This window comes from Mustela putorius, unplaced genomic scaffold, assembly GCF_011764305.1.
Source record: "Mustela putorius furo isolate JIRA1106 unplaced genomic scaffold, ASM1176430v1.1 tig00004121_pilon_pilon_pilon, whole genome shotgun sequence".
NCBI classification, from domain to species: domain Eukaryota; kingdom Metazoa; phylum Chordata; class Mammalia; order Carnivora; family Mustelidae; genus Mustela; species Mustela putorius.
This window is the reverse complement of record NW_025422246.1, coordinates 601403-673491: the sequence shown is the minus strand read 5'-3', so window position 1 is coordinate 673491 and position 72089 is coordinate 601403.

The window sequence follows — 72089 nt, the reverse complement described above, 5'->3', positions numbered from 1 at the left end:
AGAAATTATTACCAGAAACTATATGCCAACAAATTAAGCAACCTGTAAGAAAAGGGCGCCTTCCTGGAAACATATAAACTACCAAAGCTGAAACAGGAAGAAATGGAAAACTTAAACAGACCTATAACTAGCAAGGAAATGGAAGCAATAATCAAAAATCTCCCAACAAACAAGAGTACAGAGCCTGATGGCTTCCCAGAAGAATTCTATCAAACATTTGAAGAAGAATTAATACCTATTCTCAGGAAGCTGTTTCAAAAAAATAGAAAGGGAAGGCAAACTTCCAAACTCGTTCTATGAGGTCAGCATTACCTAGAACCCCAAACCAGACAATGATCCCACAAAAAAGGAAAATTACCTACCGATATCCCTGATGAACAAGGATCCAAAATTTCTCACCAGGATACTAGACAATAGTATCCAACAGTAAATTGAAAGGATTATTTGCCATGGCCATGTGGGATTTATTCCTGGGCTGCAAATGTGGTTCAAAGTCCTCAAGTCAATCAATGTGATACACTACATTAATAAAAGAAAGGACAAGAACCACATGATTCTCTCAATAGATGAAGAAAATCATTTGACAATGTATAGCATTCTTTCTTGAGAAAACTCTGCACAGTGTAGGGATAGCAGAAAAATGCCTCAATATCATAAAAATCATATATGAGAAGCTGAGAGATAATATCATTCCCAAAGGGGAAAAACTGAGAGCTTTGCCCCTAAGGTGAGGAGCATGGCAAGGATGCCCACTTTCATTACTGTTGTTCCACATAGTATTAGAAGTTCTAGCCTCAACAATCAGACAACAAAAAGAAATAAAAGGCATCTGAATCAGCCAAGATAAAGTAACTGTCACTCTTTGCAGATGACATGATATACTATGTGGCAATCCTAAGAGACTCCACCCCTAAATTGTTAGAACTCATACAGAAAGTCAACAAAGTGGCAGGATACATAATTAGTTGAATTTCTATGTAGTAACAATGAGACAGAAAAAATAGAAATTAAGAAATTGATTCCATTTACAATAACACCAAAACCTGTAAGATACCTAGGAATAAACCTAACCAAAGAGGTAAAGGACCTATATGCTAGAAACTGCAGAACACTTATGAAAGAAATTGAGGAAGAGACAAAAAGATGGAAAAACATTCCAATCTCATGGATTGGATGAATAAATATTGTTAAAATGTCTATGCTTCCCAGAGCAATCTATACCTTCAATGCCATCCCTATCAAAATACCATTGGCATTTTTCAAGTAGTTGGAGCAAACCATCCTAAAATTTGTATGGAGACAGGAAAGACCCCAGGTTGCCAGAGGATTTTTGAAAAAGAAAGACAAAGCTGGGGGCATCACACTGCCTGATTTCAAGCTATACTGAAAAGCTGTGATCACCAAGACGGCATGGTATTGGCACAAAAATAGACACATAGACCAGTGGTACAGAATAGAGACTCCAGAAATGGACCCACAGGTCTACATCAACTAATCTTTGACAAATTGAAAAAAAAATCAATGGAAACAAGGCCATCTTTTCAATAACTGGTGCTGGGGAAATTGCACAGCCATACAAAAGAAAGAAACTGGACCATTCTCTTACACCATGCACAAAGATATATTCAAAATGGATGAAAGACCTCAGTGTGACACAGTTATCCATCAAAATCCTGAAAGAGAACACAGGCAGTAACCTCTTTGACATTGGCCATAGCAACTTCTTTCAAGATACGTCTCCAAAGGCAAGGGAAACAAAAATGAACTTTTGGGATTTAATCAAGTTAAAAATCTTCTTCACAGCAAAAGAAACAGTCAACAAGGGGCGCCTGGGTGGCTCAGTGGGTTAAGCCTCTGCCTTCAGCTCAGGTCATGATCAGAGTCCTGGGATCAAGCCCTGCATTGGGCTCTCTGCTTAGCGGGGAGCCTCCTTCCCCTTCTCTCTCTGCGTGCCTCTCTTCCTACTTGTGATCTCTCTCTGTCAAATAAATAAATAAAATCTTAAAAAAAAAAAAGAAACAGTCAACAAAACTAAGAGGCAACCCATGGAATGGGAGAAGATATTTGCAAATGACATTAGAGATAAAGGGCTAGGATTCAAGATCTTTAAAGAACTTCTCAAACTCAACACTCAAGAAACAAATAACCAAGTCAATAAATGGGCAGAAGACATGAACAGACAGTTCTCCAAAGAAGACCTACAAATGGCTAACAGACACGTGAAAAAAATGCTCCACATCACTAGCCATCAGGGAAATACAAATCAAAACCACAATGAGATACCACCTTACACCAGTTAGGATGGCAAAAATTAACAGGAAACAACAAATGTTGTCAAGAATTTGGAGAAAGGGGAACACTCTTACACTTTTGGTGGGAATGTAAGCGGATACAGCCACTCTGGAAAACAGTATGGATGTTAAAAATAGAGCTATCCTATGACCCAGAATTGCACTACTAGGTATTTACCCCAAAGATATAGATGTAGTGAAAAGAAGGGGCACATGCACCCCAATATTCATAACAGCAATGTCCACAGTAACCAAATTCTGGAAGGAGCCAAGATGCCCTTTAACAGATGAATGGATAAAGAAGTTTGGTCCATATATACAATGGAATATTACTTAGGCATCAGAAAGGATAAGTACCCGCCAGTCACATTGACATGGATGGACTAAGTGAAGTAAGTCAAGCAGAGAAATACAATTATCATATGGTCTCACTCATATGTGGAACATAAGCAATAGCATGGAGGACCATAGGGGAAGGGAGAGAAATCTAAAGGGGGAGAAATCAGAGAGGTAGATGAAAAATGAGAGAATATGGACCCCAGAAACAACATGAGAGTTTGGGGGGGGTCATGGGGTAAGAGGGTGGTGAGTATTCAGAAGGCCACATGTTGTGATGAGCACTGGGTGTTATATGCAACCAATGAATCACTGAACACTACATTAAAACTAATGATGTATTATACAGTGGCTAACTGAACAAAATAAAAACAAGGAAATCAAGATCTTAAAAAGAAATAATTACTCTGAATGAAAATGGACTAAGGGCTTCAATCAAAAGACATAGGATATTAGAATGGATAACAAAAAGACCCATCAATATGTTAATTAAAAGAGGCTCATTTTAGACCCAAAGACACCTCCAGAGTGAAAGTGAAGGGGTGGAAAACCATGTATCATGCCAATGGACATCAAAAGAAAGCTGGAATAGCCAAACTAAATTTTAAACAAGAGATCATAATAAGAGATGATAATGTCACAATATCATAATAAAAGTGTCTATCTAACAAGTTCTACCAGTGGTAGATATTTATGCCCCTAACTTTGGAGCAGCCGGTTATATAAGCCAATTAGTAACAAACTTAAAGAAACTCTTTGGTAATAATACAATAATAGTAGGGTACTTTAGCACCCCATTCACAGCAATGCACCGATAATCTAAGCAGAAGATCAACAAGGAAACAAGGGCTTTGAATGACACACTGGACCAGATAACTTCACAGATATATTCAAAGCATTTCTTCCTAAGGCAGTACTCTTTTTGAGTGCATGTGTAACATTCTCAAGAACTGATCACATACTGAGTCGCAAATCAGTTCTCAACCAGTAGAAAAAGATTAAGATCCTACCATGCATATTTTCAGACCACAGTGGTATCAAACTTGAAGTCAACCACAAGGAGAAATTTGGAAAAGATCACAAAATACATAGAGGTTAAGAGCATCCCACTAAAGAAGAATGGGCCAAGAAGGTAATTAAAGAATTAAAAAATATGTGGAAGGAATTGAAAATGAAAACACAACAATTCATAACCTTTGGCATACAGCAAAGGTGGTCTTAAAAGGGAAGCATATAGCAATATAGGCCTTCTTCAAGAAGCAAGGAAAGTCTCCAGTACACAACCTAAACATACACCTAGAGGAGCTAGGAAAAGAACATCAGATAAAGCCTAAATCCTTTAGGAGAAGAGAAATAATGAAGATTAGAGCAGAAATCAATCATGTGGAAATTATAAAAACCACAGTTGATCAATGAAAGTAAGAGCAGGTTCTATGAAAGAATTAATAATATTGATAAACCCCTAGCCAGATTTACTAAAAAGAGAAAGGATCCAAACAAATAAGATTATAAATGAAATAGATATCACAACCAACATCACAGAAATACAATGATAAGAGAATATTATGAGCAATTATATGCCAAAAAATTAGGCAACCTGGAAAGAAATAAATTCTTAGAAACATTCATTTTGTGGCTGAGTTATATATATATATATATATATATATATAGACATTTGGGCTCTTTCCATAATTTGGCCATGGTTGATAATGCTGTTATGAGTTTCAGGGCACATGTATCCATTCAAATAAATTTGTGTATCTTTCTGGTAAATACCTAGTAATGCAATTGCTGGCTAGTAGGATAGTTCTATTTTTAACTTTTTGAGGAACTTTCATACTAGTTTCTAGAACAGCTGCACCAGTTTGCATTCCCACCAAAAGTGTAAGAGTGTTACCTTTTCTCCACATCCTAGTTGACACCTTTATTTCTTGTGTTGTAAATTTTAGCCATTCAGACTGGTGTGAGGTGATATCTCCCTGTAGTTTTGGTTTGTATTTCCATGACGATTAGTGATGCTGAATATCTCATGTGTCTTTTAGCTGTTTGTTTGTCTTTGGGGAAAAGAAAATCTATTCATCAGGTCTTCTCCCTGTTTCTTAACTGGATTATTTGTTTTTTGTATATAGAGTTTGATAAGTTCTTTATACATTTTTGATACTAACCCTTTATCAGATATGTCATTTACAAGTATCTTCTCCAATTCTGTATGTTGCTTTTTAGTTTCGTTGATTGTTTCCTTCACTTTGCAGACATTTTATCTTAATGAAGTCCTAGTATTTTTCATTTTTGCTTCTGTTTCCCTTGCCTCCAGAGATGTATCTACTAAAAGTTGGTAGGGCTATTGTCATACAGGTTGCTGCCTGTGTTCTTCTCTAGGATTTGGATGGTTTCCAGTCTCATATTTAGATCTTTCATCCATTTTGAATTCATTTCTGTGTATGGTATAAGAAAATGGTCCAGAGGGGGTGCCTCGGTGGCTCAGTGGGTTAAGCCTCTGCCTTCAGCTCAGGTCATGATCTCAGGGTCCTGGAATCGAGCCCTGCATCAGGCTGTCTGCTCAGCAGGGAGCCTGCTTCCTCCTCTCACTGCCTGCCTCTCTGCCTACCTGTGATCTCTCTCTGTCAAATAAATAAATAAATTCTTTAAAAAAGAGAAAGAAAGAAAGAAAGAAAGAAAGAGGTCCAGATTCATTCTTTTGCATGTTGTTATCCAGGTTTCCCAACACCATTTGTTGAACAGTCTCTTTTTCATTGGATATTCTTTCCTGCAATTCTGGAAGATTAGTTGACCATATAGTAGTGGGTTCATATCCAGGATTTCTATCCTATTCCACTGATATATAAGCCTGTTTTGGGTAGTTTTTTTTTTTAAGATTGTATTTATTTGAGATAGAGCAAGAGAGAGTGAGCACAAGCTTGAGGGGGTGGGCAGAAGGAGAGGGAGAAGCAAAGTCCCTACTGAGTAGACAGCCCAGTGTGAGGCTCGATACCAGGACCCCAGGATCATGACCTGAGTAAAAGGCAGATGCTTAACCAACTGAGTCATCCAGGGACTTAAAACAGTACCCTACTCTCTTGATAATAGCAACTTTTTAATACAGCTTGAGGTCTGAAATTTTGATATCTCCAGGTTTGTTTTTCTTTTTGAAGATTGCTTTGTCTAATTAGGCTCTATTGTGGTTCTGGACAAATGTTTGCTTTGTTTAGTCTAGCGCTGTGAGAAATGATGGTGGTAGTTTCATAAGGATTGCATTAAATGTGTATATTGCTGTGGATGCTATAGACATTTTAACAATATTTCTTCATCCAATCCATGAAAATGGAATGCTTTTCCATTTCTTAGTATCATCTTCAATTTCTTTCATAAGTATTTTATAGTTCTCAAGTATTGATCTTTTAGCTCTTCAGTTTTTTTTTCTACAGATCTTACAGTTTTGGTGCAATTCTGAATGATATTGATTCTTTCATTTATCTTCCTGCTGCTCCTTACTGTTGTCTAGAAATGCAACAGATTTCTGTACATTGGTTTTCTATCCTTCAACTTACTGAATTCACATATCAGTTCTAGCAGTTTTTGGCTGGAGTTTTTTGGGTTTTCTATATAGAGTATCAAATCATCTGCAAATAGAAAAATTTTGACTTCATCCCTGCCAATTTGGATGTTTTCAGTACTTTTTTTTTGTCTCATGGATGAGACTAGGACTTTAAGTACTGTGTTAAATAACACTGCTGAGAATGGACATCCCTATCTTATTCCTGCCTTTAGAGGAAAAGGTCAGTTTTTGCTCCTTGAGGATAATATTAGCTGTGGGTTTTTCATATATGGCCATTATGATGTTGAGATATGTTCCCTCTATCCCTACTTTGTTGAGGGTATTTTTCATGAATAGATATTGTACTTTGTCAATTCTTTTTCTGCATCTGTGATAAGGCTCAAAAGGTTGTTAACCTTTCTTTTATTAATGTGCTGTATTGTGTTGATTGATTAGTGAATATTGAGCCACACTTACATCCCAGGAATAAATTCCACCTGATTGTGATGAATGATTCTTTTAGTGTACTGTTGTTTTTTACTATTTTGCTGAGAATTCTTGCATCTATGTTCATCAGGGATATTGGCTTGTAGTTCTCCATTTTAGGAGTCTTTGTCTAGTTTTGGAATCAGAGTAAAACTGACCTGTGAGAATGAATTTGGAAGTTTTCCTTCTGTTTTCATTATTTTGAATATTATGAGAATGGTAGGTATTATTATTTTTTAATTTAAATTCAATTAGCCCCCATATAGTACATCATTAGATTTAGATGTAGTGTTCAATTATTCATCAGTTGCATATAATACCCAGTGCTCATCACCTAATGTGTCCCCCTTAATGCCTACTACCCAGCTACCCCATCCCTTTATACTCCTCCCCTTCCAAAACCCTCAGTTTGTTTCCCAGAGTCAGGAGTTTCTTGTGGTTTGTGTCCTTCTCTGATTTATTCCCATTCAGTTTCCCCACACTTCCCCTATGATCCTTTGCACTATTTCTTATTTTCCACATATAAGTGAAACTATATGATAATTATCTTTCTCTGATTGACTTATTTCACTTAACCTAATACCCTCTTGTTCCATCCACGTTGATGTAAAAGGTAGGTATTCATCCTTTCTTATGGCTGAGTAGTATTCCATTGTATATATGGATCACATCTTCTTTATCCTTTCATCTGTTGAAGAACATCTCAACTCCTTCTACAGTTTGGCTATTGTGGACATTGTTGCTATGAACATTGCAGTGCAGGTGCCACTTCATTTCACTACATCTTTATCTTTGGGGTAAGTACCTAATACTGCAATTGTTGGGTCATACTTTAGTTCTATTTTTAACATCTTGAGAAACCTCTATACTGTTTTCCAGAGTGGCTGCACCAGCTTGCATTCCAACAGTGTAAGAGGTTTCCCCTTTCTACACCTCTTCACCAACATTTGTTGTTTCTTGTCTTGTTAATTTTTACCATTCTAACTGATGTAAGTTGGTATCTAATTATGCTTTTGATTTGTATTTCCCTGATGACAAATGAAGTGCAGCATTTTCTAGTGTGTCTGTTAGCCATTTGAATGTTTTACTAGAAGTGTCTGTTCCTTTTTTCTGCCCATTTCAAACATTTGTTTTTTGGCTATTGAGGTTCATAAGTTCTTTATACATTTTGAATATCATCCCTTTATCCAAAATGCCATTTGAAAATATCTTCTCCCATTCTCTAGATTGCCTTAGTTTTGTCGACTGTTTCCTTTGCTGTGCTGCTTTTTATCTTGATGAAGCCCAAAAGTTCATTTTTGCTTTTATTTCCCTTGCCTTTGGAGACTTGTCTTGAAGGAAGTTGCTGTGGCCAATGTCAAAGAAGTTATTGCCCATATTCTTCTCTAGGATTTTGATTAATTTCTGTTTCACATTGAGGTCTTTCATCCATTTTGAGTTTATCTTTGTGTATTGTGTAAGAGAATGGTCCAGTTTCATCATTCTGCATGTAGCTATACAGTTTACCAAGCACTATTTATTAAAGAGACTGTCTTTTTCCATTGGCTATTCTTTTCTGATTTTTTGAAGATTAGTTGACCATAGATTTGAAGGTCCATTTCCTGGGTCTCTATTCTTTTCCATGAATCTATGGGTCTGTTTTTGTGCTAATACCATGTTGTCTTGGTAATCACAGCTTTGTAATATAGCTTTAATTCAGGCACTGTGATGTCCCCAGCTTTCGTCTTCTTTTTCAACTTCCCCCTGTCAATTGGGGTCTTTTTCTGTTTCCATACAAATTGTAGGATTTTTTGTTTCAGCTCTATTAGAAATGTTGATAGTATTTTGATAAGGATTACATTTAAGTATAAGTTGCTCTGGGCAGCATAGACATTTTCACAATGTTTTTTTTCTTCCAGTCCATGAAAATGGAATGTTTTTCCATTTCCTTGTGTCTTCCTCAATCTCTTTCATAAGTGTTCTGTGTTTCTAGAGTATAGATCGTTTACCTCTTTGGTTACATTTATTTCTAGGTATCTTATGGTTTTTGGAGCTGTTGTAAATGGAGTTGATTGCTTAATTTCTCTTTCAACAGTTACATTGTTAGTGTATAGAAAAACAATTGATTTCTGTGCATAGATTTTGTATCTTGCAACATGGCTGAAACGCTGTATGAGTTTTAATAATTTAGGGGTGGAGTCTTTTGGGTTTTCCACATAAAGTATCATATCATCTGTGAAGAGAGACAGTTTGATTTCTTCTTTGCTGATTTGGATACCTTTTATTTCTTTGTTGTCTGATTGATGAGGCTATGATTTCTTGTTCTATGTAGAATAATAATGGTTAAAGTGGGCATTCTTGTCATATTCCTGACATTAAGGGAAAAGCTCTGTTTTTCCCCATTGAGACTGTTATTCACTATGGGCTTTTTAGAGATGGCTTTTATAATACTGAGGTATATTTCCTCTCTCCCTGTACTTTGAGGAATTTTAATCAGGAAAAGATGCTGTATTTTGTCAAATGATTTTTCTGCATCAATTGAGAGGATCATATGCATCTTGTCTTTCCTTTCTTTGATATCCTCCATCATGTTGATTGATTTGCAACTGTTGAACAACTTTGCATTCCAGGAATAAATCCCACTTAGTCATGGTAAATAATCCTTTTACTGTATTGTTGGATCCTTTTGGCGAGAATCTTGTTTAGTATTTTGACATCCATGTTCATCAGGGATATTGGTCTGTAATTCTCCATTTTGATAGGGTCTTTGTCTGGTTTTGGGATCTGGGTAATGCTGGCCTCATAGAAAGAGTTTGGAGGTTTTCCTTCCATTTCTATTTTTTGAAACAGCTTCAGAAGAATAGGTATTAATTCTTTAAATGTTTGGTAGAATTCCCCTGGAAAGCCATCTGGTCCTGAACTCTTGTTTTTGGGGAGGTTTTTGATTATTGCTTCAGTTTCCTTGCTGGTTATTGGTCTGTTCAGATTGCCTATTTCTTCCTGTTTCAGTCTTGGGTAGTTTATGTTTCCAGAAAGGCATCCTTTTCTTCTAGATTGCTTAATTTGTTGGCATATAGTGGCTTGTAATAATTTCTAATAATTGTTTCTATATCTTTGGTGTTAGTCATGATCGCTACCCTTTCCTTCATGATTTTATTAATTTGAGTCACTTCCCTTTTCTTTTGAATAAGTCTGGATAGTGGTTTATTAATTTATTAACTCTTTCAAAGAATCAGCTTTTAGTTTTATTGATCTGTTGTACTGTTTTTCTGACTTCTATTTCATTCATCTCTGCTCTAATCTTTTTCATTTCTCTTCTCCTGCTTGGTTTCAGTCTCACCTGCTTTTCTTTCTCCAGCTCCTTTAGGTGTAAAGTTAGCTTGTGCATTTGGGATTTTTCTAATTTTTTGAGAGGGGCTTGGATGGCTATGTGTTTCCTTCTTAGGGATGCCTTTGCAGTGTCTCTTAGGTTTTGGATTGATGTTTTCATTGTAATTCGTTTCCATGAATTGTTTAAGTTCTTTCATTTCCTGGTTGACGCAATCATTCTTTTTTTTAAATTAATTTATTTATTTTCAGCATAACAGTATTCATTATTTTTTTTACCACACCCAGTGCTCCATGCAATCCGTGCCCTCTATAATACCCACCACCTGGTGACTCAATCATTTTTTAGCATGATGCTCTTTAACTTCCAAGTGTTTGAATTCCTTCCAAATTTTTTTGTGTGTGTGTGGTTGAGTTCCAGTTTCACAGCACTGTGGTCTGAAAATATGCAGGGGATAATCTCAATCATTTGGTATCGATTGAGACCAGATTTGTGACCCAGTGTTTGGTCTATTTTGGATAAAGTACTATGAGGACTCAAAAGAATGAGTATTCTGGTTTTTTATGATGGAATTTTCTGTATGTATCTACGAAGTCCATCTGGACCAACTAGTCATTCAAAGCTTTTGTTTCTTGATCTTCCACTTAGATGGACTGTCCATTGTTGTGAGTGGGGTGTTTAGGTCTCCTACTATTAATGTATTACATCTATATGTTTATTTTGTTTATTAATTGGTTATAAAATTGACTAGCACCATGCTGGGTCACAGATATTTACAATTCTTAGCTCTTTTTTTTTAAATTTTTTAATTTTTTATTTTTTTATAAACATGAATTTTAATCAACAGGGGTACAGGTCTGTGAATCAGCACTCACCAAAGCACGTACCCTCCCCAATGTCCATAAACCCACCCCCCCTTCTCCCAACCCCACTCCCCCCAGCAACCCTCAGTTTGTTTTGTAAGATTAAGGGTCACTTATGGTTTGTCTCCCTCCCAATCCCATCCTGTCTCACTGATTCTTCTCGTACCCACTTAAGCCCCCCAGTTGCATCACCACCTCCTCATATCAGGGAGATCATATGATAGTTGTCTTTCTCTGCTTGACTTATTTCGCTAAGCATGATACGCTCTAGTTCCATCCATGTTGTTGCAAATGGCAATATTTCATTTCTTTTGATGGCTGCATAGTATTCCATTGTGTATATATACCACATCTTCTTGATCCATTCATCTGTTGATGGACATCTAGGTTCTTTCCATAGTTTGGCTATTGTGGACATTGCTGCTATAAACATTCGAGTACATGTGCCCCTTTGGATCACTACGTTTGTATCTTTAGGGTAAATGCCCAATAGTGCAATTGCTGGGTCATAGGGCAGTTCTATTTTCAACATTTTGAGGAACCTCCATGCTGTTTTCCAGAGAGGTTGCACCAGCTTGCATTCCCACCAACAGTGTAGGAGGGTTCCCCTTTCTCCGCATCCTTGCCAGCATCCGTCATTTCCTGACTTGTTTATTTTAGCCACTCTGACTGGTGTGAGGTGATATCTCATTGTGGTTTTGATTTGTATTTCCCTGATGCCCAGTGATATGGAGCACTTTTTCATGTGTCTGTTGGCCATCTGGATGTCTTCTTTGCAGAAATGTCTGTTCATGTCCTCTGCCCATTTCTTCATTGGATTATTTGTTCTTTGGGTGATGAGTTTGCTAAGTTCTTTATAGATTCTGGACACTAGTCCTTTATCTGATATGTCGTTTGCAAATATCTTCTCCCATTCTGTCAGTTGTCTTTTGATTTTGTTAACTGTTTCCTTTGCTGTGCAAAAGCTTTTGATCTTGATGAAATCCCAATACTTCATTTTTGCCTTTGCTACCCTTGCCTTTGGCGTTGTTCCTAGGAAGATGTTGCTGTGGTAGAGGTCGAAGATGTTGCTGCCTGTGTTCTCCTCAAGGATTTTGATGGATTCCATTTGCACATTGAGGTGCTTCATCCATTTTGAGTCTATTTTTGTGTGTGGTATAAAGAAATGGTCCAATTTCATTTTTCTGCATGTGGCTGTCCACTTTTCCCAGCACCATTTATTGAAGAGGCTGTCTTTTTTCCATTGGACATTCTTTCCTGCTTTGTCGAAGATGAGTTGACTGTAGAGTTGAGGGTCAATTTCTGGGCTCTCTATTCTGTTCCATTGATCTATGTGTCTGTTTTTGTGCCAGTACCATACTGTCTTGATGATGACAGCTTTGTAATAGAGCTTGAAGTCCGGAATTGTGATGCCACCAACGTTGGCTTTCTTTTTCAATATCCCTTTGGTTATTCGAGGTCTTTTATGGTTCCATATAAACTTTAGAATTATTTGTTCCATTTCTTTGAAAAAGATGGATGGTACTTTGATAGGAATTGCATTAAATGTGTAGATTGCTTTAGGTAGCATAGACATTTTCACAATATTTATTCTTCCAATCCATGAGCAGGGAACATTTTTCCATTTCTTTGTGTCTTCCTCAATTTCTTTCATGAGTACGTTATAGTTTTCTGAGTATAGATTCTGTGCCTCTTGGTTAGGTTTATTCCTAGGTATCTTATGGTTTGGGGTGCAATTGTAAATGGGATGGACTCCTTAATTTCTCTTTCTCTTGTCTTGTTGTTGGTGTAGAGAAATGCAACTGATTTCTGTGCATTGATTTTATATCCTGACACTTTACTGAATTCCTGTACAAGTTCTAGCACTTTTGGAGTGGAGTCTTTTGGGTTTTCCACACATAGTATCATATCATCTGCGAAGAGTGATAATTTGACTTCTTCTTTGCTGATTTGGATGCCTTTAATTTCCTTTTGTTGTCTGATTGCTGAGGCTAGGACCTCTAGTACTATGTTAAATAGCAGTGGTGATAATGGACATCCCTGCCGTGTTCCTGACCTTAGCGGAAAAGCTTTCAGTTTTTCTACATTGAGAATGATATTTGCGGTGGGTTTTTCATAGATGGCTGTGATGATATGGAGGTATGTGCCCTCTATCCCTACACTTTGAAGAGTTTTGATCAGGAAGGGATGCTGTACTTTGTCAAATGCTTTTTCAACAACTATTGAGAGTATCACATGGTTCTTGTTCTTTCTTTTATTGATGTGTTGTATCACATTGATTTGCAGATGTTGAACCACCCTTGCAGCCCTGGAATAAATCCCACTTGGTCGTGGTGAATAATCCTTTTAATGTACTGTTGAATCCTATTGGCTAGTATTTTGTTGAGTATTTTCGCATCTGTGTTCATCAAGGATATTGGTCTATAGCTCTCTTTTTTGATAGGATCCTTGTCTGGTTTTGGGATCAAGGTGATGCTGGCCTCATAAAATGAGTTTGGAAGTTTTCTTCCATTGCTATTTTTTGGAACAGTTTCAGGAGAATAGGAATTAGTTCTTCTTTAAATGTTTGGTAGAATTCCCCTGGGAAGCCGTCTGGCCCTGGGATTTTGTTTAGAGATTTTCAATGACTGTTTCAATCTCTTTACTGGTTATGGGTCTGCTCAGGCTTTCTATTTCTTCCTGGTTCAGTTGTGGTAGTTTATATGTTTCTAGGAATGCATCCATTTCTTCCAGATTGTCAAATTTATTGGCGTAGAGTTTTTCATAGTATGTTCTTATAATAGTTTGTATTTTTTTGTTGTTAGTTTTGATCTCTCCTGTTTCATTCATGATTTTATTTATTTGGGTCCTTTCTCTTTTCTTTTTTATAGGTTGGGCCAGGGGTTTATCAATTTTATTAATTCTTTCAAAGAACCAATTGATTTGTTCTATTGTTTTTTTGGTTTCTATTTCATTGATTTCTGCTCTGATCTTTATGATTTTTCTTCTCCTGCTGGGCTTCGGGTTACTTTCTTGTTTTTTCTCCAGCTCCTTTAGGTGTAGGGTTAGGTTGTGTACCTGAGACCTTTTTTGTTTCTTGAGGAAGGCTTGTACCGCTATATATTTTCCTCTCAGGACTGCCTTTGTTGTGTCCCACAGATTTTGAACCGTTGTATTTTCATTATCATTTGTTTCCATGATTTTTTTCAATTCTTCTTTAATTTCCCGGTTGACCCATTCAACTGTTTAGTCTCCATGTATTTGGGTTCTTTCCAAACTTCCTCTTATGGTTGAGTTCTAGCTTTAGAGCATTGTGGTCTGAAAATATGCAGGGAATGATCCCAATCTTTTGATACTGGTTGTGTCCTGATTTAGGACCAAGGATGTGATCTATTCTGGAGAATGTTCCATGTGCACTAGAGAAGAATGTGTATTCTGTTGCTTTGGGATGAAATGTTCTGAATATATCTGTGATGTCCATCTGGTCCAGTGTGTCGGTTAAGGCCTTTATTTCCTTGCTGATCTTTTCCTTGGATCATCTGTCCATTTCAGTGAGGGGAGTGTTAAAGTCCCCTACTATTCTTGTATTATTGTTTATGTGTTTCTTTGATTTTGTTATTAATTGGTTTATATAGTTGGCTGCTCCCACGTTGGGGGCATAGATGTTTAAAATTGTTAAATCTTCTTGTTGGACAGACCCTTTGAGTATGATATAGTGTCCTTCCTCATCTCTTATTATAGTCTTTGGCTTAAAATCTAATTGATCTGATATAAGGATTGCCACTCCTGCTTTCTTCTGATGTCCATTAGCATGGTAAATTCTTTTCCACCCCCTCACTTTAAATCTGGAGGTGTCTTCTGGCTTAAAATGAGTTTCTTGGAGGCAACATATAGATGGGTTTTGTTTTTTTATCCATTCTGATACCCTGTTTTTTGATTGGGGCATTTAGCCCATTAACATTCAGGGTAACTATTGAAAGATATGAATTTAGCACCATTGTATTGCCTGTAAGGTGACTGTTACTGTATATGGTCTCTGTTCCTTTCTGATCTACTACTTGTAGGCTCTCTCTTTGCTTAGAGGACCTCTTTCAATATTTCCTGTAGAGCTGGTTTGGTGTTTGCAAATTCTTTCAGTTTTTGTTTGTCCTGGAAGCTTTTAATCTCTCCTTCTATTTTTGATGATAGCCTAGCAGGATATAGTATTCTTGGCTGCATGTTTTTCTCGCTTAGTGCTCTGAAAATATCATGTCAGCTCTTTCTCGCCTGCCAGGTCTCTGTGGATAAGTCAGCTGCCAATATAATATTTTTACCATTGTATGTTACAGACTTCTTTTCTCGGGCTGCTTTCAGGATTTTCTCTTTGTCACTGAGACTTGTAAATTTTACTCTTAGGTTACGGGGTGTGAGCCTATTCTTATTGATTTTGTGGGGCGTTCTCTGAACCTCCTGAATTTTGATGCTCGTTCCCTTTGCCATATTGGGGAAATTCTCCCCAATAATTCTCTGCAGTATACCTTCTGCTCCCCTCTCTCTTTCTTCTTCTTCTGGAATCCCAATTATTCTAATGTTGTTTTGTCTTATGGTGTCACTTATCTCTCGAATTCTCCCCTCGTGGTCCAGTAGCTGTTTGTCCCTCTTTTGCTCAGCTTCTTTATTCTCTGAAATTTGGTCTTCTATATCACTAATTCTTTCTTCTGCCTCATTTATCCTAGCAGTGAGAGCCTCCATTTTTGATTGCACCTCATTAATAGCTTTTTTGATTTCAACTTGGTTAGATTTTAGTTCTTTTATTTCTCCAGAAAGGGCTTTTATATCTCCGGAGAGGTTTCTCTAGTATCTTCCATGCCTTTTTCGAGCCTGGCTAGAACCTTGAGAATTGTCATTCTGAACTCTAGATCTGACATATTACCCATGTCTGTATTGATTAGGTCCATAGCTTTCGGTACTGCCTCTTTTTCTTCTTTTGGTGGTGAATATTTCTGCCTTGTCATTTTGTCCAGATAGGATTATATGAAGGAGCAAGTAAAATACTAAAAAGGTGGCAACAACCCCTGGACAATATGCTTTAACCAAATCAGAAGAGATCCCAAATCGTGAGGGGGGAGAAAGGGGATAAAAAGAGGTTCAAAAAGAAAGAAAGAAAATAAAAAGTAAAAAAAAATTAAAAAAAAATAAAAGAAAATAATTTAAATAGGAAAATGAATAATGAAAAATATAAAAAGGAAAAATATATATATCAGATAAACTAGTTAAAAATGGTAAAAAAGAAAAGGGTAAAAGTTAAAAAAAATTTAGGAGAAGAAGAGAAAAATATGAAAAAGAAAAAAAATTATATTAACTGCAAGACTAAAAAAATAACGGAAAAAAAAAATCACAGGGAGACAGCTCTGAATTCCGTGCTTTGCTTTCTCCTCCTCTGGAATTCTGCTGCTCTCCTTGGTATTGAAACTGCACTCCTTGGTAGGTGAACTTGGTCTCGGCTGGATTTCTTGTTGATCTTCTGGGGGTGGGTCTTGGTGTAGTGATTCTCAAGTGTCTTTGCCCCAGGCGGAATTGCACCACCCTTACCAGGGGCCGGGCTGAGTAATCCGCTTGGGTTTGCTTTCAGGAGCTTTTGTTCCCTGAGCGCTTTTCGTAGAGTTCTGGAGGACGGGAATACAAATGGCGGTCTCCTGGTCTCCGGCCCGGAGGAGCCAAGAGCCCAGGGCCGCACTACTCAGTGTGCCCTCAGAGAACAGCGCCCAGTTAGTCCCGTCTGCCTTACCTCGGGCCGCGCTCCAAGCTCACCGAGCCTGCGACCTGTTCAAGGTAACACCAACCTGTGATCTTACTCTCGGCTCTGTCTCTGTAGCCGGCTTTCCCGTTCCAATACCTGCAAGCTCTGTGACACTCAGATAGCCCCGATCCTCTGTGATCCTGCGGGACCTGAGGCTGACCCCGCGTGGGCTTGCCTCTGGACCGATGTCCCTCAGTGGAACAGACTTTTAAAAGTCCTGATTTTATGCTCTGCTGCTCCGCCGCTTGCCTGGAGCCGGCCCCTCCCCCCCGGGTCTATCTTCCCATCGCTTTGGATTCACTTCTCCGCCGGTCCTACCTTTCAGAAAGTGGTTGTTTTTCTGTTTCCAGAATTGCTGCTGTTCTTCTCTTCAATCTGTGGATGGATTTGCAGGTGTTTGCAATCTTTAGATAAGCTATCTAGCTGATCTCCAGCTAGCTGATGTAGTTTCAGCTTGCTACTTCTCCACCATCTTGATTCCTCCCCCCCCAATTGTTAGCTCTTCTTGTTGGCTAGATCCTTTAGGTGTGATATAATGTTCCTCTACATCTCTTACTACAGTCTTTGGTTTAAAAATAATTTGTCTGGTATGATAATTGGTACTGTAAATTTTTTTTTTCTTTGAAATCTGTTGGCATGGCCATCCTCTCACTTTCAATCTGGAAGTGTCTTTAGGTTAAAAATGAAACTCTTGTAGACAGCATATTGATGGGTCCTGCTTTATTTATCCAATCTGATACCGTGTGTCTTTTAATGGGAGCAATCAGCCCACTCACACTAAGAATAACTATTGAAAGATATGAATTTAGTGTTCTTATATGGCCTGTAAGGTCATTTTTTCTGTAGTATTTCTGTTTCTTTGTGGTCCATGTGACTCTTGGCTTTTCTCTTCATTTACAGAGTCCTCTTTAATATTTCTCCCTTGGCTGGCTTGGTTGTCATATGTTCTTTCAGCTTCTGCCTGTCCTGAAAGCTCTTTATCTCTCCATCCATTCTGAATGACCGTCTTGCTGTGTAAAATATTATTAGTTGCATGCTCTTTTCATTTAGTATCCTGAATATGGCCTGCCAGCCCTTTATGGCTTGCCATGTCTCTGTGGACAGGTCTGATATTATTCTGATGTTCCTAACTCTGTACATAAGAAATATCTTCTCCCTAGCTCCTCTAAGGATAGTTTCCTTGGATCTAAGATTTTCTAGCTTCACTGTAACGTATCGGGGTGTTGATTTATTTTTATTGCTTTTCGGAGCTGTCCTCTGTGCTTCTTGGGCTCAAATGCTAGTTTCCTTCACCAGATTGGGGAAGTTCTCAGCTAGGATTTGCTTAAATATACCTTCTTGTCCTCTCTCTTTCCAGCTCCTCCAAGATCCCAATAATTCTGACTTTGGAGGGTTTTATGGCATAATTGATCTCTCTAAGTCTAATCTCATGTGCTACTAGCTGCCTATACCTTTCTTCTTCAATTTCCTTACTTTCTATCAGCTTATCTTCTAGATCACTAATTCGTTGTGCCTCATTTACCCTGGCTATTAGAATATCCTGTTTAGATGGCAGCTCATTCAGAACACTACATCCAAAAATCATTAGGGAAGTAAAACTTGTATATATAAAATGGTAAAACCTGGTAGAGTAAAAAATGGGCTAAATTTTAGAGCATATATCTATAAAAAATATAGGCGTGTAAAAATTAAAATGTGCCTATGAAAAAATGATTTGGTATAATTGATATGTAGTTGGAATGAAAAGAAGGTATAAGAAAGAATATAGCAGGGGAAATGGCATGAGAAAGGGAATAAAAAGAAAGAAAAGGAAAGGAAAACTATATCTGAAAAGTAAACAAGTCCTGAGTGCTCAATATACAATTTTCCCCTTAGGTTGAGATTTTACAGTGTTATAGGGGCCATAGGATTGTAATCCTCCTGTTCTTCCAGCCTGTCTTCTGTGGGAGGGGACTGCTGCTCTGTTTCTCAGGTTATCCTGCCTGTGGGACGTCCCCCACCCTCTGTCTGGGGGATGAGCTCAGTGGAAACCAGACTTCTGGGTGTCTTTTGTACCTTGGGTCCTTTCTTAGCCTCTTCAAGGAGTCAAAGCAAAAATGGCCACAGACAAACCTCTGGCCCAGAGCAGAAAATTCACAGTCTTCCCTCTTAAATAAACTCTGCAAGACAAACAGCCTCTACTCTTACTTGCACTGCTGAATACTGTAGCCTCCCACAGTGTAGCAGGATGGGCTTCATGGAAACCAGAACTCTTTTTGGCTTTTGTTGCCCATGGCATTTGTGGACCTCCTCAGGAGATCAGAGCAAAGATGGTCACACCCAAACCTCTGGCCCAGAGCAGAAAATTTGCAGTCTTCCCTGTTTAATAATCTCTGCAGAACAAACAGTCACCACTTCAGCTTGCACTGCTGAAAACCTCATTTCCCCACAGTGTGCCCCTGCAGCTATTCTCAGAAGTGTTTTCAGGGGCCTGGGATTGTTTCTGCCCTTTGTGGCTTTAAAACTGTGAGGATCTGTGGGCTTGCTTGTGCACCTGCAGCTCCAGAATCTCGTCTGATTCTGCACTAAAGCCCCTTCCTGGCCACTACTGTTCTTTGAGTTTTTCCCCTTTTGTGGATGCTGTTTCCAGATTTTTTTTTCAGGCTGTTCAAGGAAAGAGTGGCTATTGACCTACCTGGTTCATTTTCTGTCAATCCTAGTTGAGAGTCCTCTCCTGCTTTCACTGGCCACACCCTGCTTCTTGGTTTCAACACTTGGGCCCTCCACCATTTCAAGAATCTCCTTTTGCTCTGTGCTCCCCTGTATCCTGTGACCACAATGTCCTACCTAGAATTCTGCATTTTCATTTCCACCCCCCGCCTCCAGGGAGGGATATCTCTTACTAGAGCATATTTCTAAGGAGTCATGTTTTGCACTCCAGTGTTATATCAATTTCCAGGTGCCAAGCTGTGGCGGTTCCCTCCCTCTTCTGTTTATCCTCCAATATCACCCACAGATTCATAATTCCGCCCTTCCTACCTACACAAACACTTTTCTGTTTATAGAGATCCTATATATATTCTTACATTTCAGCTAAATTCAGGAAACCAGTTTAAATGGGGTCCCCTACTCCTCTGTCATCTTTCCTTCTTCCAGTCTCCATTTTTAACTTCTTGAGGAATGTCCATACTGCTTTCCAGAGTGACTGCACCAGCTTGCATTCCCATCAACAGTGTAAGAGGGTTCCACATTCTCTCCAAAATTTGTTACTTCCTGTCTTGTTAGTTTTAGTCATTCTAACTGGTGTAAAGTGATATCTCATTGCTTTTTGATTTTTATTTCCCTACAACCTATGACTAAATCCCATTTGTTCATGGTGAATAATCTTTTTAACATTGGGTCCTATTGGCTAGTATATTGTGAATATTTTGGCATCAATATTCATCAAGGATATTGGTCTGTAATTTTCCTTTTTGGTAAGGTCTTCTTCTAGTTTTGGGAACAAGTTAACACAGGCCTCATAGAATGAGTTTGGAAGTTTTCCTTCTATTTTTATTTTTTGAAACAGCTTCAGTAGAATGGGTATTATTTCTTCTTTAAATATTTGGTAGAATTCTCCTGGGAAGCCATCTGGCTCTGGACATTTGTTTTTTGGGAGATTTTTTATTACTGCTTCAATTTCCTCACTGGTCATTGCAGATTTTCTATTCCTGTTTCAGTTTTGGTAGTTTGCAGGTGTCCAGGAATGAATCCATTTCTTCTAGATGGTCTAATTTTTTGGCATATAGATTCTCATAATATGTTCGTAAACTTCTTTGTGTTTCCTTGGTATAAGCAGGTACCCCTTTTTCACATCCTCAACAACATGTGCTGTTTACTGAGTTGTTAATTTTAGACATTCTAAAGGTATGAGGTAGTATCTCATTGTGGTTTTGATCTGTATTTCCCTGATGATGAGTGATATTGAGCATCTTTTCATGTATCTGTTAGTCATCTGGATGTCTTTGGAAAAGTATCTATTAATGTCTTTGCCCATTTCTTTTTTTTTTTTACTTTCTTTTTTTTTCTTTTTTTAAATTTATTTTCAGCATAACAGTATTCATTCTTTTTGCACCACACCCAGTGCTCCATGCAATCCATGCCCTCTCTACCACCACCTGGCTCCCCCAAGCTTCCATCCCCCGCCACTTCAAACCCCTCAGATTGTTTTTCAGAGTCCATAGTCTCTCATGGTTCACCTCCCCTTTCTTAATTGGATTATCTGGGTTTTTTTGGTGTTGATTTTGATGTTTATAAATTTTGGAAACTAACCTTTTAGCCAATATGTCATTTGCAAATATCTTCTCCCATTCCATTGCTTGCCTTTTAGGATTTTTTTTTAAAATTATTTCCTTCATTGTGCAGAAATTTTTTTGTCTTGATGAGGTCCCAAGCGTTTATTTTTCCCTTTGTTTCCTTTTCATTGTAAATGAGATCAATTCCTTGATTTCTCTTTCCACTACTTCATTATGGGTATATATAAATGCAACAGTTTTCTCTAGGCTAATTTTATATTCTGTGCCTGCTAAATTTATCACTTTTTAAATTAAAAAAATATTTTATTTATTTATTTGACAGACAGAGATCTCAAGTAGACAGAGAGGTGGGCAGAGAGAGAGGAGGAAGCAGGCTCCCTGCTGAGCAGAGAGCCCGATGTGGGGCTCGATCTCATGACCCTGGGATCATGACCTGAGCCGAAGGCAGAGGCTTTAACCCACTGAGCCACCGAGGCACCCCACTTCTAGCAATTTTTTATGGAATCTTTGGGTTTTATACACAGAATATCATACCACCTGCAAAAAGTGAAAGTTTTACTTATTCCTTGCTAATTCTGATGAATTTTATTTCTTTTTGTTTTCTCACTGTTGAGGCCAGGACTTCCAAAACTAGTTGAACACAGTGGTTAGAGAGGACATCCCTGTATTGTTCCTGACCTTAGGGGAAAGTTCTCAGTTTTCTCCCATGATGGATGAATTTAGCTCTAGGTCTCACATATATGGCCTTTTTGATGTTGAGGTATGTTTCATCCATCCTTACTTTTTGAGGTTTTTTTTCAAGAATGGATGCTGTGTTTTGTCAAATTTTTTTCCGGCATCTGTTGAAAGGATGATGTCATTCTCATCCTTTAATTAATGTAGTTTATCACGTTGCTTGATTTGCAGTTATTGAACCATGCCTGCAGACCAGCAGGAAATCCTACTTGATATTGGTGAATAATCCTTTTGGTGTATCACCTTTTGGTGTATCACCACTGCTATTCAACACAATGCTCCCCTCTCTCTTTCTTCTTCTTCTGGAATCCCAATTATTCTAATGTTGTTTCGTCTTATGGTGTCACTTATCTCTCGAATTCTCCCCTCGTGGTCCAGTAGCTGTTTGTCCCTCTTTTGCTCAGCTTCTTTATTCTCTGAAATTTGGTCTTCTATATCACTAATTCTTTCTTCTTCCTCATTTATCCTAGCAGTGATAGCCTCCATTTTTGATTGCACCTCATTAATAGCTTTTTTGATTTCAACTTGGTTAGATTTTAGTTCTTTTATTTCTCCAGAAAGGGCTTTTATATCTCTTGAGAGGGTTTCTCTAATATCTTCCATGCCTTTTTCGAGCCTGGCTAGAACCTTGAGAATTGTTATTCTCAACTCTAGATCTGACATATTACCAATGTCTGTGTGTTGAATTTTTCCATCTTGTCATTTTGTCCACATAAGAATATATGAAGGAGCAAGTAAAATACTAAAAGGGTGGCAACAACCCCAGGAAAATATGCTTTAACCAAATTAGAAGAGATCCCAAATTGTGAGGGGGGAGAAAGGGGATAAAAAGAGGTTCAAAAACGAAGAAAGAAAAAAAAAAAGAAAAAAGAAAAAAAAAGAAAGGAAAAGAATTAAAAAAACAATTAAGAAAAATATAAAAAAGAAAAAATATATTTATTAGATAAACTAGTTAAAAAACGTTAAAAAAGAAAAAGGTAAAAGTTAAAAAAAAATTTTCCAGAAGGCGAGGAAAAAAAAACAAAAAATGAAAAAAAAAATTCAATTAACTGCAAGACTAAAAAAAATCACAGTGAAAAAGCCATGAGTTCCGTGCTTTGCTTTCTCCTCCTCTGGAATTCTGCTGCTCTCCTTGGTATTGAAACCACTCTCCTTGTTCGGTGAACTTGGTCTGGGCTGGATTTCTTGTTGATCTTCTGGGGGAGGGGCCTGGTGTAGTGATTCTCAAATGTCTTTGCCCCAGGCGGAATTGCACCGCCCTTAGCAGGGGCCAGGGTGATTAATCGGCTCGGGTTTGCTTTCAGGAGCTTTTGTTCCCTGAGCGCTTTCCGTAGAGTTCCGGAGGACGGGAATACAAATGGCGGCCTCCTGGGCTCCGGCCCGGAGGAGCTGAGAGCCCAGGGCCCCACTCCTCAGTGCGCCCTCAGAGAACAGCGCCCAGTTAGTCCCGTCTGCCTTACCTCGGGCCGCGCTCCGAGCTCACCGAGCCTGCGACCGGTTCAAGGTAACACCAAGCTGTGAGCTTACCTTCGGCTCTGTCTCTGTAGCCAGCTTTCCCGTTCCAATACCCGCAAGCTCTGCGAGACTCAGAACACCCCCGATCCTTCTGTGACCCTTCGGGACCCGAGGCCACGCTGACCCTGTGTGGGCTTCACCCTGGTTTAGCCTCTGGAGCGATATCCCTCAAGCGGAACAGACTTTTAAAAGTCCTGATTTTATGCTCTGCTGCTCCGCCGCTTGCCTGGAGCCGCCCCCCCCCCCCGGGGGTCTATCTTCCTGTCGCTTTGGATTCACTTCTCCACCGGTCCTACCTTTCAGAAAGTGGTTGTTTTTCTGTTTCCAGAATTGCTTTTCTTCTTATCTTCGATCTGCCAATGGATTTTCAGGTGTTTACAATCTTTAGATAAGCTATCTAGCTGATCTCTGGCTAGCTGAAGTAGTCTCATCCTGCTACTTCTCCGCCATCTTGACTCCTCTAGTAGGATGTTCTTGAACCTACATGTATTTGTGGTCTTCTCAAATTTAAAGTAAAGTATTCTTGGCTGCATATTTTTCACATTTATGACATGAATATGTCTCATCACTGCCTTCTGTCCTGTCAAGTTTCTGTGGGCAGGTCTCCTGCTAATCTTACGTGTCTAACCTTCTACATTAAGGACATTTTGTCCCCTGCTTCTTTCAGAATTCTCTCTCTCTCTCTCTTTTTTTTTTTTTTTTTTTGTATTTTCCATGTTTCAGTATGATATGTCTTGATGTGGTCCTGTTTTTGTTGATTTTCAGGGGAGTTCTTTGTGCCTCTTGGACTTGAATGCCAAGTTTCTTCTCCAGATTAGGAATATTCTCAGCTATAATTTATTCAAATAAACCATATCCCCCCCCCCCTTTTTTCCTGCTTTTCTTCTTGGATGATAGATATTATTGTGCTTTGTGAAATTTCTGAGTTCTCTTAGTCTATATTCATGATCTAATAGTTTTCTTTCCCACTTCTTTTCAGCTTCATTATTTTCCATAATTTAATCTTTTATGTCACATATTCATTCTTCTGATTCTTCCATTCTAATTGTTATTGCATCCAATAGATTTTGCATCTCTGTTATAATATTTCTTATTTTGGCCTGACTAGTTTTTAGGACTTTTATCTCTATAGCCAGGGTTTCTCTGGTGTGTTCTATGCTTCTTTCAAGCCCAGGAAATTTTCTTATTACTGTTCTAAATTCTTATTCAGATATATTGCTTATATTTGTTTTGAGCAAATCCCTAGCTGAGTTTCCTCTTGAGTTTTTTTTTTTTTTGAGAATTTCTCCATCTTATCATTATATCTAGGTTTCTGCCTCTTTCATGTTGTGAAAACTTGTTATGTTTCTTGCTCCTGAAAGTAATGCTATATTAAGAGGGGGTCATACAGTGTCCAGGACTTGGCAGTTCAGGAAGTGTTTATGGTGTATGCTATGTGTATTCTGTTGCTGTCTTTTGACTGTTCTTTCCCATAAGTCTGTCTTCTACAGATTTCTTCCTTGCTCGTAGTGGCTAGTGTTTGGACCTTTTATGAGGTGTGCTTTGATTTTTTGATATAATCCTGGGGAAAAAGAGACCTGATTGAAGAAGAGAGACAAAGAAAATGAACCAAAAATCAAACAAACAGAGAATCAAAAAGCCATAAGCCTGACTCCAAAGAAACGGAAAGAAGGAAGGAAAACAGAAAAAAAAAAAAGAAAAAAAGAAAAGAAGCTGATCTAAAAAATGAGACAAGGATATAATGAACAAACAAACAAAGAGCTATAAGCCTGGTACCAAAGGGGGGATAAAACAGAATAACACAAAACAAAAAAGCAAGTAAAATAAAATATAAAGAAATAAAAATTTGAAAAATGAATTTTATTTTTTTTTTTATTTTATTTTCTTTCAGTGTTCCCAGAATTCATTATTTATGCACCATACCCAGTGCTCCATGCAATGTGTGCCCTCCTTAATACCCACCACCAGGCTCAACCAACCCCCCACCCCCTCCACTTCAAAACTCTCAGATTGTTTCTCAGAGTACACATTCTCTCATGGTTCATCTCCCCCTCTGCTTTCTCCCAGCTCCCTTCTCTTCTCTAACTCCCAATGTCTTCCGTGTTATTCCTTATGCTCCAAAAGTAAGTGGGACCATATGACAATTGACTCTCTCTGCTTGACTTATTTCACTCAGCATAATCTCTTTCAGTCCTGTCTATGTTAATACAAAAGTTGGGTATTCATCCTTTCTGATGGAAGCATAACATTCCATTGTATATATAGACCATATCTTCTTTATTCATTCATCTGTTGAAGGGCATGTTGGCTCTTTCCACAGTTTGGTGACAGTTCACTGCTGCTATGAACATTGGGGTACAGATGACCCATCTTTTCACTACATCTGTATCTAGGGGTAAATACCCAGTAGTACAATTGCAGAGTCACAGGGTAGCTCTATTTTTAATTTAAAAAAAAAAAGGATTTTTAAAAAAGAAAGGAAAAAATTAAAAAAAGGAAAGTGTGGTCTTATTTCCACCAGGACTGATTCTGATGCTTCAGAGCATTTTATAATCCATAGACGTTTTGTATGCAGGGGCTTATGTTGGTCTTCTGATAGAGAGGCCAGGTGCACTGGCTCACAGTCAGACCTGCCCTTGTAAAAATGTCCCTGCTGGGCACGGGGGGTTAGGGTTTGGTGTAGGAGACTCCAGCCTCTACTGGAGACCCTGTTTTACTCTCTGAATTCAGACCCTTCTGGTGTGTATGTGTGAGGGGGTGAAAGATGGCTTCACCCCACCCTCTCTTCCTCAGGGAGGGGAAAAATCTCAGCAGCTCACATTCAAGAAGTCCTCATGGAAAACTGAACAGTCTCCTCTCCTGTGCCTTCCTTAATAATCACCACCAGTCTCACCCATTCACCCACCCCTTCCCTTCCAAAACCCTCAGTTTGTTCTCAGAGACCACAGTCCCTCATGCTTTGTCTCCCCCTCTGATTTCCCCTAATTCACTTTTCCTTTCCTTCTCCTAATGTCCTCCATGTTTTTCCTTATGCTCCACAAGTAAGTGAGACCATATGACAATTGACTTTCTCTGCTTGAGTTATTTCACTCAACATAATCTCCTCCAGTCCCATGTTGATACAAAAGTTGGGTATTCATCCTTTCTGATGAAGGCATAATATTCCATTCTATATATGGACCATATCTTCTTTATCCACTTGTCTGTTGAATTATTTGATTGATTTTTACAGAAATACTTATTTTTACTGCTGTTGTGTTTCCTACTTTTCTTTTTTAAAAGGTTTTATTTATTTATTTATTTATTTGACAGAGAGATACATGACAAGAGAGGGAACTGAAGCAGGGCAGTGGGAGCCCAATGTGGGGCTTGATCCCAGGAACCTGGGACAATGACCTGGGCCAAAGGCAAATGCTTAACAACTGAGCCACCTAGGTACCCCCTTACTAGCTTTTTAAAAAAATTTAATTTTAGTTTTTCAGTGTTCCAAGATTCATTGTTTATGCACCATACCCAGTGCTCCATGCAATATGTGCCCTCCTTAATACCTACCACCAGGCTCACCTATCCTACATTTTACACTCTCACTTAAGGTCTTTCTTTTCCTCTCAGAGTCCCCTTTAATATTTCATTGAGGTCTGGTTTAGTTGTTATGAACTCCTTTAGTTTTCATTTTTCTGGGAAACTTTATCTCTCCTTCTATACTGAGTGATAGCCTTGTTGGATAGAATATTTTTGCCTCCAGATTTTTCCATTTCAGCACTTTGAATTTATCATGGCACTCCCTTCTGATCTGCACAGATTCTGCAGAAAAACCCAATGTTACCCTAATTGGTTTTCCCTTGTATGTACCTATCTTCTTTTCTTTTGCTATTTTTAATCTCTTCTTTATCAATCGATTTGCAATTTTAATTACTACATGCAGGGTGTGGACCACCTTGGGTTGATTTTGTTGAAGGATCTCTGTGCCTCCTGTATATGGATATCTGTTTCCTTCCCTAGATTAGGGAAGTTTCCAGCTATTATTTCTTCAAATAAAATTTCTGCCCCCTTTTCTCTTTTTCTCTTCTGGGATCCCTATTATGTGAATATTATTACACTTGATGGAGTAAGTGGGTTCCTTAATTCTAGCCTCAATTTGGATAATTTTATTTTCCTCTCATTTGGTCAGGTTGATTAATTTCCATTACTGTGTTTTCTAGGTCATTAGTGTGTTCCTCTATCCGCTCTAATCTGCTGTTTTTTTCCATCACGTGTACTTTTAATTTCTTTTATTATGTTTATCTCTGGTCTGTTTTTATCTCTTTCTTACAGGTCTTGCTGATGTCCTCCATTCTTTTTCCAAGTCCTGTGAGTATCTTTATGATCATTAGTTTCTCTATCAGACATGTTACTTATATCCATTTTGCTCAGGCCTTTTACTGTGATTTGGTCCTGTTCTTAATTTGAGACAAAATTCTTTCTTCTCATATTTTTGTAACTCTCTGAATCTGCTTCTATGTTTTACCAAAGTCAACTATGTCTCTTGCTCTTATAGATAATGGCCTTAAGGAAAGGTACTGTAATGCCCTGCAGTGCAGTGTTCCCTGTTCCCCAGGATGTGGTACTTCAGGGGGTGTCTCTTATGTGTGTGGTCTATGCTCTGCTGTTGAATCCTGGACTTATTTTTCATTCTGTCCAGTTGTTTGCAGAGGTTCTCTTTAATCATTTTGGGCAGTGTTTCATCCTTGGCCAGATGCGGAACATTTTAAAAAGGTATTCAATAGTCTGCTTGTGAAATGAGATCTGCCACATTGCCACCACCAGAACTGGAGATCCTGCAAAATGTGTGGATCAAGAGACAATGTATTCTTGGGGTATGCATCAGTCTTCTGAGGACAGGAGTGCACAGTATGGGGACTAATACAAGTGTGACTCGGAAAGGCAGATCTGCCCAAGCATGGGGTGGTGAGGCTTGGTGTAAGGAAATTAGTGAGTATAAATGACATGCTAGTCCCCACAGGTGCTTTGTATTTATGCTGCTGGGTGGGAAAGGGAAATTGGAAGTTGGCCTGCCAACTCCTTTATTTTTGAAGGGCTCTCCCCATATACCTGCCGCTTTGGGTTATGCTCTGAGATGAGAAAATTACTCTCTCTCCCAACTGCCCTTAGGATTTTTCAAACTGCTATTTCCCTGCTGTATCTCTGTGGACTGTTTGTCTTGCTGTCTCTTTAAGGGCAGAGACTCCATTTCCTAATGCCCCCTGGGGACTTCCAGACCTGAGCCTGTTGATTCTTAAAATCTCAGGCTTTAAGTCCAGCTGGTTGTAATAACTCATGAGATTCTTTCCCTCTCACTGTCAAAGACAGCTGTAATGGAGATTAATTTTCCCTATTTAGGATCCCCCAGTGTGATAGTATGTTTTACCCCTTCTTTGCACCACCAGTTCTCTCCCCACCTCAGATAGCCAAAGTGTCTCTCGCTCCCAAACCACAACTTCACCCTTCCTATCTTCTTCAGTGTGGCCTATTCTCTACCTTTAGTTGTGGAGTTTGTTCTGCTAATCTTCAGGTCATTTTCTGGGTTATTTAAATTGGTGTGTGTGTTACCTAGTATCCATAGGATGAAGCAAACTTATGGTCCTCCTGTTCCATCCTCCCAGCCTCCTATTCTCCATTTTTAAGATGTAGGGTGCATGTAAACTTGTTGCTCTTGAGTCCCTATGACCCAGTGAGCAATCCCACAATTCCTTGGCCATTTGGTAGAGTAATGTTATCTTTTTTATACCCTGGTTGCTCTTCTAAACCCCCAATTTTTTTCTGTGGCTGAGGACAGAGAAATGTGTTCCTAGTCCCTCAGTACCATCCCTCCAAACTGCAGTTTGCAGCCTCAGGAGTGGAGGTCCCCTTTGTTAACTTGTTCCCAAGGCTCTTGTTATTCTTTATTTCCCATACTTGATGTTTTTTGTTGTGCATGATCTGTTCAGTTAACCCTCAGATCATCAATAGGAATTGTTCTGTAAATAGGTGTAATTTGGTGTGCTACATGGAAGGAGGGGGTTCAGGGTTTTTTACATTGCCATATTGGATTGGAACCTATTGATTAGTATGTTTAACCAAATTAATTGACTACTTTCTTTAGACACATAAGTATAGAATCAAAAATCAAGAATTGTGTAGCTGTTTGTTTGTTGTTTTTAGTGCAGGCTTAGTTTATTTACTTTAACATTTTTGAGAAAGTTCAAATAAACACATGCACATACCAACAGACATACATGTTAGCATCTGAGGGCATTTTAAATAATCTTTTGTCATTTTAAGAAATATAAACCAAAATTACATTTTGAGATTTTTGATTAATGTTTTTTTAAATTTAGAAATTAAACAGGCATTCAAAGATTATTCATTAATTAACTTAGGCACAGGTTACTAAAGTTAGTTAAGGATCTGAATATTACAATTTAGCTAACACATTAAAATATTATAATTGATATCTTTAATTTTTTTATGAAATAAAAAATTTTCAAAGGTCAACCCTTATTTCAATCAGATAAAATTTTGTACATACATATTTAAATTTTAAATAAGTTATGGAAATACAGAACTCTAAATTCATTCAACTCATAACAATTAACATTTAGCTCATAACATTCATATTTAACTCATAAAACCAACATAGGAAATTTAGAAGATTTAAACCATAAATTAAACCTAATCTTTAAAAAATGAAATATTGTGTTAACATCATTTTTATGTGGCAAACTAATTTTTGCGACCCTAGAACATGCTAAAATCATTTTATCTTGAAACTATAGCCTTTCTTATTTTCTCATAGCTATATTAACTAAGGCTATTATGTAAACATATTTTTCAGTGTTCACTAAAAGAAACACTTTTATCATTTCATTACATTACTTGGAGGTAAGATGGAAGAGGAGTAGGATGATGCAAAACTTGCCTCCTTCCTCAAAGGCAGCTTGATACATATTAGTCATTCTGAACACCCAAGAAATTGATTGGAAGTCTTGGCGACCAAAGCTACATGTCTACAAAATAGAAAAAATTATCCATGGAAGATTGGAACTGTGGAGAGTTGATTCATGGGAGAAAAGAGCTTGGGGCACTGTCCAGGGTGGGGAGCCCTGATCACAGACGGAGTAGTGAGAGAAAAGGAAGAGAGAAAAAGAGGAGGGGGGAGTGAAAATGTGTGCAGGGGACTGTACAAGAAAACTGTTCCCAGAATGACTGATGGAGATAAAGGAGACAGTTACAATATTGCCATTTTTAATTTTTAATGAATAGTGGAGAAGAGTCAGAAGTGTCAGAAGTCTGTAACATTCCCAGAATCGTACCTGGGGAGCTGAGCAGTGCTCAAGTGGGGAAACAGGGCAGAGTCCCAGGGGCAGCAGGCTGAGGATCTGCTGGTTCACTTGGGGAGAAGCAGTTCCTCTGCTTGGAGTGCGTTTGGTAGAGGTGATATAGCCTTTCCATGGGCAAAGGACACTACAGGCAACATTGAGCTGTCCCACTCACCAGAATAGGAGCAAAGACCCAAGCTGAGGGCAGCAATCCATAGCACCAGGCTGTGTGTTGTGATTTAACATAAACTCCAGATCTGTGCAGTTGCACACACAGGCACTGGCCATGAGCCACAGTGCAGCAAGACCCTCCCCCAAAGGACCAGCATGGGTCAGCACTGCCAGGGTCTTTGAATTGTGGGGTTTTGAAACACAGCCACACCTGAGGGAAAACAACAACAACAACAACAAAACAAATAAAAACAAACAACAACAAAAAAAAACACAGGAGCACTGTACCAGCTGGTAGGTGGAAAACTCAAGACACAGACAGGGAGAAGGCAGGGATCTGACAAAAGCTAGGGACACAGGAAGGGTTAATGTTTGCAAGTATGTGAAGCCTTCCTGAAGAAGGGTTGCATGTATTACCCCTTCTGCAGAGGAGAGAATAAAGTGAAGCCATTTAACAACCCCGGCAACAGCTTGATAACCCTTAGTGAGCTAAAGAGCAGAACCAAGTAGAGAATGGAGCTGCTATATCAAGCTATGCCCTGCTGCTCCCTACAGGTGTAACTCTGTAACAGCAAAACAGCAATTCCACCTGAGAAGAAGAGCAAACTCCTCCCTTAGAACACCAGCACAAACCCTTCTTCAAACCAAGTCCACTGATCATAGAGTACTGCAAAGTTTAGCTTCAGAGGAAACAGGTTCTAGATTTCTTTGGTAATTTTTCATTGTTTCGTTTTGTTTTTGTGTTTTTCTCTCTTTTTTTCTTTTTGGATACAGAAAGAACAATTTGTTTTATTTTTATTTACTTTTATTTTTTATATATTTCCCATGAATTTTATTTTTTAAATTATTTTTCCTTCTAATTTTTTATTTATTTTATTTTTTATTTTGAAATATAAATTTAATTAATTAACAGAGTGTATTGTTAGTTTCAGAGGTAGAATTCAGTGATCCATCAGTCTTATATAATACCAGTGCACATTACATCATGGGCCCTCCTTAATGCCCAACACCCAGTTACCCCATTCCTCCACCCCCTTCACTCCAACAACCCAGTTTGATTCCTATGATTAAGAGTTTCTTATGGTTTGTCTCCCTCTCTGATTTTGATATTGTTTTATTTTTTTCCTCCCTTCCCCTATGAAACTCTGCTTTCTCTCTTGAATTCCACATATGTGAGATCAAATAATTGTCTTTCTCTGACTGACTTATTTCACTTAGCATAATGCACTCTACTTCCAGCCACATAGTTGCAAATGGCAAAATTTCATGTTTTTTGATGGATGAATAGTATTCCATTGTCTCTCTCTATATATATAACCAGACATCTGCAACATTTCCAGGGTCATACCCATACCTGAAGTGCTGATCAGTACTCAGGTGGGAGACTATATATATATATATATAGTCTCACATCATCTTTATCCATTCATCTCTTGATGGACATCTGGGCTGCTCTTTCCATACTGCTCTAAACGTTGGGGTGGAGGTACCCCTTCAGATCACTACTTTGTACCTTTTGGGTAAATACCTCTTGGTGCAATTGCTAGGTCAAATGTAACTATTTTCAAATTTTGGAGGAACATCCATACTTTTTCAAGAGTGGCTGTGCCAGCTTACATTCCTACCAACAGCATAAGAGGGTTCCCTTTTCCCTTTCTCCACATTCTCACCAACATCGGTCATTTCTTGAGTGTTAGTTTTAGCCATTCTGACTGGTATGAGGTGTTACGTGATTGTCGTTTTGATTTGTATTTCCCTCATCCCTAGTGATGTTGAGCATTTTTTTTTCCAAGTACATATTGGTCATTTGTATGTCTTCTTTGGAGAAATGTCTGTTCATGTTATTTCTTGACTGTATTATTTGTTTCTTGGATGTTGATTTTGTTAAGTTTTTTATTGATCTTGGATATATCATTTGCAAATATGTTCCCCCATTCTGTAGCTTGCATTTTAGATATGTTGACTGTTTCCTTGGCTGTGCAAAAGCTTTTATCTTCATGAGATCCTAATAGTTCATTTTTGCCTTTATTTCCCTTGACTTTGGAAACATGCCTAGCAAGAAGTTGCTGAGGATGAGGTCACAGGGGTTGCTGTCTGTGTTCTTCTCTAGGATTTTGATGGATTCCTGTCTCACATTGATGTCTTTCATTCATTTTGATTCTATTTTTGTGTGGGGTATAAGAAAATGGTCCAGTTTCATTCTTCTGCATGTGGCTATCCAATTTTCCCAACACCACTTGTTAAAGGAACTGTATTTTTTTTCATTTGATATTTTTTTCCTGCATTCCCAAAGATTACTTGACCATACAGTTGTGGGTATACTTCTGGATTCTCTATTCTGTCCCATTGATCTATGTGTCTGTTATTATGCCAATACCATAATGTCTTGAAGATTCCAGGTTTGTAACATGGCTTGAAGTCTGGAATTCCAATGCTTCAGTTGTGATTTTCTATTTCAATGTTCTTTTGTTATTTGGGGTCTTTTGTGGTTCCATACAGATTTGAGGATTATTTGTTCCAGCTCTGTGAAAAAACTTGATGGCATTTTGATAGGGATGACATTGAGTATGTAGATTGCTCTAGAAACATAGACATTTTAACAATATTTTATCTTCCAATTCATGAGTATCAAATATTTTTCTGTTTCTTTTTGTCTTCCTCAATTTCTTTCATGAGTGTTCTATAGTTTTCTGAGTACAAATCCTTTCTTCTTTGGTTAGCTTTATTTCTAGGTATCTTATGGTTTTAGGTGCAATTGTAAATGGGATCAACTCCTTAATTTCCCTTTTTCTGTCTCATTGTTCATGTATAGAAATGCAGCTGATTTCTCAATAGGGGACAAGATAGTGGAGAAATGGGAGACTCTGTTTAAACCAGTCCCTGAATTTAGCTGGATATCTATCAGGCCAGTCTGAACACTCATGAAATCAGTCTGAGATGTATGATTATATGACGGGGCAAAGGATTTTCAGCCCAGAGGTACAAAGGATGGAGCTGTGATTGTGTGAACAGATATCAGAGGACAAACAGAAGGGAGGGGCTGCCACCAGAAGCTACCCACCACAAAGTAAAATAATACCCCAGTGCAAAAGCATCCAACACCTGGGGACCAGCAAGAGCTTGCAAAGCAATGGTAGTGGGGTGGGAAGTGCCCCAAAACAGTGCTCAAACAGAATCCAGGAGCTTAAGGGACAAACACTGGGACAGGAGTGGTCACTTGTGTGAACCTATGACTGTGGACCTGGTGGGCTGGCCATCACTGCAGCCAGCTGCCACTTCTACCACCTGTACTTACCCAGACTGGGATCGCCTGCAGTTTTGGAGGGACAGGGGGCAGGGAAACACCGGGGCCAGGGTCATACATGGAGAGGATCGCTGGGGTGTGCACTGCCTGTGGGAGGCTGAAGTTTTCAGGATCTCTTATAGAGGCAGAGACTGTATGTTCTGGAAAGTTCAGAAAGGAGCAGACTGTGGCTTCTCTCCTCTGGGGCAGAACTCTGGGAGCATACATTTTCCTCTGCCCAGACCCTCCAAAAACGTGCAACAAACTTCCAGGAAAGAAAACCACCAAGGAACAAAAGCCCCTCAAAATTGGTTTCCACAAAGCCCAACCCCTTGATAGGGGGGCAGGGTAACTCTGCCCAAGCAAGTTTTCCTGAAAAACAAGGTGGCAGTCACCTCCACCAGAAGACAAGCTGGAAGAACAAGAGGAAGACAATCCAAAGGTCCCATAAAACTATAAAACCCCAGCACCAGGGGAACATAGTATACTAAACTCCTGGTGTTGACTCATGGACTGTGTATTTCTTAGATACAACTTCTTTATTCTCTCTCATGTTTCTTCTCTGTTTTTTTTTTTTCTTTTTACCTACATAGCATTTCAACTAGATGCTTAATACAGCATATTCTATAGTAAGTTTTTAACTTCTACTGTTTCACACATATACTTTTTTTCTTTTCCTTTTATAGATAGATAGATAGATAGATATAAGCTTCAATGTAGGTTTTCTTTCCCTAGTCAATACTACCTTTATATATATACCAGTTTTAATTTCCCTGTAATTCTGGGAAGTAGTGTTCTCTAAAAAAAGAACAAAATACACCAAGAAGAACTGAAACACCCTACTCACCCACACTAAGAGATTATAGGATCCCCTCCCCTTATTCCCTAACTTTATAAATCTTATCCTTAGGTTTCATTTAGGCTGAGTTTTCTTGGCAGTGGCTTCCTATTGCTCTGAACATTTCCTGGGTACACCTTACCTGGATTGTGGTTGATATTTTTGACTCTGTAAGTTCTCTCAATCATCCCTCAACAGAATGACTAGGAGATGGAACTCCCAACAAATAAATTAAACAAATACAATGACCTCTCCCAAGTAAAAATGCATATGGATATAAGCAAGATGTGAAAAACAGACTTCAGTATATCAGTTATGAAGACAACAGCTATGTTGGAGAAAGCAATTAACAACATAAATTGTCTAAGGGTAGAAATCAGAGCTAATCAGGCCAAAATTTTAAATGCTATAAATGAGATGCACTCAAAACTAGATACTCTAACAGCTAGGGTAAATGAGGCAGTAGAACAAATTAGTGATCTAGAAGAAAAACTGATAGAAATGAAGGAACAGGAGGAGGCCTGGAACAAATAGCTTAGAATCCATGAAAACAGAATTAGAGAAATAAATGACAGCATGAAACATTCTAATGTCAGATTTATTAGGATCCCTGAGGGGATGGAGAGAGAGGGAGGACTAGAAGTTATATTTGAGTAAACCATAGCTGAGAACATCCCTAATCTGGGGAATGGAACAAGCATTTGGGTCCTAGAGGGAGAGGACCCCTCCCAAGATCAAGGAGAACAGACCAGTGATACAGTATGTAATATTAAAACTCACAAATCTGAGGGGGGACAAGATGGCGGGGAAGTAGGAGAAGGCGCCTTTTCAACCTGTACCCTAAAGTGAGCTGATTACCTACCAAAGAACTCCGATCACCCATGAAATCAGCCTGAGATCAGAATTATACACGTCTGGATCTCTACAAGGGCAGAAGATGCTCGTGGGCAGGTAAAGTGGAGTGGGAACGGTGGACTGATATCGGAAGGTAAACAAAAGGGGGAGGGAGCCACCTGAGGCGACCAGTTGGAAAGTAATATCCCCAATATGAGTGAGAGTACCCTGCATCTGGGGACCAGCATTAACTTGGAGACTGGTTGAAAACACTCCAAAAGAGCAAAGGATTGTGAGGGCGGGGGAATTGTGGGAATAGGGGTGGCTAGGGACAGGGGCTTAAGTCCCTGGTCCCAGGACAGCCTCCCCTGGAGCTGAGCCAGAGAGAGTGTGGCTGAGAAACCAGGTCTTGGTCCCTAAGCTGCCAGCCGCCTGAGAACACGTGGGGTCTGGTTCCTGTGAGGGAATGGAAGTCATTCCGGACAGCAGAATGCCTGAGCCCTGCTATAGAGCCTGAGATGCGCGCGCCCCTCATCCTCCCCTGAGAGAGGTACAAAGGCCCAACTGGCACCCTTTGATACACGCCATTGTTTCAGAGCCTAAGATGCGTGCACCAAACTCTCCCCCCAGAGAGGTCCGTGAAGGCCCAGCCTGGTGCTTTCAGACCTGCGTCCCGTTCTCAGAGCCTGAGACCCGCGTGCGACCCACAGCCTCCCCTGAAAGAGGTGTGCGCAGCTGGGTGCTCTTAGACCCAGAAAGACCAGGCACTCCTAGCCCGGGCCAGCGGGAAAATCTCAGTGTGCGATTGCTGCTTGGAACCTCTCTGGCGGTCTGGAGCTGCCCAGACAGCCGCCGCTGCCATGGCTTTGGGTACAAGCAAAGATCCTGCGTCTCCAGGGACCGTGACTTGGAACCTACTCTTCCAGTGGCCAACGGGGAAATTATTTGGTCTCTGCAGCCAGACTGAGGCTTCGCTCTGAGAGGGAGGTCAGGGTGCAGTTTGTTTTCCTCTAAAACTACAAAAACCATCAAAAGTGGTCAAGGTGAGAGAAATAAAAAGTGAACAAACATAAAAACCACCAGAGAACAAAAGCCTGAAAAAAAAAAAAAACCAGTTTCCTCAGAGCCTACCCCCTTGAGGGGGGCGGGAGGAATTAACTCAGGGAATATTACTGACTGAAAACCCACATGGCAGGCCCCTCCCCCAGAAAACAAACCAAGAAAGGAAAAAAAAAAAAAGACGACAAGAGAACAACCACCACTACTTCATAGGAAAACTTTTATTTTGTACTCGTTCCCACTATTCTGGTTCATTTTTTTAATATAGATAATGTTTTTAACCTATTTACCATCACAGTGAGCTGTCCAGTACATCAAATTCCATAATAACCTTCTAACCTGAACTTTTTGATACATACACCTATGTTTTTCTTTTGCAATTCTATTTTTTGAATTTCTTTTTTTTAAAATTTTAGTTTAGTTTATTCCTTTTTATTTTCTAATATTCATATAGAGTTAAACTTCAAAGTAATCCCCTTTCCCCAATCAATACTACCCCTATAGGTAAACCAACTTTTAATCCCCCTTTATCTTAAGAAAGTTGATTCCTTTAACAAAGATATCAAAATACATCCAGGAAGAATCAAAACAACCTTCCTCGCCCACACAGAATTTATAACCACTCTGCCATTTTTTTCTTCCACCACTGTTTCTGTGTTTTTGTGTTTGTCCTGATAGTATATAAATCTTACACTTGGGGTTCTTTTTGATGAGGTTCTTCCTTTATTTGCATATATATTTTTTTTTCTCTTGTCATATACTTTTATCAGTCTTTTTGTTTGTCTGTTTTTGTTTGTCTACTTCATAAATCTTACCTTGGGGCCCATTTGGGCTGAACCTTCTCTTTATCTTCTCTTTCTTTCCTGTCTCTCTCTCTCTATTTTTTCTTTTTCTTTTCTTTTGTCTCTCGTTTGGGTGGGGAATCCTGATTTCTCAGAAGTGTTCCAGGGTGCACCTTGACTGCACCACAGTTGATACATCCAGCTACATCTGTTCAGTCATCTCCCACCAAAATGACTAGGAGGAGGAATGCCCAACAGAAGAAGAATACAGAGGATGGACCTTCTGCAACAGAGCTAATGGCTATCAACATAGACAATATGTTGGAAAGAGAATTCAGACTAACAATTATCCAGGCAATAGCTAGGTTGGAGAAAGCCATGGATGACCCACCGAGCCACCCAGGTGCCCCAAAAGCCATGGATGACCAAATGGAATTGATTAGGGCCGAACTGAAAATGACTAGAGATCATGTTTTCAATGTTAGGGAAGAGCTGAAAGCTACCAGGGATGAGGTTCACAATGCTCTTAATGAGTTCCAATCTAATATAAATTCTCTCAAAGCTAGGGTAACAGAGACAGAAGGTAGAATTAGTGATCTGGAGGACAAACAGATAGAGAGAAAGGATCAGGAGGAAGCCTGGAACAAACAGCTTAGAAATCACAAAAACAGAATCAGGGAAATAAATGATGCCATGAAATGTTCCAATGTCAGAATTATTGGAATCCCTGAAGGGGAGGAGAAAGAAAGAAGTCTAGAAGATATAGTGGACCAAGTTCTTCATGAAAATTTTCCCAATCTCACGACTGAAACCGTACTAGAGGCTGAACGGTCTCCACCCAAGATTATAGATTCCAAAAAAAACATCATGACACCAAATTGAGGAATCATAATTGTAGGTATAATCTCTTAAAAGCCGCTAGGAAAAAGAGGCCCCTTACTCAAAGAGATAAGCCCATCAGAATAATGTCAGACCTGTCCACAGAGACCTCGCAAGCCAGAAAGGGCTGGCAAGATATATTCAGGACACTAAATGAGAAGAAAATACAGCCAAGAATACTTTATCCAGCAAGACTGACATTCAAAATGGATGGAGAGATAAAGAGTTTCCAAAACCAGTAAGGCTTAAAAGACTATGCAACCACCAAACCGACACTGTAGGAAATATTAAGGGCGGTTCTATAAAAGAGGAAAAATCCTAAGAATAGCATTGAACAGAAATATAGAGACAATCTGCAGAAAGAAAGACTTCAAAGGTAACACGATGTCAATAAAAACGCATCTATCAATAATCACTCTCAATGTGAATGGCCTAAAAGTGCCCATAAAACAGCACAGGGTTGCAGATTAGATAAAATGACAGGACCCATCCATATGTTGTCTACAAGAGACCCATTATGATCCTAAAGATACACCCAGACCAAAAGTGAAGGGATGGAGATGCATTTTTCATGCCAATGGGCCTCAAAAGAAGGCTGGGGTAGTGATTCTCGTATCAGATAAATTAGATTTTAAACTAAAGACTGTAGTCAGAGATACAGAAGGACACTACATAATCCTTAAAGGGACTATTCACCAAGATGATCTAACAATTGTAAATATCTATGCCCCCAATATGGGAGTAGCCAATTACATAAGAAAACTGTTAATCAAGATAAAGAATCAAATTGATATGAATACACTCATAGTAGGAGATCTTAACATGCCCCTCTCAGAAATAGACAGATCATCGAAGCAGAAAATCAATAAAGAAACAAGAGCATGGAATGACACATTGGGCCAGATGGACCTCATAGATATATACAGAACATTCCACCCTAAAACAACAGAATACTCATTCTTCTCAAGTGCACATGGAACCTTCTCCAGAATAGACCACATACTGGGTCACAAATCATGACTCAGCCGATACCAAAAGACTGAGATTTTTCCCTGCATATTCTCAGATCACAGTGCTTTGAAACTGGAGCTCAATCACAAGGAAAAGTTCAGAAGGAACTCAAACACCTAGAAGCTAAAGATCACCTTGCTTACAAATGCTTGGCTTAATCAGGAGATCAAAGAAGAACTGAAACAATTCCTGGAAACCAATGAGAATGAAGACACTTTGGTCCAAAACCTATGGGATACAGCAAAGGCGGTCCTAAGGGGAGATACATAGCCATCCAAGCCTCCAACAAAAACACTGAAAAATCCAGAATACACCAGATGTCTCTACACCTTAAAAGAACTGGAGAATCAACAACAAATCAAACCAACTCCACACGTAAGAAGGGAAATAATCGAGATTAGAGCTGAGATCAGTGAGGTAGAAACCAGAGATACATTAGAACGGATCCATGAAACTAAAAGCTGTTTTTTTGAAAGAATCAATAAGATCAATAAACAATTGACCACACCAATCCAAAAGAAAAGAGAGAAAGCCCAAATTCATAAAAATTATGAATGAAAAGGGAGAGATCACAACTAACACCAAGGAAGTAGAAACAATCATCAGAAGTCATTATCAACAATTATATGCCAATAAGCTTAGCAACCTAGATGAAATGGATGCATTCCTGGAAAACTATAAACTACCAAAATTGAACCAGGAAGAAATTGACAACCTGAGTAGACCAATATCTAGTAACGAGATTGAAGCAGTGATCAAAAACCTCCCCAAAAACAAGAGCCCAGGACCTGACGGATTCCCTGGGGAATTCTATCAAACTTTTAAAGAAGAAATAACACCTATTCTCCTGAAGCTGTTTTAAAAATTGAAGCAGAAGGAAAACTTCCTGACTCTTTCTATGAAGCCGGCATTACCCTGATCCCCAAACCAGGCAAAGACCCTACCAAAAAGGAGAATTTCAAACCAATATTCCTGATGAATATGTATGCTAAGATTCTCAACAAGATCCTAGCAAACAGGATCCAACAGCACATTAAAAAGATTATCCACCATGACCAGGTGGGACTCATCCCTGGGCTACAAGGATGGTTCAACATTCGCAAATCAATCAATGTGATACAACAAATTAATATGAGAAGAGAGAAGAACCACATGGTCCTCTCAATTGATGCAGAAAAAGCATTCGACAAATCCAGCATCCATTCCTGATTAAAATGCTTCAAAGGATAGGGATAGAGGGAACATTCCTGAACTTTATCAAATCTATCTATGAAAGACCCACAGCAAATATCACCCTCAATGGGGAAAAGCTTGCGTCCTTCCCGTTGAGATCAGGAACAAGACAAGGATGCCCACTTTCACCACTCTTGTTCAACATAGTATTAGAAGTTCCAGCAACAGCAATCAGACAACAAAGAGAAATAAAAGGTATCCAAATTGGCAATGAAGAAGTCAAACTCTCTCTCTTCACAGATGACATGATTCTTTATATGGAAAACCCAAAAGACTCCCCCCCAAACTACTAGAACTCATACAGCAATTCAGCAACGTGGCAGGATACAAAGTCAATGTACAGAAATCAGTGGCTTTCTTATACACTAACAATAAAAATGCAGAAAAGGAAATTAGAGAATCGATTCCATTTACTATAGCACCAAGAACCATAAGATACCTGGGAATAAACCTAACCAAAGAGGTAAAGGATCTGTACTCGAGGAACTACAGAGCACTCATGAAAGAAATTGAAGAAGACACAAAAAGATGGCAGACCATTCAATGCTCTTGGATCAGAAGAATAAACATTGTTAAAATGTCTATACTGCCTAGAAAAATCTATACTTTTAATGCCATTCCAATCAAAATTCCACTGGTATTCTTCAAAGAGATGGAGCAAATAATCCAAAAATTTGTATGGAATCAGAAGAGACCCCGAATTTCTAAGGAAATGTTCAAAACCAAAAATAAAACTGGGGTATCACGTTACCTGATTTCAAGCTTTATTACAAAGCTGTGATCACCAAGACAGCATGGTACTGGCATAAAAACAGACACATAGACCAGTGGAACAGAGTAGAGAGCCCAGATATGGACCCTCAACTCTAAGGTCAATTAATCTTCAACAAAACAGGAAAAAAATACAGTGGAAAAAAAGACAGTCTCTTCAATAAACGGTGCTGGGAAAACTAGATAGCTCTATGTAGAAGAATGAAATTCGACCATTCTCTTACACTATACACAAGGATAAACTCAAAATGGATAAAAGACCTAACGTGAGACAGGAATCCATCAGAATCCTAGAGGAGAACCTAGGCAGTAATCTCTTTGATATCAGCCACAGCAACTTCTTTCAAGATATGTCTCCAAAGTCAAAGGAAACAAAAGTGAAAATAAACTTTTGGGACTTCATCAAAATCAAAAGCTTCTGCACAGCAAAGGAAACAGTCAAGAAAACAAAGAGGCAACCCACGGAATGGGAGAAGATATTTGCAAATGACAGTACAGACAAAAGGTTGATATCCAGGATCTATACTGAACTCCTCAAACTCAACACACACAAAACAGACAATCATATCAAAAAATGGGCAGAAGATATGAACAAACACTTCTCCAATCAAGACATACAAATGGCTATCAGACACATGAAAAAATGTTCATCATCACTAGCCCTCAGGGAGATTCAAATTAAAACCACATTGAGATATCACCTTACACCAGTTAGAATGGCCAAAATTAACAAGACAGGAAACAACATGTGTTGGAGAGGATGTGGAGAAAGGGGAGCCCTCTTCCACTGTTGGTGGGAATGCAAGTTGGTGCATCCTCTTTGGGGAACAGTGTGGAGATTCCTCAAGAAATTAAAAATAGAGCTTCCCTATGACCCTGTAATTGCACTACTGGGTATTTACCGAAAAGATACAGATGTAGTGAAAAGAAGGGCCATCTGTGCCCAATGTTTATAGCAGCAATGGCCACCAATGCCAAACTGTCGAAAGAACAAAGATGCCCTTCAATGGACGAATGGATAAGGAAGATGTGGTCCATATACACTATGGAGTATTATGCCTCCATCAGAAATGATGAATACCCAACTTTTGTAGCAACATGGATGGGACTGGAAGAGATTATGCTGAGTGAAATAAGTCAAGCAGAGAGCGTGAATTATCATATGGTTTCACTTATTTGTGGAGCATAACAAATATCATGGAGGACAAGGGGAGTTAGAGAGGAGAATGGATTAGGGGGAAATTGGAAGGGGAGGTGAATCAGGAGAGACTATGGACTCTGAAAACAATCTGAGGGTTTTGAAGTGGCGGGGGTGTGGGAGGTTGGGGGAACCAGGTGGTGGGTATTATAGAGGGCACGGGTTGCATGGAGCACTGGGTGTGGTGAAAAAATAATCATTACTGTTATGCTGAAAATTAAAAAATAATAATAAAAAAATAAAATGAACTTAATATTAAAAAACTCACAAATCTTATAATAAAAGAAACCATATTAAGGGCAGTGAGGTGGATTAGATTCCTTACATACAATGGGAAGAACATCAGAATGATGTCAGCCTTCTCCACAGAGACCTCACAAGCCAGAAAGGGTTGGGAAGACATATTAAGGGTACTAAATGAGAAGAGCATGCATCCAAAAATTCATTATCTGGCAAGGCTGTCATTCAGAACCGTTGGAGAAATAAGGAGCTTCCAGGACCAGCAGACACTGAAAGGTATGTGACCACTAAACTGGCCCTGCAAGAAATATTAAGGGGTGTTCTGTAAAGGTAGAAAGACCCCAAGAGTTATATAGAACCGAAATTACAAAGAGAATAGAAACAAGGACATCACAGACTACATGGTGATAATTAAATCGTATCTTTCAATAATCACTCACAATAATGGCCTAAATGCACCCATTAAACAGCTTAGTGTTGCATATTGGATATAAAGACGGGACCCATCCATATTCTGTTTACAAGAGACTCAATTTGAACCTAAAAGTATATCCAAACTTAAAGTGAAGGGATGGAGAACAATCTTTCATGCCAACGGACTGCAAAAGAAAGCTGGAGTAGCAATTCTCATATCAAATTAGATTTTAAGCTAAGGACTGTAGTTATAGATACAGAAGGACACTATATCATTCTTAAATTGTCTATTGAACAAGAAGATCTATCAATTATACATATCTAAACCCCTAACATGGAAGTAGCCAACTACACACACCAACTGTTAATCAAAATAAATAAACATAATGATAATAATACATTAATTGTAGGAGATCTTAACACTCCATTCTCAGCAATAGACAGATCATCCTAGCAGATAATGAACAATGAAACAAGAGCTTTAAATGACACAGTGGACTATATAAGCCTCATAGATATATACAAAACATTCCACCCTAAAACAACAGAATATGCATTCTTCAGGAGTGTACGTGGAACTTTCCTCAGAATAGACAAAATACTGGGTCAGAAATCAGATTTCAAATGATACAAAAAGATTGAGATTATTCCCTGCATAGTCTTAGGCCACGGTGCTTTGAAACTGGAACTCAATTACAAGAAGTTTGGAAGAAATTCAAACACTTGAAAGCCAAAAGACCATTCTGTTTAAGAATGTTTGGGTCAAACTGACACATGAAAAGGTGTTCAACATCACTCAGCATCGGGGAAATACAAATCAAAATCACAGTGGATACTACCTCATACCAATCATAATGGCTAAAATTAACAATTCAGGAAATGACAGGTGTTGGCAAGGATGTGGAGAAAGGGGAACCCTCCTACACTGTTGGTGGGAATGCATGCTAGTGCAGCCACTCTGAAATACAGTATGGAGGTTCCTAAAAAAGTTGAAAATACAGCTACTCTATGACCCAGCAATTGCGCTACTGGGTATTTCCTAAAGATACAAATGTAGTGATCCACAGGCCTATGTGCACCCAAATGTTTATAGCAGCAATGTCCACAATAGCCAAACTATGGAAAGAACCTAGATGTCCATCAACAGATGAATGGATAAAGAAGAGGTGTTATATAAACACAATGGAATACTATGCCATAAAACTGAATTCTTGCCATTTGTAATGACGTAGATGGAACTAGAGAGTATTATGCTAAGCAAAATAAGTCAATCAGAGAAAGAAAATTATCATATTATCTCTCTAATATGAGGAATTTGAGGCAGGGAAGGGGTTGTGGGGGAAAGGGAGGGAAAAAAATGAAACAAGATGGGACTGGAGAGGGAGACAAACCATAAGAGACTTTTAATCTCAGGAAACAAACTAAAGGCTGCTGGAGGGTGGGAGGAGAAGCAGAGGGTGGCACGGTCATGGACATTGGGGAGGGTGTGTGCTATGGTGAGGGCTGTGATTTGTGTAAAACTGGGGATTCACAGACCTGTACCCCTGAAACAAATAATACATTATATGCTAATTTAAAAAATGTTTGGGACGGGCGCCTGGGTGGCTCAGTGGGTTAAGCCGCTGCCTTCGGCTCAGGTCATGATCTCAGGGTCCTGGGATCGAGTCCCGCATCAGGCTCTCTGCTCAGCAGGGATCCTGCTTCCTTCTCTCTCTCTCTCTCTGCCTGCCTCTCAGTGTACTTGTGATTTCTCTCTGTCAAATAAACAAATAAAATCTTAAAAAAAAATAAATTAATTAAAAAATAATAATAAAAAATAAAAAATGTTTGGGTCAACAAGGAAATAAAAAAAAAAAACTTAAAAAACTCAAGGAAACCAATGAGAATGAAAACACATCTTCCCAAAACTTACTGGATATGGCAAAGATGGGACTAAGGAAGAAATACATAGCCATCCAAGCCTCATTAAAAAACAAAAAATCCTGAATTCACCAACTAACTTTATATCTTAAAGAACTGGAAAAGAGGGGCTCCTGGGTGGCTCAGTGGGTTAAAGCCTCTGCCTTTGGCTCAGGTCATGATCCCAGGGACCTGGGATCGAGCCCCATATGGGGCTCTCTGCTCCGCAGGAAGCCTGCTTCCCTTCCTCTCTCTGTCCGCCTCTCTGCCTACTGTGATCTCTGTCAAGTAAATAAATAAAATCTTAAAAAAAAAAAAAAGAACTGGAAGAGAGAAACAACAAACACAACAATAAATGATCCCTAAGCCGTGCACAAGAAGATAAATAATGAAAATTAGAGCAGAGAAAAATGAACTAGAAACCAGAAATACAGTAGAGTAGATCAACAAAACCAGAAGCTGGATCTATTAAAGAATAAATAAAAGTGATAAACTTATGGCCAGAGTTATCCAAAAGAAAAGATAAAGGACCTGATTAATAAAATTATGAATGAAAGGGGAAAGATCATAACTAACACCAAAGAAATAGAAACAATTATAAAAAATTATTATCAACAACTATATGTCAATAAGTTAAGGAACTTGGATGAAATGGATCCCTTCCTGGAAACCTATAAACTAGCAAAACTGAAACATGAAGAAATTGGCAATCTGAGTAAACCAATAACCAGAAACAAGACTGAAGCAGTGATCAAAACTTCCCAAAAAACAAAAGTCCAGTACTTGATGGATTCCCTGGGGGAATTCTACCAAACATTCAGAGAAGAAATAATACGTATTGTCCTGAAGCTGTTTCAAAAAATAGAAACAAAAGAAAATTATCTGTATTCTTTCTACAAGACCAGAATTACCTTGATTCCAAAACCAGGCAAAGAACTCATCAAAAAGAATTTGAAACCAATATCCCTGATGAATATGGATGCCAAAATTTTCAATAACATCCTAGCTAACAGTATCCAACAGTACATTAAAAGGATTGTCCATCATGACAAGTTGGGAATTATAACTGGGATGGAAAGATGGTTCAACATTTGTAAATCAATCACTGTGTTTAATCAAGAACAACGTGGTCCTCTGAAGTGATGCAGAAAAAGCATTTGACAAAATACAGCATCCTTTCCCGTTTAAAACTCTTCAGAGTGTAAGGATAGCAGAAACATTCTTCAGTTTCATAAAAACCATCTATGAAAAGCCCACAGTGAATATCATTCCCAAAGGAGAAAAGCTGAGAACATTTCCCTTAAGATCAGGAACATGACAAGAATGCCCACTCTCACCACTGTTGTTCAACATAGTACTAGAAGTCCTAGCAATATCAATCAGACAACAAAAAGAAATAAAAAGTATTCAAATTGGCAAATAAGAAGACAAACTCTTTCTCTTCATAGTTGACATGACACTTTAGGCCAAAAACCCAAAAGACAGTACCCCCAAATTACTGGAACTCATACATCAATTCAGTAATGTGGCAGGATACAAAATCAATGCGCAGAAATCAGTTGTTTTCCTATGGAATAACATTGTAACTGTACAAAGAGAAATTAGAGAATCAATTACACTTACAATAGGGCCAAAAACCATAGATAACTTGGAATAAACCTAACAAAGAGGTGAAGGATCTATACTCTAGAAACTACAGAACACTTATGAAAGAAATTGAAGAAGATGCAAAAAGATGGACACACATTCCATGCTCATGGATCAGACAAATAAACATTGTTAAAATGTCTATGATGTCTATGTGATTTCAATTCCATCCCAATCAAAATACCAATGGCATTTTTCAAAGTGCTGGAACAAAGAATCCTAAAATTTGTATGGAACCAGAGAAGACCCCAAATCACCAAGGACTTCTTTTGTGGGGGGGGGAAGCAAAACAAATAAATCTGGGGGCATCACATTGCCTGATTTCAAGCTATATTACAAAGCTTTGGTCACCAAGACAACATGGTACTGGCATAAAAAAACATACAAATAGGTCAATGGAACAGAATAGAGAGCCCAAGTATAGACACTCAGTTTTATCATCAACTTAACTTTGACAAATCAGGAAAAAATATCCAATGGAAGAAGGACAGTCTCTTCAATAAACAGTGCTAGGAAAATTGGACAGCCACACGCAGAAGAATGAAACTGGACCATTCTCTTACACAAAGATAAACTCAAAATGGATGAAAGACCTCAATGTGAGACAGGAATCCAACAAAACCCTTGAGGAGAACATAGGCAATAATCTCTTCAACACCAGCCACAGCTATCTCTTTCAAGACACCTGTCCAAAAGAGAAGGGGAAAGATGGTAGAGAAGTAGGAAAGTGCTTCAACCGGTTCCCTGAAGTGAGCTAAGTATCTATCAGAACCCTCTGAACACCCATGAAATCAGCCTCAGATGTAAGATTATACTCTTATGGATCTCTAGGGGGCAGGAGATTATCCATGGAGAGGTAAAGCTGAGTGGGAATGCTCAAACTGATAAAGGAGGATTAAAAAAAGGGGGAAGGAGCCACCAGAAGTGACTCACTGGAAAGTAATACTCCAATATGAAAGTGCCCTGTGCTTGGGGACCAGCATTAACTTGGAGTCTGGTTAAAAGCACTCAAAAAGAGCAAAAGGTCTTAAGGGGCAAGTGGTGGAATCGGGTGGCCACAGACATGGTCCTAAGCCCATGGTCCCAGGATGGTCACAGCCAGTGGCCACCATGCCTGAGATAATCCGGCTGTGGCTCTAATCCCCCCGAGCCCTTGGCTTTCCACTGTTTGTACCACCGCTTGGGCTTGGTGCACCCCTCTCACCCATGAGAGAGCCTGGTGTGGGTGATGGCCAGTGGTCTCTGAACCCACAACCTTCTGAGACCTGCACTGCTGCTGGGTCGTGGGTGTGGACCCCAGACATCAGTCCTGACAGCTACCAGGATCAGGCTCCCCCAGACCAATATCACTTGCAGTTTTAGTGGCATGGGGGTGCAGAGACAAGTGGGGGCCTCAGGTAACCACTGAAACAGTGGCTGGGAGTGCACACTGCCTTTGAGAGGTTGCGGTGTTTAGCAGAGATTACAGAGGGGAAGTATGTTTGTTCTGGACCACCCAGAGGGTGTAGACTGAGGCTTCTCCCTGAGTCCGAGGACTGGGTGTGGACAGTTTACTTTTAGCACTAGCCTTAAGAAAAGCAGCAAAAAGCTGCCCAGGAACAAAAACCTCCAGAGAACAAAAACCTGAAAAACCGGTTTCCACACAGTCCAGCCCCAGCTGGAGGAAAGGGCAACTCAGCTGAAGCAAGATTGACTGAAAAACAACGCAGCAGGAGACAAGCCAAAAGAACAAGAGGACATAACCACAGGGACCCCATAAAACTGTCAAACCCCTACATCAGGGGAAAACAATATATTAAACCCCTGGTATTGCCCCCAAACCTGTACATTTCATAGATACAACTTTTTAAATTAGTTCTCACAATTCTTATTGTTTTTTTATACCTACTCACCATTACAACTAGATATTTAATACAACATATTACATAATAACTCTTCAAATTAAACTTTTTTTCATTCATATACCTGGGTTTCCTTTTCTATTTTATTTTTCTTTCTCTTTTTTTTAAACATGTATAGATATAAGCTTCAAGGCAATCTTTTTTCCCTATTCAATACAACCCCTATATAGAAGTCAGTTTTAATTTCCCTATATCTTGAAAAGGTGAGTCCTTTAACAAAGATAATGAGATACACCCAGAGAGTACTGAAATAAACTTCCTCACCCACATGAAGGGTTTATAACAACCTCCCCAACTTATTCTTCTTTCAGTGTTTCTGTGTATTTGTCTTTGTTTTTGTACTATATAAATCTTATTCTTCAGGTTCATTTTGACTGGGTTTTTCTTTTTTTTTCTTGCCTTTTACTTTTCTCAGTCTTTTTGTTTGTTTGCTTTTGGTTTATGTACCTTATAAATCTCACTTTTGAGACTCATGTTGGCTGGGTTTTCTTGGTTTTTTTCCCTCTTTTTCTCTTTATTTTTTTTTCTTTTTCTTTCTTTTTGATAGTGACTTTCTATTGCACTGAAACTTTCCAAAGGGCAGCTTGACTGGATCGTGGTTGATATATTCAGCTATACATCCCCTCAACCACCTCTCACCAAAATAACTAGGAGGAGGAAAACCCAACAGAGGAAAAATTCAGAGACTGCGATCTCTGCCATAGAGCTATTGGATACGGAAATAAACAGTATGTCAGAAAGGGAATTCAGGGTATGAATTATCCAGGCAAAGGCTAGGTTGGAGAAGACCATTAGTGACAACCTTTTTTCTTCTAAGGGTGGAAGTGAGAGTTGATCTGGAAGAAGTAAAAAATGCTATCAATGAAATCCAATCTAATATAAATACTCTAACACCTAGGGTAACCAAGAAGCAGAAGATAGAATTAGTGATCCAGAGGACAAAATGATAAAAAAGAAAGATCAGAAGGAGGCCTGGAACAAACAGCTTAGAAGCCATGAAAACAGAATTAGGGAAAGAAATGACACCATGAAATGTTCCAATGTCAGAATTATAGGGATCCCTGAGCGGGTAGAAAAATAGAGAAGACTAGAAGATATAGTTAAACATATTCTGGTTGAAAATTTCCCCAATCTGGGAATGGAACAACTGTGCATGTACTAGAGACAGAGAGGACACCCCCCAAGATCGTGTCTAGAAAGACCTCCGAACACTTAATTGTGAAATTAATGAATCATGATGTCAGACAAGCAGTTTTAAGGACTGCTATGGAGAAGAGATTCCTTATGTACAGAGGAAGGGCCATGAGAATAATGTCACACTTGTCCATAGAAACTTGGCAAGCCAGAAAGGGCTGGCAAGACATATTCAGGGCACTAAATGAGAAGAACATGCAACCAAGAATACTTTATCCAGAAAGGCTGACATTTATAATGAATGGAGAGATAAAGAGCTTCCATGACTGACAAGGTCTAAAAGAGTATGTGATCACCAAGCCGGCACTACAAGAAACACTAAGGAGAATTCTATAAAAGAAGAAAGAACCCAAGAGTGACACAGAACAGAAAGTTACAGAGACAGTGTATAGAAACAAGGACTTCACAGGCAACAAGATGTCAATAAAAACTTCTCTTTCAATAATCACTCTCAATATAAAAGGCCAAAATGCATCCATAAAATGGCACAGCACTGCAGACTGGATAAAATGCAGGACCCAACCATATGCTGTCTACAAGAAACACATTTTGAAACTAAAGATGCATCCAGATTGAAAGTGAAGGGATGAAAAAGCAACTTTCATGCCAACAGGCCTCAAAAGAAAGCTGGGTCATGATTCTTATATCGGATAAGTTAGATTTTAAACTAAAGACTGTACTCAGAGATACAGAAGGACACTATATCATTTTTAAATAGTCTATCCACCAAGAAGATCTAACATTTGTTAATATGTATGCACCAAATATGGGAGAAGCCAACTACATAAGCCACCTGTTAATCAAAATAAAGAGTCATATTGATATGAATACATTAATTGTAGGAGATATTAACATGCCATTCTCAGTAAAAGACAGATTATCCAAGCAGAATATCAATAAAGAAACAAGAGCTTTGAATGACACATTGGACCAGATGGACCTTATAGATATATACAGAACATTCCATCCTAAAACAACAGATTACTCATTTTTCCCGAGTGCACATGGAACTTTCTCCAGAATAGACAATAAACTGGGTCACAAGCCAGGTCTCAACTGATATCAAAATATGAGATTTTTCCCTGCAAATTCTCAGACCACAATGTGTTGAACCTGGAACTCAACCACAAGAAAAAGTTTGGAAGGAATTCAAACACTTGGAAGCTAAAGACCACCCTGCTTAAGAATGTTTGGATCAAAGCTGTGATCACCAAGACAGCATGGTACTGGCATAAAAACAGACACATAGACCAGTGGAACAGAGTAGAGAGCCCAGATATGGACCCTCAACTCTACGGTCAATTAATCTTCGACAAAACAAGAAAAAATATACAGTGGAAAAAAGAGTCTCTTCAATAAATGGTGCTGGGAAAACTGGGCAGTTATATGTAGAAGAATGAAACTCGACCATTCTCTTACACCGTACACAAAGATAAACTCAAAATGGATAAAAGACCTAACGTGAGACAGGAATCCATTAGAATCCTAGAGGAGAACATAGACAATAACCTCTTTGATATCAGCCACAGCAACTTCTTTCAAGATATATCTCCAAAGGCAAAGGAAACAAAAGTGAAAATAAACTTTTGGGACTTCATCAAAATCAAAAGCTTCTGCACAGCAAAGGAAACAGTCAAGAAAACAAAGAGGCAACCCACGGAATGGGAGAAGATATTTGCAAATGACAGTACAGACAAAAGGTTGATATCCAGGATCTATACTGAACTCCTCAAACTCAACACACACAAAACAGACAATCATATCAAAAAATGGGCAGAAGATATGAACAAACACTTCTCCAATCAAGACATACAAATGGCTATCAGACACATGAAAAAATGTTCATCATCACTAGCCCTCAGGGAGATTCAAATTAAAACCACATTGAGATATCACCTTACACCAGTTAGAATGGCCAAAATTAACAAGACAGGAAACAACATGTGTTGGAGAGGATGTGGAGAAAGGGGAGCCCTCTTATACTGTTGGTGGGAATGCAAGATGGTGCATCCTCTTTGGAGAACAGTGTGGAGATTCCTCATGAAATTAAAAATAGAGCTTCCCTATGACCCTGCAATTGCACTCCTGGGTATTTACCCCAAAGATACAGATGTCGTGAAAAGAAGGGCCATCTGTACCCCAATGTTTATAGCAGCAATGACCACAGTCGCCAAACTGTGGAAAGAACCAAGATGCCCTTCAACGGACGAATGGTTAAGGAAGATGTGGTTTATATACACTATGGAGAATTATGCCTCCATCAGAAAGGATGAATACCCAACTTTTGTAGCAACATGGACGGGACTGGAAGAGATTATGCTGAGTGAAATAAGTCAAGCAGAGAGAGTCAATTATCATATGGTTTCACTTATTTGTGGAGCATAACAAATATCATGGAGGACAAGGGGTGCTAGAGAGGAGAAGGGAATTGGGGTAAATTGGAAGGGGAGGTGAATCACGAGAGACTATGGACTCTGAAAAACAATCTCAGGGGTTTGAAGTGACAGGGGGGTGGGAGGTTGAGGTACCAGGTGGTGAGTATTATAGAGGGCACGGATTGCATACAGCGCTGGGTGTGGTGAAAAAATAATGAATACTGTTTTTCTGAAAATAAATAAATTGAAAAAATTTAAAAAAAGGAATGTTTGGATCAACCAGGAAATCAAAGAACTTAAACAATTCATGGAAACCAATGAGAATGAAGACACATTGCTCCAAAAGCTATGGGATACGGTAAAGGTGGTCCTAAGGGGGAAATACATAGCCATCCAAGCCTCGCTCAAAAAAAAAAAAAAAAGGAAAAAAAAAAGAAAAATCCAGAATATACCAGCTCTCTTTACTCCTTAAAGAACTGGAAAATCAACAACAGTTGAAGAGAACCCTATTCATAAGAAGGGAAATAGTCCATATTAGAGGAGAGATCAATGAGTTAAAAACTAGAGATGCAGGAGGACACATCAAAGAAACTAGAACCTGGTTCCTTGAAAGAAATAATCATCAGAAATCATTATCAACAGTTATATGCCAATACGTTAAACAACCTTGAAAAATGGATGCATTCCTGAAAACCTATTAACTTCCAGAACTGAATCAAGAAGAAACTGACAACCTGAATAGACCAATATCTAGTAACGAGTCTGAAGCAGAGATCAAAAACCTCCCAAAAAACAAGAGCCCATGAGAGACTATGGACTCTGAAAAACAATCTGCGGGTTTTGAAGGGACGGGGGGTGGGAGGTCGGGGTACCAGGTGGTGGGTATTATAGAGGGCACAGATTGCATGGAGCACTGGGTGTGGTGCAAAAATAATAAATACTGTTATGCTGAAAATAAATAAAAAATATATTTAAAAAACAAACAAACAAACAAACAAAACACAAGAAACAAGAGCCCAGGACCTGAGAGATTTCCTGGGGAATTCTACCACACATTCCAAGAAGAAATAATACATATTCTCCTGAAGCTGTTTCAAAAAATAGAAGGAAAACCTCCAGATCCTCTCTATGAAGCCAGCATTACCCTGATCCCCAAAGCAGGCAAAGACCCCATCAATAAGGAGAATTTCAGACCAATAATCCTGATGAATATGGATGCCAAGGTTCTCAACAAGATTTAGTAGCGTGTTTTTTAAACTCTATATATTTGTGATATTTACATTTTTTTCTATTCTTGAATTCTAGTTTCATCATGTTGTGGTCAGAAAAGGTGTATGGTATAATTTCAATCTTTTTGTATATAAGTTACTGTCTATGTTCTCGTCTAGAATTTTAATGGATTCCTATCTCACATTGAGGTCCTTCATCCATTTGATTTTATCTTTGTGTATGGTGTAAGAGAATGTTCCAGTTTCATTCTTCTGCATGTGGCTTCTCGATTTTCAAGCTCTCTCAGGCGCAGGCAAGAGTGAGCTCACAGCCCACAGCCGTGCAGGGCGTGCAGAGTGCAAGAGGCTGTGGACTTAGTGCTGGATAATGCTCACACCAGAAGCTCAAGCCAAGCTGCTTGGGTGAGAGTGCACCCAGCCGAGCAGTGGTGCAAGTAGTGGCCAGGTGCTCAGGGACCACAGGCTGGTGGCTCCGCAGCACTCTCTCTTGCACACGTGGTCACCAGCAGTGGTTTAGGCCCATGCCCATGACCACCCAATTCCACCAGTTACCCCTTAAGTTCTTTTGCTTTTGTGAGAGCCCTTAACCAGATTCCAAGCTAATGTTGGGCCCCTACCACAGAACACTTTCATATTGGGGCATTAATTTCCAATGGGTCTCTTCTGGTGTCTCCCTCCCTCTTCTGTTTATCCTCTGATATCAGTCCGAGTGTTCCCCCTCTGTTTTACCTCTCCAATGATATCTTCTGACCCTGTAGAGATCCAGAAGTGTATAATCTTACATCTCAGGCTGATTTCATGGGTGTTCAGAGTGTTCTGGTAGGTATTTAGGTCACTTTAGGGGACCAGTTGAAACAGGATCTCCTATTGCTCTACCATCTTGCCCCTCCTCCCTTTTTTTTGTCCTTTCTTTTATTTATGTAATGTATCATATGATTTAATTTGAGAATGTTAAGCCACACTCGATCCACAGGAATAAATCCGACTTGGATGTAGTGAATAATCCTTTTAATATACTGCTGAATCCTATTGGCTAACATTTTGATGTGAAGTTTTGCATCCATTTTCATCTGGGTGTTGGTCTGTAATTCTTTTTGATGGGCTCACTGACTGGTGTTGGTATGATGGTAATGCCGACATCATAGAATGAGTTAGGAAGTTTGTCATCAATTTCTATTTTTTGAAACAGCTTCAGAAAAATAAGTATTAATTTCTCTTTAAATGTTTGGTAGAATTCCCTTGGGAAACTGTCTGGCCATGGGCTCTTGTTTTTGGAAGATTTTTGACTTCTGCTTCAATTTCCTTTCTGGACATGGGTATGTTCAGGTTTTCTATTTCTTCCTGGTTCAGTTTTGGTAGTTTATACGTTTTTAGGAATGTATTCATTTCTGTCAGATTGCCTAAATTGTTTGCATATAGTTGTTCATAATACATACTTATGCTTGTTTGTATTTCTTCAGTGTTGGTTGTGATCTCTTATCTTTCATTCATGATTTTATTTATTTGGCTCCTTTCTCTTTCTTTTTGATAAGTATGGCTTGGGGGTTATCGATCTTATTAATTCTTTCAGAGGTCCAGCTCCTAGTTTCCTTGATCTGTTCTATTGGTTTTTTTTGGTTTATCATTCATTGATTTCTGATCCAATCTTCATTATTTATCTTCTGCTGGGTCTGGGCTTTATTTGCTGTTGTTTCTCCACCTCCTTTAGGTGGGAGGTTATGTTGTGTATTTGAGACCTTTCTTTTTTCATGTGAAAGTTTTGTATGGCTCTATTCTTCCCTGTTAGGACCACCTTTGCTCTATCCCAAAGGTTTTGAACAGTTCTGTCTTCATTTTCATTTGTTTCCATCATTTAAAAAAATTCTTCTTTAATTTTCTGGTTGACCCATTCATTCTTCAGTAATGTGCTCTTTAACCTCCATATTTTTTTTTTAGTTCTTTCCACATTTCCTTTTGTAATTGAGTTCAGATTTCAAAGTATTATTGTCTGAAAATATGCATGGCATGACGCCAAACTTTTGGTACCAGTTGAAACCTGATTTGTGACCCAGAATGTGATATATTCTGGAATATATTCCATGTGCACTTGAGAAAAACGTGTATTCTGCTGCTTTAGGGTGGAATGCTCTGTATATATTTGCAAAGTCCTCTGGTCCAGTGTATCATTCAATGCCCTTGTTTCATTGTTGATCTTCTGCATAGGTGATGAGTCCATTGCAGTGAGTACAGTGTTAAAGTCCCCTAGTACTGTTGTATTATTACCAATGTGTTACTTTAATTTGTTGTTATTATTTGGTGTATATATTTGCTGCTCCCACATTAGGGTCATCGATATTTTCAATTGGTAGAGCTAACTGTTGGATAGAGAAATTAACTATGATATACTCTCCTTCTTCATCTTCTGTTACAGTATTTGTTTGAAAATCTAATTTGTCTGATATAAGGATTGCTACTCCAGCTTTCTTTTGATGTCCATCAGCATGGTAAATGGCTTTCCACCCCCTCAGTTTCAATCTGGAGGTGTCTTTGGGTCTTTGTCTCTGTAGACAGCATATAGATAGGTCTTGCTCTTTTTTTTTTTTTTATCAAATCTGATACCCTGTTTCTTTTGAATGGATATTTAACCCATTTTCACTCAGAGTAACTATTAAATATACAAATTTAGTGCCATTGGATTACCTATAAAGTCATAGTTTCTGTAGTTTGTCTCTATTTCTATCTGGGCCGTGTTACTTTTGGGCTCTTTCTTCACTTAAAGGACCCCCTGTAATATTTCTTGCAATGCTGGTTTAATGATCACAAATTATTTTAGTTTCTATTTGTCTTGGAAGCCTTTTTATCTTTCCTTCTATGTTGAATGATAGCCTTGCTGGATAAAGTATACTTGGTGGCTTATTTTCTCATTTAACACCCTGTATATACCATGCCAATCCTTTCTACCCTGCCAGGTCTCTGTGTACAACCCTGCTGCCAGTCTAATGTTTCTATCCGTGTATGTTAGGGACCTCTTGTTCTGAGCTGCTTTGGGAATTTTCTCTTTGTTTCTGAGATTTGGAAGCCTCATGATTATATGTGGAGTTGACCCATTTTTATTGACTTTCAAGGGGGTTCTCTGTTCCTCCTGGACATGAATTTCTGTTTCCTTCTGATGATTATAGACTTCATCAGCTATAATTTCTCCAATATACTTTTGCTCTGTCTCTTATCTCTTCTTCTGAGATCCTAATTATCTAATATTACTTTGCCTTATGGTATCACTTATCTCTTGAATTCCCCCCTCATGATCCAATTTTTTTTTCCCCTCAGTTTCTTTGTTCTCCATCATTTTATCTTATATATCACTAATTATCTCTTCTGCCTCGTTTATCCTAGCAGTTACTGCCTCTGTTTTTTGTTTTGTTTTGTATTGTTTTTGTTTGTTTGTTTGCTTCTTCTTTAAAGCTTTTATTTATTTATTTGACAGACAGATCACAAGTAGGCAGAGAGGCAGGCAGAGAGAGTGAGGAGGAAGAAGGCTCCCCACTGAGCAGAGAGCCCGATGTGGGGCTCAATCCCAGGACACTGGGATCATGACCTGAGCTGAAGGCAGAGGCTTTAACCCACTGAGCAATCCAGGTGTCCCTGTTTATTTGCTTCTTATTATAGCATTTGGATTTTTACTTGATCAGATTTTTGATTGTTTCATTTCTTCAGAAAGGGATTCTCCAGTGTCTTCTATGCATTTTTCAAGCCCAGCTAGTATCTTTACAATCATTATTTTGAAATCTAGTTTCAATATCTTACTTATATCCTTACTGATTATGTCTTTGCCATCACTTTGCCTCTTGTTTTATATTTTGAGATCAGTTTTCCCATCTTGTCATCCTTTCCAGAGAATAATACAATAAAAAAGAACAAAATATTAAAATGGCAAGAAGATCCCCAGAGAAATATATACTAAACCAGAGGAGACTCAAACCAACCATCATCAACATTATCAACATCATCATCATCATCATCATCAAATTTCTTTTTTCTTTTTTTTTTTTATTATTATGTAATGTTACTCACCATACAGTATAAAGTTAGTTTTTGATGTAGGTTTCCATGATTCACTGTTTGCTTATAAGACCTGGTGCTCCATGCAATCCATGTCCTCCTTGATGCCTATCACCAGGCTTACCCATCCCTCCAACCCCTCCCTTATGAAACCTTTTAGTTTGTTTCCTGGAATCCATAGTCTCTCATGGCTCCCACTCCAATTCCTCCCCCTTCATTTTTCCCATCCTTCTCCTAATGTCCTCCACATTATTCCTTTTATTACACTAATAAGTGAAACCATATGATAATTGACGTTCTCTGCTTTGCTTATTTCACTCAGTATAATCTTCTTCAGTCCCACCCATGTTGATGCAAAAGCTGGATATTCATCCTTTCTGATGACTGAGTAATATTCCATTAGGTATAAGGGCCACATCTTTATCCATTCATCTGTGGAGGGCATCTCTGTGCTTTTCACAGTTTGGTTATTGTAGGCATTACTGTTATGAACATTAGGGTGCATACGGCCCTTCATTTCACTACATCTGTATCTTTGGTGTAACTACCCAGTAGCACAATTGCTGAGTCTTAGGGTAGCTCCATTTTTAATGTCTTGAGGAACCTCGACACTGTTTGCCAAAGTGGCTGCACCAAATTGTATTCCCACCAACAGTGTAAGACAGTTCCCCTTTCTCTACAACTTTCCCAACATATGTTGTTTCTTGCTTTGTCAACTTTTGCCAGTCTAACTGGTATAATGTGGTATCAGTGTGGTTTTGACTCAAATTTCCTGATGGCTAATGATGAACATTTTTTAATGTGTCTGTTAGCCATTTTTCCGTCTTCTTTGGACAAGTGTCTGCTCATGTCTTTCTGTCCATTATTGACTTGATTGTTTGTTTTATGGGTGTTGAGTTTGAGAATTCTTTATAGATGTTGGATATCAGCCCTTTGTCTGTAGTGTCATTTGCAAATATCTTCTCCCATCCTGTGGACTGCCTCTTTGTTTCGTTGAATGTTTCCTTTTCTGTGCAGAAGCTTTGATCTTGATGAAGTTCCAAAAGTTCATTTTTGCTTTTGTTTCCCTTGCCTTTGGAGATGTGTCTTGAAAGATGATGCTATGGCCGATGTCAGAGAGGTGACTGCCTATGTTGTCCTCTAGGATTTCAATGGATACCTGTCTCATATTGAGACTTTTCATCCATTTTTGGTGTGTCTTTGTGTGTGGTGTAAGCAAATGGTTGAGTTTCATTCTTCTATACATATCTGTCCAATTTTCCCAGCACCATTTATTTAAGAGACTGTCTTTTTTCAGTGGATATTTTTTCCTGCTTTGTCTAAGATTAGTTGTCCAGAGTTCAGAGTCCATATCTTTATTCTCTATTCTGTTCCACTGGTCTACGTTTCTGTTTTTTGTGCCAGTTCCATGCTATCTTGGTGATCACAGCTTTATAATATTAACTTGAAATCTGGCAATGTCATGCCACCAGGTTTGTTTTTCTTTTTCAACATTTCCTTGGCGATTTTTTCTGGTTCCATACAAATTTTAGAAGATGTGGTACATATACACAATGGAATATTACTCAGCCATCAGAAAGGATGAATATCCAACTTTTATGTAAATGTAAATATTACTGTAGGAGATTATGCTAAGTAAAATAAGTCAAACAGAGAAAATAAGTTATCATATAGTTTCACTTATTTGTGGAACATAAGGAATAGCATAGAGGATATTGGGAGAAGGAAGGGAAAAATATAGGGGGAGAAATCAGAGTGGGAGACAAACCATGAAAGCTGTGGACTCTGAGAAACAAACTGAGGGTTTTAGAAGGGAAAGGGTTGGGGGGATGGATGAGCCTGGTGATGGGTATTAAGGAGGGCATGGATTGCATGGTGCACTGGATGTTATTCACAAACAATGAATCACGGAGCGCTACATCAAAAAATGATGATTTACTGTATGGTGACTAATATAACATAATAAAAATATATAAATGTTATTACTTCACCTAAAAAATTAAAGGATTATTTGTTTTAGCACTTTGAAAAATGCAGTTGATATTTTGATTGGGATGGCTTTTAAAGTAAAATTGATTTGGGCAGCATAGACATTTTAACAATGTTTATTCTTTTGATCCATGAGCATGAAATGCTTTTCCATCTTTTTGTGTCTTCTTCAATTTCTTTTCTGAGAGTTTTGTAGTTCCTAGAGTATAGAACCTTTACTTCTTTGTTTAGGTTTATTCAAAGGTATCTTACCATTCTTGGTGCTATAGTAAATTGAATCCATTCCCTAATTTCCTTTCTATAGTTACATTGCTAGCGAATAAGAAAGCAACTGATTTCTGTGCATTGATCTTATATCCTGCCACATTATTGAGTTCTAGTATGAGTTCTAGTAATTTGGGGATGGAGTCTTTTGGGTTTTCCAAATAAAGATTAACCCTGCATATTCTCAGAATACAATGTTTTGAAACTGAAACTCAATCACGGGAAAAAAATTGGAAGAAATTCAAATACTTGGATGTTAAAGGCCATCCTTCTCAAGAATGTTTAGGTCAATCAGGAAATCAAAGAACTCAATCAGTCCTTGGAAACCAATGAGAACAAAGACAGATCAATCCAAAACCTATGGAGTATGGCAAAGGTAGTCCTAAGCGAGAAATACACAGCCATCTATGCCTCACTCAAAAAAAAAAAAAAAAATTCCAGAATACACAAACCCTCTTTACACCTTAAAGATCTGGAGACTCAACAACAAATTAAATCTAATGCACTCATGAAAAGGGAAATAATTAAGATTAGAACACAGATTAATGAATTAAAATCCAGAAATACAGTGGAACACAATAACAAAACTAGAAGCTGGTTCTTTGAAAGAATTAGTAAGATTGATAAACCACTGGCCAGACTTATCCATAAGAAAGAAGAAAGAACCCAAATTTATAAAATTATAAATAAAGGAAAGAGATAATGAATAACATCAAATAAATAAAATTATCATAAATTATGATCAACAGCTATATGCCAATAAATTAAGCAACATGGAAGAAATAGATGCATTCCTGTAAACCTCTAAACTACGAAGACTGAGATAGGAAGATATTAACAACATGAGTAGACCATTAGCCAGTAATGAGATTGAAGTAATGATAAAAAAATCTCCCAAGAAACAAGAGTGTAGGGCCAGATGGCTTCCCAGGGGAACTCTACCAAACATTTATAGAAGAAATAATACCTATTTTGTTGAAGTTGTTTCAAAAAATATAAATGGAAGGAAAGGTTCCAGACTGTCTCTATGAGGCCAGCATTACCTTGATCCCCAAACCAGGCGAAAACTTCCATCAAAAATGGGAATTTCCTTTTTTTTTTAAGATTTTATTTATTTATTTGACAGAGATCACAAGTAGGCAGAGAGTCAGGCAGAGAGAAAGGAAGAAGCAGGATCCCCGCTGAACAGAGTGTCCGATGTGGGACTCGATCCCAAAACTCTGAGGTCATGATCTGAGCCAAAAGCAGAGGCTTTAACCCACTGAGCCACCCAGGTGCCCCCAAAATGAGAATTTCTGAACAATATCCCTGATGAATATGGATGTCAAAATTCTCAACATGATCCTAGTTAATAAGATCCACAGTACATTAAAAAGATTATCCATCACGACCAGGTCGGATTTATCCCTGCTACGCAAGTGTGGTTCAACATTCGCAAATCAATCAATGTGATAGAACACATTAATAAGAGAAGAGACAAAAACCACATTGCTTTCTCAATATATGTAGGAAAAGTACTTGACAAAATACAGCATTCTTTCCTGAGTGAAACTCTTCAGAATATAAGGATAGAGAGAAGATTCCTTGACTTCATAACATCGATCTATGAAAACCCACATTGAATATCATTTTCAATGGGGAAAAGCTGGCACCCTTTCCATTGAAATCAAGAACACTACCAGGATGCCTAGTCTCACCACTATTGTTCAACATAGTACTAGAAGTCCTAGCAATGACAATAAGACAACAAAAAGAAATAAATGGTATTCAAATCGGCAAAGAAGAAATAAAAATTTTTAAAAAGATGGTATATAGTCTGGTGAACAGAAAAGAGCAATACACAGGATCAGGTGTGTATTTTGGTCTGCTTGTTAGAAAACTAAGTCCCAAAATCGTAAAGAATGAAAAAGAATTATATATGTACAAAATAAAATTAAATATAATCAAAGGTTAGAATGTAACTGTAAGAATATATATTAAAAATGAAGCAAAATCATAAACAAAAAAAATGAATATAAACAAACAGGTGAACAGAGCAGAGCTATACAGTATATCCTGGGTGTGTTTTGGTCTGTTTCTTAGAAGAAACTACATTTCAAAATTGTAAAGAGAGAAAAACTTAGAAGAAACCGCATTTCAAAATTGTAAAGAAAGGGGCGCCTGGATGGCTCAGTGGGTTAAAGCCTCTGCCTTCGGCTCAGGTCATGATCTCAGGGTCCTGGGATCGAGTCCCGCGTCGGGCTCTCTGCTCAGTGGGGAGCCTGCTTCCCTTCCTCTCTCTCTGCCTGCCTCTCTGCCTACTTGTGATCTCTCTCTGTCAAATAAATAAATAAAATCTTTAAAAAAAAATTGTAAAGAAAGGAACACTTTAAAAGTGTAGGTACAATGAAAGTATGGGGTGTAACTGAAAATGGAAATTAAAAAAAAAACTTTTAAAAAGAGAGAATATAATCAGACAGGTGAAGAGAAAAGAGCAATGCACTGGATTCTGGGTGTATATTGGTCTGTTGGAAGAAACTGCATCCCAAAACTATAAAGAAAGAGCAACATATATATATATATATAGTTTTTTGTGTGTGTATATGTGCATATAGATATATATATGTGTGTTCCAGGCATCTTTAGATCACTGTTTCCACATGGTCCCATAGATGTTTGCCTGCCTTCTCTCCAGAAGCAGTGAAGTCTTCTCTGAGCCCTATTACGGCCAAACCCCTGACCTTTAAATCTCCAGACTTTAAACCCCATTATTTGCAAGAACTCAAGAAGTTCAACTTCTCTTGTTTTCCAAGCCCATGGTTTTAGGGAAATGTTCTTGTGTATTCCCCCTGTGTTCCTCTTTCTCTCTGGCCCTTCTCTGTGACATGGCTTCTTCCAGAGCACCCACAATCTGTTTCCCCCATAAACTCATCTCCCCACTTCCTACCTTCTTTCATGTGGCCTATTCTTTCCCTTTATTTGTGGAGTTTATTCTGTCAGTCTTCAGGTCTATTTCTAGGGTATTTAAAATAATTCAGTAGTTACCTAGTTGTGTTCATGGGATTATGTGAGCCTAGGGACCTCCTACCCTGCAGCCATCTTCCTCTTCTCCCAAATTTCAATTCTAATCTTTATTATTTCCATCCTTGTACTGGTTTTGAGTTTGGTTTGTTGTTCCTTTACTTATGGTGCCTTTAGATTAATGGTTAGTATTTTTCTTGCTTCCTGTAGTAGACCTGTATTGCCACAAACTTCCTCTTAGAACAATTTTTGCTGCATCCCAAAAATTATGGACTATTGTATTTTCACTCTCATTTGTCTAATGTATTCTTTTATTTCTTACTTTCTGTTTCACACATTCTTTATTTAGTAGCACGTAATTTACCTCCAATTTTTTTGTGCTTTCCAGGTTTTATTCTTATGGTTAATTTCTAATTTCATAACATTGTGGTAAAAAATGATTCATGCTAAGACTACAGTCACTTTTAATTTTTTGAGACTTGTTTTATAGCCTAATAATCTAATCTATTCTAGAGAATGTTCCATATGCATTTTAATAGAATGTGTATTCTGCTGTTTTAACATGGAATGTCCTGAATGTTAGATCCATCTGGTTCAATGTATTTTTTAAGGCCACTGTTTCCTTGATTTCATGTTTTGATGATCTGTTCATTGATGTAAGTGGGCTATTAATGTTCCCTCCTATTTTTGTATTATTATTGAATAGTCTCTTTATGTTTGTTATTAATTGTTTTATGTATTTGGATGCTATGTTGAGTGCATAAATATTTACAATTATTATATCATTTTATTTGATTGTACCATTTATGGTTATATAGTGTCCTTCTTTGTTTATTCTTACAGACTTTGTTTTATTTTTTCGTTTTGTTTTGTTTTCTTTTGTGTGCACCCTTTGTTTTAAAGTTGTTTTGTCCAATACAAACTGCTTCTTCAATTTCCTTTTTAATACCATTTGCCTGGTAAAAATTTTTTTTCTATCCTTCACTTTTAGTTTGCATGTGTCCTTAGGTTTGGAATTAATCTCTTGTAGGCAGCATAAAGATGGGTATTTTTTATACATTCTGTCACCCTATGCTTTTGATTGGAGAATTTAGTCCATTTACATTCAAAGTAATTATTGATATGTGTGAATTTATTGTTGGTTTGTTACTTGTTTAACTGTTGTTTTCATAATTCCTCTCTCTTTCTTCTCTGGTTCTCTTCTCTCATGATTAGTTGACTTTCTTTAGCAAAGTACTTGGATTCCTTACTGTTTACTTTGTTCACATCTATTATGTTTTTTTGTAGTTATCAGTCAGTTTATATAAAACATATTCTGCATATAGCCATCTATATTAAACTGATGGTCACTTAATTTCAAACTCATTCTTTACTCCTCTCCCCTCTATGTTTCAGGTATTTGGTATCATATTTTAATTCCTTTCATCTTGTGGTTATCTTGACTGATCTGTATAGAAATACTTAGTTATTTTGTTTCTATGCTTTCTATTTTTCTTATTCTTGCTTATGGTTTTTGCTTTTCACTCAGAGTGATCCCCTTAACAATTCTTGTAGGGCTGGTTTAGTGGTCATGAATTCCTTTCATTTTTGTCTCTGAGACACTTTATCTTTCTTTCTATTCTCAATGATAGTCTTGCTGGATAGAGTAGTCTTGGCTTCAGGTTTTATCATTTCAACATTTTACTATATCATAGCACCCACTTCTGGCCTGCAAAGTTTCTGCTGAAAAACTGTGGTTTCCTTTTGATGTTCCTGACTCATTTTCTTTTGCAAGCTTTAAAAGTCTTTCTTCATCATTATTTTTTGTCATTTTAATGACTATGTATCCTGATGTGGTCCTCATTGGGTTGAATTTGTTGGGGGGATCTCTGTGCATCCTGAATCTGCATCTCTGTTTCCCTCCTGAGATTCAGGAGTTTCAGCTATTATTTTTTCAAATACATTTTCTGCTTCCCTTTCTCTGTCTTCTCCTCGGATTCCTATAATACTAATGGTATTATGCTTGATGGTGTCACTGAGTTCTCTAAGTTTATCCTCATTATGCACCATTTGTTTATTTCTCACCTGTTCAGTCTGATTTATTTCCATTACTGTATCGTCTAGGTCACATTTATTTTCCCTTGCTTCCTATTGCCTACTATATAGTCCATCTATTGTATTTTTAATTTCATTTATTGGGTTCTTCATATCTGATTTTTAAAATCTCTTTGACAAAGCTCTCACTAATATTCTCCACCCTTTTCTGAAGTCCAGTAAGTCTTTTTATTATCATTACCTTAAAATGCCTATCAGTTATATTAGTTATTTATATTTTGTTTGGATCCCCTGCTGTAAATTTGTCCTATTCTTTCATTTGGGACATATCCTTTTGTCTCCCCAATATGCCTACATCTCTGTCTGTTTCTCTGTATTAGGAAAGTCAACTATGTCTTCTGCTCTTTGTGGCTTTGTGAAGAAGAGTTCCTGTGGTGACCTGCAGTGCAGTGTCCCCTGTTCATCAGAACCTCAGAACTCAGGAGAGTCTCCTATGTATACACATACATATACTATGTATATATGTATATACTGATTGCTTCCTATTATTGTGTCTGAGTCACTTTTCTTTCAATCCACATATATGCATTGATTCTCTACCTGTTGTGTGCTATGCTTACTCTCTGTAGTGTTAGTTAGACCCAGGCAGGCTGACTCTGTGAAGCATGACTGAAGGAGGGATCAGGGACAAGGTGGAAGTGTTAGAAAAATTTGTACTGAGCCATTATTCCTAAGGGAGACATCCCAATATTGGGTGACTGTGGCAGGGGGCATGGTATATAAAAAGGTGACACGGGCTGGGGTGCAGCACACATGGTGTTGGTGTTGACTGGGGTGACCCAGCTTCTCATGTGTGCAGCCACTGGGCAAGGCATATTCATGCAGCATTAACATAATTTGTCCTGAGACCAAGGTCAGCAGACTTGAAGTAAGCCAGTCCTCAAAAGAACACATGTGCATGGCGCAGTGCCAGCAGGTTAGGTAGCAAATGTCTGTATGGTGAAGCCTCCTGCATGTGTCCCTGTGTTTATGCTGGGTGTCAGGAGAGGGAGGTGGCTTGTGCCACTTGCTTTGTTCCCAGAGAAGTCTACCAATGTGCTCTGAAATCAATATAAATGGATCTTCCTCCCATTTTCCCCAGGTGTTGTGCAAATATTTGGTTCTATGTTGCCTCTCTATGGCCTACTGTCCCTTTAAGGGTGGGGACCCATTTATCATTATCACTCCTGAATAGTCCAGTAGTGATTCAGCTGACTTAAATTTACACAGTGCAAATAATGTTGGTTATACAAATTTATGGAATTCAGCCCCTCTGGTTTTGAAAACCAGACATTATGGGGATCTTTCTGCCTCATGTGGGCTTTCTTGTGCAAAGGACTTTCTTTCCCCTAAATGTGTGTGCAGCTTCTTGCCTCCTTTGGGCGATTTCCAACCACCATTTCTCTCCTTCCTAATGCAATTTCTTCTCTATATTTAATTGTGGAGTTTGCTCTGCCTGTCTTCAAATAACTCTCCAGTTTATTTACATAGAGGTCAGTATTATCTAGTTGTAAATGTAGGGCAGGGGCTATCTTAAGATCCTCCTAGTCCACCATCTTCCCAAACTCCTTGACAAAATAGACTTTAAAACAAAGACTGTAGGTGTGCCTGGGTGGCTTAGTGGGTTAAAGCCTCTACCTTCGGCTTAGGTCATGATCCCAGGGTCCTGGGATCAAGCCCCAAATTGGGCTCTCTGCTCCTTGGGGAGCCTGCTTCCTCCTCTCTCTCTATGTCTGCCTCTCTGCCTACTTGTTATCTCTATCTGTCAAATAAATAAATAAAATGTTAAAAAAAAACAAAGACTGTAAAAGGAGGCAAAGAATGGCACTACATAATGATAAAAGGGTCAATGCAACAAGATGATATAACAATTGTAAATACACACATACCCAATGCTGCAGCACCTAAATACATAAAGCAAATATTAACAAACATAGAGAATTTGATGGTACTACAATAAAAGTAGGGGATTTTAACACTCTACTTACATCCAGACAGAAAATCTATAAGGGAACAATGTCATTGAATGACACGTTGGCTCAGATGGACATAACAGTTATATACAGAACATTCCATTCCTCCCCCCAAAAAACAGAATACACATTCTTTTCAAATGCACATGGAATATTCTCCAGAATAAATCAAATATGAGCCCATGAAACAAGCCTCAATAAATATATGAAGATTGAAATTATAAGATGCATCTTTTCTGACCATAATGGAATGAAAATAGGAATGAATCTCAAGAAGAGAACTGGGGGAAAAAAGCCCACAAACATGTGGAAATGATGATTCAGTATACATATATACTGTTGTACAGTAATGATTTGATATATACATATATAGTTAAATATTTACTATAATGAGGTTTATTAACACATCCATCACCTCACATAGAATATTTGTGTGTATGGTAAGCACTTTTAAGATCTGTTTTTTTAATACCTTTTAAGTATATAATACAATACTGTTAACTATAGTCATCATATAGTTCACTGAATCACCAGAACTTATTCATCTTACAACTGGAAGTGTGTAACCTTTTACAACTTTCACTCATTTTTCCCACTTCTTTGCCTCTGACAACAACCAGTTTACTCAGGGTTTTTTTGTTTTGTTTTGTTTTGTTTTGTTTTACTTTTTAAGATTCCATATATAAGTGAGATTATACAATATTCCTCTGTGTCTGAGTTATTTCACATTATTTCATAATTATTTCAGGGTCCATCCCTATTACCACAAATAGCAAGATTTCTTCCTTTTTGTGACTGAATAGTAGTCCATTCATTGTTCATGAGCATACCACATTTTCTTTGAAAACATATTGAGGTATAATTAGCATATAAAATTATATTAATTTGAGTGAATTGACATTTATATACATTGTGAAATGATCCCCATAATAAATCACTTTGGAAATGTCACTAGTTACCATTTTGTTATTGAATAGAAGTATTAATAGCTATATCCTCATACTGTATATTATATATCCATTATTTATTTATTTTGTAACTGAAAGTTTGCACTTCTTAATCCCCTTCATTAATTTTTCACCCTCCCTTCTGGCAACCACCAATCTGTTCTCTATATCTATGAATCTAAGTTTTGTTTTATTTTGTTTTGTTTGTTTGTTTTGATTCTACATATAAATGAAATCATGCAGTATTTGTCTCTGACTTATTTCACTTAGAATAGTACCCTCAAGGTCCATCCCTATTGTTGCAAATGGCAAGATTTCATTCCTTTTTTAATCATCCTCCTTAAATGTGAATGGAGTTCTATTTTATATATATGCCCCCCATTGATGGACTTTCAGGTTATTTCCATATCTTAGCTATTGTAAGTAATATTGCAATTAACATGTAGTACACATATCTTTACAGATTAGTGTTCCCATTTTGTTCAGATAGATATCCAGCGGTGGAATTGCTGGATGTTATGGTACCTCTATTTTCTATTTATTTATTTATTTATTTATTGCAAAAGCTCCATAATTTTCATAGTGGCTTCACAGACTTATATTCCCACCAACAGTTCACAAGTGTTCCCTTTTCTCCATTTCCTTGCCAACACTGGTTATTTCTTGTTTGTTTTTGTTTTTGTTTTAATACTAGCCATTCTAAAAAGTGTAAGGTGATAACTCATTGTGATTTGCATTTGCATTCCCAGGTGAATGATGACATTGAACAGATTTTTGTGTATTTTTTGGCCATCTGTAGGTCTTCTTTGGAAAAATGTCTACACAGATCCTCTGACCATTTTTAATCACTTTTTTTTGTTATTGAGTTGTGTAAGTTCATATATATATTCATATATATTTTAATCCCTTATCATATGAATAATGATTTGCACATATCTTCTCTAATTCATTACATTTTCTTTTTGTTTTGTTGATGGTTTCCTTTGCTATGCAGAAACTTTTATGTTTGATGTAGAGCCATGTGTTATTTTTGCTTTTGTTTCTCTTACCTTTGGAGTCAAGTCCCCTCAAAAAAAAAAAAAAAGAGTAAATCACTAAGACCTATGTTAAGCAATTTATTACCTATTGTTTGTTTTAGAGTTTTGGGTTTCAGGTTTTATATCCAAATCTTTAATTAACTTTGAGTTAATTTTTGTGTATTGTATAAGATAGTGGTGTAGTTTCATTCTTTTAAATATAGCTGTGCAGTTTCCCCAACACCATTTATTGAAGAGACTGTCATTTTCCCAGTATAAATTATTTCCTCCTTTGTCATAAATTGACCATTTATGTGTGGGTTTATTACTAGAGTCTCTATTCCACTCCATTTATCTATGTGTCTGGTTTTTATTTAAGATTTTATTTATTTATTTGACAGAGAGAGAGATCACAAGTAGGCAGAGAGGCAGGCGGCGTGGGGGTGGGTACAGACTCCCTGCTGAGAAGAAAGCCTGATGCTGGGCTCAATCCCAGGCCTGAGAGCATGACCTGAACTGAAGGCAGAGGCTTAACTCACTGAGCCATCCACGTGCACCCTATGTGTCTGTTTTCATGCCAATACCATATTGTTTTGATTACTACAGCTTTGTAATATAGTTTGAAATTAAGAAGTGTGATGCCTCCAGTTATGTTCTTTCTCAAGATTGTTCTGGATAGGGAACCTGGGTGGCTCAGTGGGTTAAAGCTTCTGCCTTCGGCTCAGGTCATGATCCCACGGTCCTGGGATCGAGTCCCACATTGAGCTCTCTGCTCAGCAGGAGGCCTGCTTCCCTCTCTCTCTCTGTCTGTCTCTTTGCCTACCTGTGATCTCTGTCTGTCAAATAAATAAATAAAATTTTGAAAAAAAAAAAGATTGTTCTGGATATTTGGGACCTTTCCTTTTTTAAAAATTTAATTTAATTTTTTCAGTGTTCTAAGATTCATTGTTTATGCAACACGCCCAGTGCTCTATGCAATACATGCCCTCCTCAATGCCCACCATCAAACAAACCCAACCCTCCACTCCCCTTCCCTTCAGAATCCTGAGTTTGTTTCTCAGTGTCCACAGTCTCTCCTTGTTCATCTCCCATCCTGCCGAATTTCCCCCAGTTCAATTTTCCTCTCCTTCTTCTAATGTCCTGAGTGTTACTCCTTATGCTCCACGAGTAAGTGAAACCATATGACAATTGACTTTCTCTCCTTGAGTTATTTCACTCAACATAATCTCCTCCAGTCCCATGTTGATACAAAAGTTGGGTATTCATCCTTTCTGATGGCTGAGTAATATTCATTGTATATATGGACCACATCTTCTTTATCCATTCATCTGTTGAAGGGAATCTCGACTCTTTCCATAGTTTGGTGATTATGGCCATTGTTACTATGAATATTGGGATACATATGGCCCTTCTATTCACTACATCTGTATCTTTGGGGTAAATACCCAGTAGTGCAATTGCAGGGTCATAGGGTAGCTCTATTTTTAATTTTTTGAGGAATCTCCACACTGTTTTCCAAAGTGGCTGCACCAACCTGCATTCCCACAGGTAAAGGATCTGTACTTTTAAGAGTTACAGAACATTCATGAAAGAAATTGAAGAAGACACAAAAAGATGGAAAAATATTCCTTGCTCATGGATTGGAAGAATAAACATTTTAAAAATATCTATACTGCCCAGAGAAATCTATACTTTTCTTTTGTTTCTTACACGTTTTAGAATAATTTTTTTCTAGCTCTGTGAAAAATACTGTTAGTATCTTGACAGAATTTGCACTGAATCTGTAGATTGCTTTGGTAATATGGACATTTTAACAATATTAATTCACACAACCCATGAACATGGACTGCCTTTCCATTTATTTGTGTCATTTTCAATTCTTTTCATCAATGTCTTATAGTTTGCAGTGTACAGGTCTTGAGTTCCTTGGTTTAATTTATCCATATGCATATTATTCTTTTTGATGCAATTCTAAGTGATATTTTAATTCTTCTTTTAATAATTTATTATTACTGAAAAATGGAACAGTTTTTTTATATTAACTTCTGCAACTCTACTGAATTCATTAGGGTTTAGGGTTTAGGGTTTTCTATATATAGTCTTCAGGGTTTTCTATATATAGTATCATGTCTCCTGCAAATACTGACAGTTTTGTTTCTTCCTTCCTGATATGGATGACCTTTATTTCTTTTTCTTGCCTAATTGCTTTGGCTAGCACTTACAATGTTATGTTGGATAAAATTGGGAATAATGAGTGGTGTGTTAAAGTCCCCTACTATTATTATAGTATTACCAGTCAATTCCTTTATGTGTGTTATTGTCTTATATATTTGGGTGCTCCCATGTTGGGGACATACTTATATTACATATTTTTGTCAGATTGTCCCTTTTATGATTATATGGTGCTCTTCTTTTTCTCTTTTTTGGTCTTTGTTCAAAATCTAGTTTGTCTGATGTAAGTATTTTTGTTCTGATGTTATTTGACATCCATTTGTGTGATAAATATTTCTCCAGCCCTTCACTTTCAATCTGTCTGCGTCTTTGGGTGGGTCTAAACTGAGTGTCTTGTAGGCAGCATATAGATGGGCCTTGTTTTTTTAATCCTTTCTGAGACACTATGTCTTTTGACTGGAGTGTTTAATTCATTTACATTCAAAATAATTATTGATAGATATGTATTTATTTCCATTTTATTACTTGTTTTATTGTTGTTTCTGGAGGTTTTCTCTGATCTTTTCTCATAGTTTTCACTTTTGGTCTCTCCTTTGCAATCGAAGAGTCCTGTTTAATATTTCTTGCAGTGCTGATTTGCTGGCCAGGAATTTCTTTAGTTTTTGTTTGTCTGGGAAATTCTTTTTTTTTTTTTAAAGATTTTATTTATTTATTTGTCAGAAAGAGAGAGAAAGCACACAAGCAGGTGGAGAGGCAGGCAGAGGCGGAGAGAGAGGCAGGCTCCCTGCTGAGCAAGGATCCTGATACGGGACTCGATCCCAGGACCCTGGGATCATGACCTGAGCCGAAGGCAGTGGCTTAACCCACTGAGCCACCCAGGCTTCCCTTGTCTGGGAAATTCTTTATCCTTCCATTCTGAATGATAACCTCGCTGGATAGAGCATTCTTGGTGGTTATAAACTCTTTATCTCTCTTTCTATTCTAAATGATAGGCTTGGTGTTTAGAGCATTCTTGGCTATGGATTTTTCCACTCAGCACTTAATATATCATGCCAAACCCTTCTGGCTTCCAAAGTTTCTGCTGAGAATTCTGCTGAATGCCTTATGGTGTTACCCTATTATGTAACAATGTGTTTTCTTTTATTGCCCATGAGATTCTCTCTATATCTTTAATTTTTGATTTTTACTTATAATGAATCTTGATGTGGATTTCTTTGGGTTT